General features: G+C 47.8%; 1 pseudogene; it reads left to right on the forward strand.

Annotated features, from left to right (window-relative positions):
- Positions 1-44337: 44337 nt before the first annotated feature.
- LOC125534067 (putative L-type lectin-domain containing receptor kinase S.5 pseudogene) lies at positions 44338-46589 on the forward strand (annotated as a pseudogene).
- Positions 46590-72089: the final 25500 nt, after the last annotated feature.

A 72089-nucleotide genomic window follows, 5' to 3' on the forward strand; every position in this document is an offset into this window, starting at 1 on the left:
GCTTCATTGGGCTGTTTTTCAAAAAGTGTTGGCACACGGTTAAGATGGATCTTCTCAATGCCCTCAACCAGCTCTCTGCCCTTGATGCAAGTAATTGGAACCTGTTGAACTCGGCCTTCATTGTTCTAATCCCAAAGAAAGAGAACGCTCTGCGCCCTGCTGATTATCACCCAATAAGTCTCTCTCACAGTGTTGCCAAGATTTTGGGAAAGCTGCTTGCTAATAGACTGGCACCTGCTATGCAACATCTTATCTCTCTCAGTCAAAGTGCTTTCATCAAGGGAAGATCGATCCAAGATAATTTTTTGTATGTTCAGAATCTCATCCAGAGCTTGCACCGGGCCAAGAAAGGGGCAATCTTTCTGAAACTGGATATAGCTAAAGCTTTTGACTCCGTTCGTTGGGATTACCTGCTTGAGGTGCTTTGTACCATGGGTTTTGGACAGAGATTTCGGGACTTGATTGCAATTGTGCTGAGCTCAACCTCCTCCAGAGTGCTCCTCAATGGCGACCCGAGGCTTCCTTTCTACCACTGCTGTGGCTTGCGCCAAGGCGATCCCCTGTCGCCTTTCCTTTTCTTGATCGCCATTGAGCCACTGCAGCATATCTTTGCGTCTGTAACGGACACTGGGATTCTCAAGCCTATTGCTCATAATCTCGCCTCCATCAGAGTCAGCCTCTATGCCGATCATGTTGCGCTTTTTCTAAACCCGTGCAAGCATGAGATGGCGGCCACTCAAGCAATCCTAGATGCTTTTAGGAGGATCTCCGGGCTCTTCACCAACTTCAGCAAATCATCGGCCTTCCCTATTGCTGTGATGAACTGACAATCAATGAAGCACTTTTGGATTTTGCAGGAACTGTTGACTCCTTCCCTTGCAAGTATCTCGGGCTCCCTCTCAGTCTTGGCAAGGTAAGGCGCGCTGACCTTCAACTGTTGATTAACAAAATCGCTGCCAAGTTGGCAGGTTGGAAAGGGAAATTGTTGAACAAAGCGGGAAGGCTGACGCTGATCAACTCTGTCCTAACCTCTTTCACCACCTATATTTTGACCTTGTTCGCTCCCAGCAAATGGCTGATCAAGAGGATTGATAAACTTAGGAGAAGTTTCCTTTGGAAAGGCTGTGAGGAAGAAGCCAAAGGTGGAAGTTGTGTAGTAAACTGGCAGGTCGTTTGCTCACCAAAGAAGTATGGCGGTCTAGGAATCAAAAATCTATCCTTTTTCAGTAGGGCTCTCCGGCTGCAGTGGGCATGGTTCGCGTGGCAAAGTCTGCCTCGGCCATGGCCAGGCATGAAGCTTCCTTGCTCGGACGTCGAAATGAAGCTCTTCAATGCCTCGACCATCATCCACCTTGGCAATGGGCAGACTGCAAGCTTCTGGCACTCAAAGTGGCTGAACGGAGCCGCCCCCAAGGACCTTGCACCCTCCCTGTTCAAACTAGCTCGCAGGAAATCCAACACAGTCGCCCAGGCACTTCAAGGTAGCAAGTGGATGAAAGGACTTGAGAGAATCAGCTCACACAATGATCTGCACTCCTTTCTGCTGCTATGGGAGAAAATTCAGAATGTCGACTTGTCTGACGCCAGCGATGCCATCGAGTGGATTTGGACGAAGGACAAGTCTTACTCCGCTAATACGGCCTACTCCTGTCAGTTCACTGGCTCCATCGCCAAACCTGAGCTTGACCTGATCTGGAGGCTGAAGATTGAGAGAAAGCTGCGTTTTTTCCTTTGGACCTTGGCTCAAAACAGACTCCCAACCACTGACAGGCTCCGTGCCCATGGGAGTGACCAGAATGCGACGTGTGCCCTCTGTCTTCAACAACCTGAAACAACACTCCACCTCTTCAACACTTGCGTCTCTCCAAGGTTGTCTGGTCCAAGCTATGTTTGGCGCGGCCACGGTGCTGTCCTACTCTGCCTGCTAATCTTTTGTCGATCTCTCAATGGTGGAGGGCCTGCCCCCAGCGTATCAAAGAGCATGCCGCGGCCGCTGCCTACTTCGCTTGGCATATTTGGAATGAGAGGAACAGAAGGGTTTTCAATGCCAAATCAACCTCATCGGACGGTGTGCTCTCGTTGATCAAAGCTGACTTAGATATATTGAGAGTAGTGTTTTAGTCTCCCCTTTTTGTACAGTCAGCGTCTTCTAATGACTGCTAAACTCCTTGTATATTCCTAATCTTTAATGAAAAGGCAGAGCACCTGCCGTTCGAGTCAAAAAAAACTTTTCATTTTTGACAGTGATGCAGTAGGGGGAGCCCCACCGGTGTACATTCTACAAAATTAAGGGGAACTTACAAACTGTACATACTCGAGGTGCGTAAAGAAACGAAAGAAAAAAATTACAGGGACGGAGATTATAACCAGTCAATGAGAGGTTGAACTAAAACTGCCTTAACCCTAAAGCAGTGTATCTGCAAATCACTTTGGAGACTTCTTATTTGCAGTCACTTCAAATTTGATATGATTTTCTATTTAAGGAAGTTAAAGGGATAAGTATATTTTTCGTCCCTCAACTCTCTTGAAAGTAAAGAAATAGTCTCTCAACTTTAAAATAGGTAAACCGTAGTCCCTCAATTTTTAAAACCGATAAGTTTAGTCCCTCATACCACTTGAAGTGTTTTAAGTGGTTTTCGTTCGAGTTGGACTCAGTTTTGAACAAAAAACATTGACATGTCATCCAGATTAGACTGCCACGTCACGAGCAGCGACCGCACTGTATGATGTGTACATGCTCGTCCGTGCTGGCCTGGCTCATGGGATGTTGGCCCTCGCCATGCTCACTGTCCCGGTCATGCGGCCGACACCGGAAGGGGTGCAGGTGCCGTGGCGCTCGGGCTTGACGTACACAACAAAGTTGGCTTTGGATGCTCACTAGCATAGCCCGCGCGGCGGCACGCCGCGCCCGGTGATGCATTGTATTTATACGGATCGTAAAGGCCATTGTTACACGCCACGCCACATTGATACGCCGTGCACATATTTGTTGTCATTGTTATGTCTGAATTTAAAATTGAAATAAAAAATCTACACACGTAAGTTTGTAATTATAAAATGGCAATATATGGATGAATGCAAAATGGAGAGGATGGATTTATTATTAGCATGAGTGCTACATCTTAGAAAGTAGGAAATACCCCTAAAAAAAGAAGGTAGGAAATACACATCGCCACTTTAATAGGACTACAAAATGCATTACATTCATTTGTAGCTTATACTAGCATAGCCCGTGCGGCGGCAGACCGTGCCCATCGATACGGTGTGTTCATATGGATTGTGTTTACTGTTTACAATTAAAGTTATCAGTTTAAGATAACAGATCATTGTACGTACAATTGTGGACGTTGGAAAATAAATAAGAAATAAGCAAATTTATTGGCATCACGCATGTTGAACGTTGCTAAAGAGGGAAACACATATTCATACATCTCTGATAGGGATCACCTTTTCTTGCGGAACGTGGCACGATTCTACTGTGGTAAGATAAAAGAAACATAGATAATTATTGTTAGATTAGGACATCCTGGTGTAGCTTCCTGCAGGATTGGTGCCCGTGATGAACGGTTTAATGTACAAAAAACAGAAAATGAATTGATTGGTCCAAAATGCCTGAAGTTTTTGGCTATTGTGTTCACTATAGTTTGAAGAACACATAGTTCTGGAAATGACTGTGGCCAAGACATGCCTAAAGTTCTTGACTATCTTGGTTTGGCTTCGGTCTCGGTAAAGGATTGTTTTTACGAGAGAGGGAGAGAGGGAGAGAGAGAGAGAGAGAGAGAGAGAGAGAGAGAGAGAGCAGAACATCAATTGTTCCAATTATTTCCTAGCAAATATTCCAATGTTTGCCATGCGGTTTGACAACACCAAAATTGCAATTCAATTGGAGTAACTATTTTCCCCATGTATCTTAATTAGGTTCAAATAAATATACTAAAAATGCAAGAACAATGCTACAAAAAATTGCAATATTTAAGAACTCAATAGAAGTGAAACCTGAGGTTGTTTTGTTATAATCAGTGATAAAACGTATGTTAGGGAACATGACAGGACTGAAGTTCCTCATTTTAACAACATTGAGGAAGAAAGAAAGAAGCCTGATACCGACCACAATTATTGTGAACATTCATGCATGTGAAATGTATGAAACTTGTACCTCAACAGCCTACATAATTCTTGTACTTATCTTCTTTTTTATGGAAGTGATTATTTGATTTGATCATTAATTTTTCCATCCATGTAGTAGTAATTCCAAAGAGGCAGGAAATATTTTATTCCGTATTTTGGAGTATATTTGGTGTAAACTTTCCACCCTTTAGACCTACTTTAATGTCTTGGAAAAAAAGGTTTAGAGTGATTGTAACGTCTCATCAGATAAAAGCATAAATCAAGGTCACCGTTCTGATTGGCCATTCATCACATACTGCCATGGTTAATCAGCACCTCAAAAGTTAGCATACAACATGACAACGATAATCGATAAATCATTAGATAGCTGGTACCTTCAGAGGCAAATAATATGCAATGGTTTATTGGATCGTGTGTTGAATAAAACCAAACAGTAACACATAATTAATCAAAGATCTCGTCATACTCGTACGTTCACATGGCTGCCAGCAGTAGCAGTGTGTTTGAATAGCAATTGGTATGGCGTTGTGTAGTAGTACTGTGGCTGCGTCGTCTGCTGTAGCGATGGATCAACAACGATGAAGCCGTCGTCGTTGTATAATCGTGACAAAGCTGATGCGTAGTTGTGATCGTCATTGAAGTAGTACATGGCGAATTGCCTGTGGAATCAAAGAGGCGGCTGGCTTGCCGTGGTACAGAGATAAGAGAAAAACAGAGTTGTTTGCAGGAGAAACTAAAGGACTGGAAACAAAAATATAGGAGAATGATAAATTTGGTTTTCTTGATGGCTTGCATCCCATCCACTCTCTACACTGTCATTCATATTAGAGAGGCAGCGCCCATCTTTGGTTTACAGTGATTCAAACATTGTTTACATAATTTAAGCACTTTTTTTAGGTGCGAAAAATTACAACTAATCTGAACACCGAGCACGCCGAAATGTAAACCATCAGATCGATGGGTAGCACTAAGCTTGCATCCTAGTCATTCCATCTCTCCCTTATCTGTTTAGCTCGGTTCTGAATATTCTGAACTTTTGAACACTTGCAAGTAACTTCAGATTTCAGGCATCAGGTTGAGCTTGGGACTGACAGGTCACATGAGGAACATCTGCCGTGAGCGGTGGGCTGGCACAGAGTGGGGAGAGAAAAACTGAGCCAACGACGATAGTGGCGGAGCTGGCGTGGAGGCAGCGGAGGATGTCGTGCTCGTGGCGGAGCGCCGGAGCCGCGGAGAGCACGGCGATGACGGGGAGGCAGCCGCCCGATGAGTAGGTGTCCCAGGTAGCGACCTCGTAGGCGCCCTGCCGGCTGCCGCACCGCGCTCTGCTCGACCTCGCGAGGCGCCACGGCCCACTCATGACGCTTCGCCTAGGCAAACTCGATGCTACGGTCGCGTCGTCCCCTGAGGCCCTGATGCCGGGCTTGAGATCATAAAGACCCATGAGTCCTCCTTCGCGTCTACAACATGCAAGCCGCGAGCGTGAAGCAGCGCACGGGGCTCCACGCCAGGGTGCATGGCCAAGAGCAAGCTGGAGCCTGGACAGTCGTCGTTTGCTCACTTTCTTGCAGATGCGCGGCGACAGATACACAGGGAGCTGGAGGCGCCATATCGCGTCCCCTTCGACAGTAGCCTTGCCGACGCGGAGGGGAGCCGACGTCTCTAGTAGCACGAGACGGCGGGGTGCTGGCGATCTGGGGGCATGGGTCGAGGCGCGGGCAACTTGAAGGTCGAGCGAGGTACGCCTGGACGGACGACGGGATATCGGTGGCCTAAGCAGGCGCCGCAGGCGTGAGATTGAGCCGTCGGCAAGCTGCGAGCTCGAGGTCGGAAACATCATCATCGCATGCACCCACGACGACGCCGATGACACCGACGACGTCACGTCGCCGCGGCCTGAGTTCTACCAGCTTCCTCTCCTCGGCCGTGAACTATGTGCATGCCTCCCTCTCCACGGCACCTGCCGCAGCAATCTGCTTGGCGATCACCATCAGCCAGCAGACGACGGGGCAAGTGAAGAACCGGCATGTCGCAATGATAGGAATGGTAGAGAAGCCTCTGCAGCCACCCCACCGACGGCGGACGGCGTGTGATATACTATTGCACTACTACGGAAGATCCTAGCAGTAGCGTTGGTTTTGTACTCACTAGTAGCGCGGATAGGCGCGCTAGTAATAAGGCGCTACAGCTATTGCTTAGCAGTAACGCGTGCCCACACGCGCTACTGTTAGGACAAACAGCTGCAGTGTTTGTTCACTCCCACGCTACTGCTAATGTAACTACTGGCAGCGTGTTTTCTCTCCATCGCTACTAGTATTTTTTTTATTTTTTTAGTTTTAGTGTATTTATGCGTCATCGTACAAATATTGATACAATGCCAGTTATGAGGTTTACATCATTATGTCCATAACAATGTGTCAAATGAAGGTGGATTAGGTTCAAGTGGAGGCAATATGTGGTGCATGTCAAAAGTATACTACTAATCCAAACTTCATCTAGTTTGGACTAGTAGTACTTTCGATGTGCACCACATGTTGCCTCCACTTGAATCTAATCCGCTGGCACAATCTATTTAATCATCATCATAGTCATTACCACCAACAGTATTTATTTAATCATCACTAACACTAGCTAATAATAATCATCATAGTCATTAGCACCAACACTAGCTATTTTATCATCATAGTAACAGTGTATCACATCATCATCCTCAAACTCATTTCTAGCTAGCTAATCACTCCTGCTGCTCTCTCTTAGGTAAAATAACATAAAACATGTATAGCTCTCCTCCTTGATCAAGTTGGAGCATGCAGATGAACCTATCTCCCAATCGTGGGTAGCGCATCTGTTTGCTGCCTCCTAGTACTTCCCTGCGCTCCCCCATCACACATTTGGTCCAGTCTTGCACTATTAAGCATCCGTCGCTAATCTTGAATGCACTAAAGTAATCTGTAGGATATCTTGACCGTAAGCTAATAATACTCATGGTACCTTTAGTCTCGATTCCATAAGGCACAACATTCAACAGGAGTCCCTGTTGAAGAACATCGTATGGTAACATACTTAGTAATGAAGTTTAGCTTCAAAAATAATGTATGAAAGAGATGCACTGAGGACAAATAGTAAAAATCTTACCATCCGTCCTAAATAGATGTGACCGTAGTTCATTACGAACACTATTGGTCGCACGTTTTCAGTACTAACATTTCTAAGTGCAGGAGGAAAATTTGTCTTGACAGTATCGAGACCCTCAAGCCATGAAACATAATAACTTACCTCCTCGCAGTTTAGTTCAGCCCCGGGACAGTAGTAGGTCATGTCTACCAAGCGCTGGACATGTTTGCTTGCACCGAAATAAGCTGACAATACAAATTAGTTGTCAACTATTTTTGACTAAACAATATCAAAGACATAAATATAGTTGAGAAACTTACATAATGGTATAACTGGAGGCGTCTGCACATCGACCCAGATGTCGGTATTACCTTCAATATCATCTTCCGTACGAATATCAAAGGTGATAACCATATCAGGTTCAAATGCATAAGTCTTGCATAGTGATCGCCATGTTTTGCGTCCAAAATAGGTGTAGTCGTCTGAATTGTATAATTTTACGTTGAAAATATAACCATGCTCGGTCTTCAAGTAAAATTTCTTTTCCTCCATAGTACGACTGAAACCTGTCTTATCCAATACAAAAACTCTTGCATGGTAGGGGATACGCTAGTAGAATAGTAAAAAAAGACTTTTCATGCTTAATGTCATGCTTAAATTATAAGTTGAAGCAAATGAAGCAAATGTCATGCTTAATTACGAAAAAAGACTTGCCGTTGTGACTTACTGTATCCACTTCGAAGTTCTCGTCCAGCTTGACGCTGAAGCGTCTATCATCATCAAGGAAGATTTCGTCGCACATGCCGCGCTCGTCTTCGCAATATTTGCATCTACCGAAATCCTTTTCGTCGTCAGACATTTCCTATGTTCATAGTTAAAACATTAATTGAAAATCGATGGAAGACAACTACCAGGATACTCAACACACAAATCCGGGGCACTCGATATTTCCTAGATATTCTGGCACAAGTCATGCCAAAATTTACAGAAAAATCCGGCATGACCTTTGCTAAAATAGGACATATCGAGCGCCTGAAATTTGCCGGAATGGAAATGAATCAACACTCCGGCAAAACATAGGCCACTCGGAGGTGTAACCTGCAAACATGACCGGCCACTTGGGCAAGCACATATCCTATTTGAGCAACACAAGATATATATTTCAAAATATCTTATAGGACTCAAATTAGCATGCATTCAATAATCAAAAGTAAATCATCTCATACGTTCGTACATCGTCGAATATTATCACTAATACATCCCGAATAGTGTCATACATATAACATCACTAATACAACTAAAACCCTAGCACACGACGGGTATCGGTGCGGGCGATGGACACCCACAGAGAAGGAACCATCACGGGATCATAGCTCCAGTGAGATCCCTGGAGAACCTGCCAGGTATTGGAGAACCTGTGCTCCAACGCAAACAAGTAGCGACGGACGTGCGCGTCCTCCTCACTGACACTGTGACGCACCACCTCCGCGGGGTCCTCGAGCCTCTGGACCGTCACTGGCCCACGCGATCGCCACCAAAGAAGGTTCGGGTCAACGACAGGCTGGCTCCTCACCATCCTGCGCCTCCCGGTAGGTAGCGCCTCCCAGTACCACCCCGGCGTAGCCCAGTCCCGGACATGGCATGTCTGGTCAAGCAGGTGTCGTCCTCCGCCGACTCGACGACGAGGATGCGGGATAGGCATCGTCGACGTCGATGCGGGAAAAATTACTTTAACTAAAAAAATAGCAACAAGTTCTTACTAACAAGTTCTATTAATTCAATTAGTTCTTACTAAAAATAAACTTACTATAAATAAAAATAAACTAATACCTAATTAGTACCTAGTTCTTACTAGCTAATTAGTACCTAGGAACTACTGCCCTAATTATCATATAAGTAATTAACTAACTAGCACTAAAAATAGCCTAGGATTCATACTAACTAGCACTAAATAGCTAGGGTTCATACTAAGCAGAGAAGAGGGATCAGAAGGGGAGAGTGCTTACATAGGGCGGAGAGAGAGATGGGGTCGAGGGAGACGGTGGCACCGAGGCGCGGCGAGGCGGGGTCGGGGGAGACGGCGGCGAGGCGGAGGCGATGAGGAATAGTAGAGAAGAATTGGGGGAGGAAGCAGAGGAGAGGAAATCGCGAGGGTTAGGTGAAAATAGCGTTAACAGTAGCGTGGGGAGGCAAAACATGCTGCTGCTAAAATCCGTAGTAGTAGCGTTGTTCGTAGAAGGGCGCTACTACTATACCTAGCACGTCGGGAACGGTGTGGCAATTATAGTAGTAGCACGTTCTGTTCCTGCCGCGCTACTTCTAAGCGGGTAACAGTAGCGTCGTTCTAGCGGACGCGCTACTGCTAAGTAGCAGTAGCGCCTCATTTTAACAAGTGCTACTGATAACATTCTGTGTATAACGTTTTCCCTAGTATGTTGCCCCTTATGCGGCATCGCTACTTGTGCCCGATCGCTGCTGATGCAGCGCCGTCGTGTTGCCCGATATCAGCAGCTGCGACGGACTATGAACTTGACACGACATGGAGCAATCAGAAAAATGAATCATCAAGGAGGAAGGGGGGAAGGAGAGACCTGAGGCGCGCGAGGGCATCTTCCAGCTGCTGCGGGCTTCTTCTTGCGGCCCCCTTATTTATAGACAAACGATGCATGTGGAAAGAAGGTAACAACTGACAATCCAAAATGAACGAACAAAGCGGCAAGACAATGTCGACACCAGCTGCTCACACATCCATGCATCAGCGGCCAGCCCGCTGAAAAGATAAACGCGTGAGGCAAATACATATAAAACACCAGACCACAGCCGCATGCAAAGTCCATCTAAAAGCAATGTAGTCAAATCAAATACGACGCCATGCAGCCCAATGCGGGGCAGAGGGAATATTTCCACATCAGAAGCTAAATCGCTACGCCCACCCAAAGCGTACATAGAAATAGAAAGATCAGTTAACAAAATTTACACCGAAGGTCTACAGTCACATGCGATTTTTACACCTCGGCCTCCCAAAATAATGCACGTGTCCATATTCCATAGGCCCCCAGTCCTTTTCACCCAAGTGGCGAGACGTGGAAGCAAAATCATCCCCAGATATAGGGGTTTGGGTACTATCAATCTATTGAGGCCTCCTGCGGGACTGGAAACTATGATTGTACCACTGAATGTTGGCTACGACGACGCGAGGTGGACGACTCCGGTAGCACGGGACGGCAGGGCGCCGGCGTGCAGTCTAGGCAGACGCGGGCTCGAGGCGACGGCAACACCGGGAAACTTGCACGTCGAACACGAGGTACATCTGGGCGACATAGGGCGGCGGGGTGCTGGTTGTCTGGGCAGGCATGAGCTCGAGCCATTGGCAAGCTGGCTGAGGCGCCGAGCTCAAGGTCTGAACATCATCACCACATGCACCCGCGACGACGCCGGTGACAGTGGCGACGGCGATGGCGCGTCGCCTCGCACTGAGTTCTGCCATCACTTCCTTTTCCCGGTCGTGGCCTCTGCACACACTTCGCCATCAGAGAGATTCCAATAGTCGGGTAGTGGTAAGGCTGAGGCGAGGAAACAAAACGCTAGGGCGCCGGCGGCCTGGCGGGTGAGGGAGTCCTGGACTAAGGGGTCCTCGCACGTCCGGCCTGTTATCTATGGGCCGGACTGATGGGCTGTGAAGATATTAAGACCGAAGACTGCACCGTGTCTGGATTGGACTCTACTTAGCGTGGAAGGCAAGCTTGGCGACCGAAGATTCCTTCTTATGTAACCGACTCCATGTAAACCATAGATCCCCTCGGTGTCTATATAAACCGAAGGGGATAGTCCGGAAAGGACAACGCATATACTCATTACCATATTCATAGGCTAGACTTCTAGGGTTTAGCCATTACGATCTCGTGGTAGATCAACTCTTGTAACACTCATATTCATCAAGATCAATCAAGCAGGAAGTAGAGTATTACCTCCATAGAGAGGGCCCAAATCTGGGTGAACATCGTGTCCCCTGTCTCCTGTTACCATCGACCGTAGACGCACAGTTCGGGACCCCCTACCCGAGATCCACCGGTTTTGACATCGACATTGGTGCTTTCATTGAGAGTTTCACTATGCCATCGACAAGAGGCTCAATGGCCCCTTCAATCGTCAATAATGATGCTGTCCAAAGAGGAACCTTCCTTCCCAGACAGATCTTCGTATTCGGCGACTTCGTACTGTGGGCCAACTCGCTTGGCCATCTGGAGCAGATCGACAGCTACGCCCCCGGCCATCAGGTCGGATTCGGGAGCTTGAACTACGTCACCAGATCGTTGACTGTCCGGATGCCGAGGCCCTAACAGCCTTCAAGCACATCATCCATGACAAATGGCTAGCATGCCACCTCGGACAAGAAAAACCGAAGTCAATGGCAGCCCTTACGACACTCATGACCCACTTTTGCGCAGGCGAGGACAGCTGGCTGGCTCGTAGCAAAAACACAGCCAGCGAGGCAGGCCCCACCGAGGCCAAGAACAGCACCGGCAAGCTCCGACGCAATAGACACAAATGCCGAAGCAACGGCGACAACACCAAGGACACCACAGTCAACGCCGGATTCAGTGGCTCCAAGTCCGGCCAACGGAAGAAGCCCTACAAAAGAAACAACAAAGGACCTTCCAACCTGGACCGCATACTCGACTGTCCGTGCCAAATCCACGGCACCCCGGATAAGCAAGCCAATCATACCAACATGGATTGTTGGGTCTTCAAGCAGGCTGGCAAGTTAAATGCCGAAAACAAAGAAAAGGGATCACAAAGTGAGGACGATGATGAAGAGCCCTGGCAGCCGAACACCGGGGGACAGAAGAAATCCCCCCCCCCCAAGTCAAAACTGAAGGAAATATGCCCTAGAGGCAATAATAAAGTTATTATTTATTTCCTTATAATCATGATAAATGTTTATTATTCATGCTAGAATTGTATTAACCGGAAACATAATACATGTGTGAATACATAGACAAACAAAGTGTCACTAGTATGCCTCTACTTGACTAGCTCGTTAATCAAAGATGGTTATGTTTCCTAACCATGAACAATGAGTTGTTATTTGATTAACGGGATCACATCATTAAGAGAATGATCTGATTGACATGACCCATTCCATTAGCTTAGCACCCGATCGTTTAGTATGTTGCTATTGCTTTCTTCATGACTTATACATGTTCCTATAACTATGAGATTATGCAACTCCCGTTTACCGGAGGAACACTTTGGGTACTACCAAATGTCACAACGTAACTGGGTGATTATAAAGGAGTATTACAGGTGTCTCCAAAGGTACATGTTGGGTTGGCGTATTTCGAGATTAGGATTTGTCACTCCAATTGTCGGAGAGGTATCTCTGGGCCCTCTCGGTAATGCACATCACTTAAGCCTTGCAAGCATTGCAACTAATAAGTTAGTTGCGGGATGATGTATTACAGAACGAGTAAAGAGACTTGCCGGTAACGAGATTGAACTAGGTATTTGGAATACCGACGATCGAATCTCCGGAAAGTAACATACCGATGACAAAGGGAACGACGTATGTTGTTATGCGGTCTGACCGATAAAGATCTTCGTAGAATATGTAGGAGCCAATATGGGCATCCAGGTCCCGCTATTGGTTATTGACCGGAGACGTGTCTCAGTCATGTCTACATTGTTCTCGAACCCGTAGGGTCCGCACGCTTAAGGTTACGATGACAGTTATATTATGAGTTTATGCATTTTGATGTACCGAAGGTTGTTCGGAGTCCCGGATGTGATCACGGACATGACGAGGAGTCTCGAAATGGTCGATACATAAAGATTGATATATTGGAAGCCTATGTTTGGATATCGGAAATGTTCCGGGTGAAATCGGGATTTTACCGGAGTACCGGGAGGTTACCGGAACCCCCCGGGAGCTATATGGGCCTTAGTGGGCTTTAGTGGAAAAGAGAAGGGGCAGCCCAAGATGGGTCGCGCGCCTCCCCCCTCCCCTAGTCCTATTAGGACAAGGAGAGGTGGCCGGCCCCCCCTCTCTCTTTTCCCCCTCCGCGAATCCTATTCCAACTAGGATTGGGGGGGGGGGATCCTACTCCCAGAGGGAGTAGGACTCTCCTGGCGCATCCTCCTTGGCCGGCCAGCCTCCCCCCTTAGTCCTTTATATATAGAGGCAGGGGCACCCCAGAGACACACAAGTTGATCCACGTGATCTATTCCTTAGCCATGTGCGGCGCCCCCAGCCACCATAGTCCTCGATAATATTGTAGCGGTGCTTAGGCGAAGCCCTGCAGCAGTAGCACGTCAAGATCGTCACCACGCCGTCGTGCTGACAGAACTCTTCCCCGACACTTTGCTGGATCAGAGTTCGGGGATCGTCATCGAGCTGAACGTGTGCTAGAACTCGGAGGTGCCGTAGTTTCGGTGCTTGATCGGTCGGATCGTGAAGACGTACGACTACATCAACCAAATGCTTCCGTTGTCGATCTACTAGGTATGTAGATCATACTCTCCCCTCTCGTTTCTATGCATCACATGATCTTGCGTGTGCGTAGGATTTTTTTTTTGAAATTACTACGAAACCCAACAATGGCATCCGAGCCTAGGTTTTATATGTTGATGTTATATGCACGAGTAGAACACAAGTGAGTTGTGGGCGATATAAGTCATACTGCCTACCAGCATGTCATACTTTGGTTCAGCGGTATTGTTGGACGAGACGACCCGGACCAACATTACGCGTACGCTTACGCGAGACCGGTTCCCCCGACGTGCTTTGCACATAGGTGGCTTGCGGGCGACTGTCTCTCCAACTTTAGTTGAACCGAGTATGGCTACGCCCGGTCCTTGCGAAGGTTAAAACGGAGTCAAATTGACAAACTATCGTTGTGGTTTTGATGCGTAGGTGAGATTGGTTCTTACTTAAGCCCGTAGCAGCCACGTAAAACTTGCAACAACAAAGTAGAGGACGTCTAACTTGTTTTTGCAGGGCATGTTGTGATGTGATATGGTCAAGGCATGATGCTGAATTTTATTGTATGAGATGATCATGTTTTGTAACCGAGTTATCGGCAACCGGCAGGAGCCATATGGTTGTCACTTTATTGTATGCAATGCAATCGCGATGTAATGCTTTACTTTATCACTAAACGGTAGCGATAGTCGTGGAAGCATAAGCTTGGCGAGACGACAACGATGCTACGATGGAGATCAAGGTGTCACGCCGATGACGATGGTGATCATGACGGTGCTTCGGAGATGGAGATCACAAGCACAAGATGATGATGGCCATATCATATCACTTATATTGATTGCATGTGATGTTTATCTTTTATGCATCTTATCTTGCTTTGATTGACGGTAGCATTATAAGATGATCTCTCACTAAATTATCAAGTAGTGTTCTCCCTGAGTATGCACCGTTGCGAAAGTTCTTCGTGCTGAGACACCACGTGATGATCGGGTGTGGTAGGTTCTACGTTCAAATACAACGGGTGCAAAACAGTTGCACACGCGGAATACTCAGGTTAAACTTGACGAGCCAAGCATATACAGATATGGCCTCGGAACACGGAGACCAAAAGGTCGAGCGTGAATCATATAGTAGATATGATCAACATAAAGATGTTCACCAATGAAACTACTCCATCTCACGTGATGATCGGACATGGTTTAGTTGATTTGGATCACGTGATCACTTAGAGGATTAGAGGGATGTCTATCTAAGTGGGAGTTCTTAAGTAATATGATTAATTGAACCTAAATTTATCATGAACTTAGTCCCTGATAGTATCTTGCTTGTTTATGTTGATTGTAGATAGATGGCTCGTGCTGTTGTTCCGTTGAATTTTAATGCGTTCCTTGAGAAAGCAAAGTTGAAAGATGATGGTAGCAATTACACGGACTGGGTCCGTAACTTGAGGATTATCCTCATTGCTGCACAGAAGAATTACGTCCTGGAAGCACCGCTGGGTGCCAGGCCTGCTGCTGGAGCAACACCAGATGTTATGAACGTCTGGCAGAGCAAAGCTGATGACTACTCGATAGTTCAGTGTGCCATGCTTTACGTCTTAGAATCGGGACTTCAACGATGTTTTGAACGTCATGGAGCATATGAGATGTTCCAAGAGTTGAAGTTAATATTTCAAGAAAATGCCCGGATTGAGAGATATGAAGTCTCCAATAAGTTCTATAGCTGCAAGATGGAGGAGAACAGTTCTGTCAGTGAGCATATACTCAAAATGTCTGGGTATAATAATCACTTGATTCAATTGGGAGTTAATCTTCCAAATGATTGCGTCATTGACAGAATTCTCCAATCACTGCCACCAAGCTACAAGAGCTTCGTGATGAACTATAATATGCAAGGGATGAACAAGACTATTCCCGAGCTCTTCGCGATGCTAAAAGCTGCGGAGGTAGAAATCAAGAAGGAGCATCAAGTGTTGATGGTCAACAAGACCACTAGTTTCAAGAAAAAGGGCAAAGGGAAGAAGAAGGGGAAGTTCAAAAAGAACGGCAAGCAAGTTGCTACTCAAGAGAAGAAACCCAAACCTGGACCTAAGCCTGAAACTGAGTGCTTCTATTGCAAGCAGACTGGTCACTGGAAGCGAAACTGCCCCAAGTATTTGGCGGATAAGAAGGATGGCAAGGTGAACAAAGGTATATGTGATATACATGTTATTGATGTGTACCTTACCAATGCTCGCAGTAGCACCTGGGTATTTGATACTGGTTCTGTTGCTAATATTTGCAACTCGAAATAGGAACTACGGATTAAGCGAAGATTGGCTAAGGACGAGGTGATGATGCGCGTGGGAAACGGTTCCAAAGTCGATGTGATCGCGGTTGGCACGCTACCTCTACATCTACCTTCGGGATTAGTATTAGACCTAAATAATTGTTATTTGGTGCCAGCGTTAAGCATGAACATTATATCTGGATCTTGTTTAATGCGAGACGGTTATTCATTTAAATCAGAGAATAATGGTTGTTCTATTTATATGAGTAATATCTTTTATGGTCATGCACCCTTAAAGAGTGGTCTATTCTTATTGAATCTCGAGAGTAATGATACACATATTCATAATGTTGAAGCCAAAAGATGCAGAGTTGATAATGATATTGCAACTTATTTGTGGCACTGCCGTTTAGGTCATATCGGTGTAAAGCGCATGAAGAAACTCCATACTGATGGGCTTTTGGAACCACTTGATTATGAATCGCTTGGTACTTGCGAACCGTGCCTCATGGGCAAGATGACTAAAACACCGTTCTCCGCTACTATGAAGAGAGCAACAGATTTGTTGGAAATCATACATACAGATGTATGTGGTCCGATGAATATTGAAGGTCGTGGCGGATATCGTTATTTTCTCACCTTCACAGATGATTTAAGCAGATACGGGTATATCTACTTAATGAAACATAAGTCTGAAACATTTGAAAAGTTCAAAGAATTTCAGAGTGAAGTGGAAAATCATCGTAACAAGAAAATAAAGTTTCTACGATCTGATCGTGGAGGAGAATATTTGAGTTACGAGTTTGGTGTACATTTGAAAAATTGTCGAATAGTTTCGCAACTCACGCCACCCGGAACACCACAGCGTAATGGTGTGTCCGAATGTCGTAATCGTACTTTACTAGATACGGTGCGATCTATGATGTCTCTTACTGATTTACCGCTATTGTTTTGGGGATACGCTCTAGAGACAGCTGCATTCACGTTAAATAGGGCACCATCAAAATCCGTTGAGACGACGCCTTATGAACTGTGGTTTGGCAAGAAACCAAAGTTGTCGTTTCTAAAAGTTTGGGGCTGCGATGCTTATGTGAAAAAGCTTCAACCTGATAAGCTCGAACCCAAATCGGAGAAATGTGTCTTCATAGGATATCCAAAGGAAACTATTGGATACACCTTCTATCACAGATCCGAAGGCAAGACTTTTGTTGCTAAATTTGGAAACTTTCTGGAGAAGGAATTTCTCTCGAAAGAAGTGAGTGGGAGGAAAGTAGAACTTGACGAGGTAACTGTACCTACTCCCTTATTGGAAAGTAGTACATCACAGAAAACTGTTTCTGCGACACCTACACCAGTTAGCGAGGAAGCTAATGATGATGATCATGAAACTTCAGAACAAGATACTACTGAACCTCGTAGATCAACCAGAGTAAGATCCGTGCCAGAGTGGTACGGTAATCCTGTTCTAGAAGTCATGCTACTAGATCATGATGAACCTACGAACTATGAAGAAGCGATGGTGAGCCCAGATTCCGCAAAGTGGCTTGAAGCCATGAAATCTGAGATGGGATCCATGTATGAGAACAAAGTATGGACTTTGGTTGACTTGCCCGATGATCGGCAAGCAATTGAGAATAAATGGATCTTCAAGAAGAAGACTGACGCTGACGGTAATATTACTGTCTACAAAGCTCGACTTGTCGCAAAAGGTTTTCGGCAAGTTCAAGGGATTGACTACGATGAGACCTTCTCACCCGTAGCGATGCTTAAGTCTGTCCGAATCATGTTAGCAATTGCCGCATTTTATGATTATGAAATTTGGCAGATGGATGTCAAAACTGCATTCCTGAATGGATTTCTGGAAGAAGAGTTGTATATGATGCAACCAGAAGGTTTTGTCGATCCAAAGGGAGCTAACAAAGTGTGCAAGCTCCAGTGATCCATTTATGGACTGGTGCAAGCCTCTCGGAGTTGGAATAAACGTTTTGATAGTGTGATCAAAGCATTTGGTTTTATATAGACTTTTGGAGAAGCCTGTATTTACAAGAAAGTGAGTGGGAGCTCTGTAGCATTTCTGATATTATATGTGGATGACATATTACTAATTGGAAATGATGTAGAATTTCTGGATAGCATAAAGGGATACTTAAATAAAAGTTTTTCTATGAAAGGCCTCGGTGAAGCTGCTTACATATTAGGCATTAAGATCTATAGAGATAGATCAAGACGCTTAATTGGACTTTCACAAACCACATACCTTGACAAAATTTTGAAGAAGTTTAAAATGGATCAAGCAAAGAAAGGGTTCTTGCCTGTGTTATAAGGTGTGAAGTTGAGTAAGACTCAATGCCCGACCACTGCAGAAGATAGAGAGAATATGAAAGATGTTCCCTATGCATCAGCCATAGGATCTATCATGTATGCAATGCTGTGTACCAGACCTGATGTGTGCCTTGCTATAAGTCTAGCAGGGAGGTACCAAAGTAATCCAGGAGTGGATCACTGGACAGCGGTCAAGAACATCCTGAAATACCTGAAAAGGACTAAGGATATGTTTCTCATATATGGAGGTGACAAAGAACTCATCGTAAAAGGTTACGTTGATGCAAGCTTTAACACTGATCCGGATGATTCTAAATCGCAAACCGGATACGTGTTTACATTAAACGCTGGGGCTGTAAGTTGGTGCAGTTCTAAACAAAGCGTTGTAGCGGGATCTACATGTGAAGCAGAGTACATAGCTGCTTCGGAAGCAGCAAATGAAGGAGTCTGGATGAAGGAGTTCATATCCGATCTAGGTGTCATACCTAGTGCATCGGGTCCAATGAAAATCTTTTGTGACAATACTGGTGCAATTGCCTTGGCAAAGGAATCCAGATTTCACAAGAGAACCAAGCACATCAAGAGACGCTTCAATTCCATCCGGGATCTAGTCCAGGTGGGAGACATAGAGATTTGCAAGATACATACGGATCTGAATATTGCAGACCCGTTGACTAAGCCTCTTCCACGAGCAAAACATGATCAGCACCAAGGCTCCATGGGTGTTAGAATCATTACTATGTAATCTAGATTATTGACTCTAGTGCAAGTGGGAGACTGAAGGAAATATGCCCTAGAGGCAATAATAAAGTTATTATTTATTTCCTTATAATCATGATAAATGTTTATTATTCATGCTAGAATTGTATTAACCGGAAACATAATACATGTGTGAATACATACACAAACAAAGTGTCACTAGTATGCCTCTACTTGACTAGCTCGTTAATCAAAGATGGTTATGTTTCCTAACCATGAACAATGAGTTGTTATTTGATTAACGGGATCACATCATTAAGAGAATGATCTGATTGACATGACCCATTCCATTAGCTTAGCACCCGATCGTTTAGTATGTTGCTATTGCTTTCTTCATGACTTATACATGTTCCTATAACTATGAGATTATGCAACTCCCGTTTACCGAAGGAACACTTTGGGTACTACCAAACGTCACAACGTAACTGGGTGATTATAAAGGAGTATTATAGGTGTCTCCAAAGGTACATGTTGGGTTGGCGTATTTCCAGATTAGGATTTGTCACTCCGATTGTCGGAGAGGTATCTCTGGGCCCTCTCGGTAATGCACATCACTTAAGCCTTGCAAGCATTGCAACTAATAAGTTAGTTGCAGGATGATGTATTACAGAACGAGTAAAGAGACTTGCCGGTAACGAGATTGAACTAGGTATTTGGAATACCGACGATCGAATCTCGGGCAAGTAACATACCGATGACAAAGGGAACGACGTATGTTGTTATGCGGTCTGACCGATAAAGATCTTCGTAGAATATGTAGGAGCCAATATGGGCATCCAGGTCCCGCTATTGATTATTGACCGGAGACGTGTCTCAGTCATGTCTACATTGTTCTCGAACCCGTAGGGTCCGCATGCTTAAGGTTATGATGACAGTTATATTATGAGTTTATGCATTTTGATGTACCGAAGGTTGTTCGGAGTCCCGGATGTGATCACGGACATGACGAGGAGTCTCGAAATGGTCGAGACATAAAGATTGATATATTGGAAGCCTATGTTTGGATATCGGAAATGTTCCGGGTGAAATCAGGATTTTACCGGAGTACCGGGAGGTTACCGGAACCCCCCGGGAGCTATATGGGCCTTAGTGGGCTTTAGTGGAAAAGAGAAGGGGCAGCCCAAGATGGGCTGTGCGCCTCCCCCCCTCCCCTAGTCCTATTAGGACAAGGAGAGGTGGCCGGCCCCCCCTCTCTCTTTTCCCCCTCCGCGAATCCTATTCCAACTAGGATTGGGGGGGGGGGAATCCTACTCCCAGAGGGAGTAGGACTCTCCTGGCGCACCCTCCTTGGCCGGCCAGCCTCCCCCCTTAGTCCTTTATATACAGAGGTAGGGGCACCCCAGAGACACACAATTTGATCCACGTGATCTATTCCTTAGCCGTGTGCGGCGCCCCCAGCCACCATAGTCCTCGATAATATTGTAGTGGTGCTTAGGCGAAGCCCTGCAGCAGTAGCACGTCAAGATCGTCACCACGCCGTCGTGCTGACGGAACTCTTCCCCGACACTTTGCTGGACCGGAGTCCGGGGATCGTCATCGAGCTGAACGTGTGCTAGAACTCGGAGGTGCCGTAGTTTCGGTGCTTGATCGGTCGGATCGTGAAGACGTACGACTACATCAACCAAACGCTTCCATTGTCGATCTACTAGGTATGTAGATCATACTCTCCCCTCTCGTTGCTATGCATCACATGATCTTGCGTGTGCGTAGGAAATTTTTTGAAATTACTACGAAACCCAACAAAAACGGTGAATATGATATATGCCACGCACATCCCCAGAAAGGAGCGCAAACGAGCACTAAGGGACGTCTACGCGGTAGAGCCAGTCGCCCCCAAGTTCAATCCATGGTCTTCATTTCCGATCACCTTCGATCGATGGGATCATCCGACTAGTATCCGCCACGGCGGTTCGGCCGCACTGGTCCTTGATCCAATCATCTACGGATTCCACCTCACACGAGTCCTGATGGATGGTGGAAGCAGCCTCAATCTGTTGTATCAGGATACAGTACGGAAGATGGGCATTAATCCCTCACGAATCAAACCAACAAAGACTATCTTTAAAGGAGTCATACCAGGTGTAGAGGCCCACTGTACGGTCTCAATCACGCTGGAGGTGGTTTTCGGTTCTCCGGACAACTTCCGAAGCGAAGAGTTAATCTTCGATATCGTCCCCTTCCGCAGCGGCTACCACGCACTGCTCGGACGAACCGCGTTTGCTAGATTTAACATAGTGCCACACTATGGTTATCTTAAGCTCAAGATGCCCGATCCACGCGGCGTCATAACAGTCAATGGCAATAAGGAACGCTCCCTCCGAATAGAGGAGCAAACCGCCGCCCTGGCAGCAGAAGTACAGAGCGGCCTTCTCAAGCAGCATTGTAATCTAGCTGCTGAGCCCCGGGACACCATGAAGAGGGTCCGGACTACACTGCAACAGGACAACGTGGCTCGTCAAGAGCTCGACTAGCAATTCGGCCTCCATCCCAACCCCAATGAGGTAGTGGCATTCGTACCACGTGTACACAATTACGCACTCAAAATTCCATGGACATCGACGAAGGCACGAGATAACCCAGGGGCTGCAATTCGGCAAAACCAATCCCGGACACACATACTTTTACTTATTTTTCTCATTACAGGCACCTTTTCTCAAAGGCCTGATATCAAGTCCTCTAGAAGGACTGGAACGCAACGGAGGCAAGCAACACAGGTGTGTAGGGTAACCTTTATACGTTCTTCCTGACGGTATTCACACTTCTTTCTTAGGACCTGCACGCTGCGCCATACTGATTCCGGCACGTTAAATGGCCGGATACTTCTAGCACCATCTGTATAAGATACGCCTTGACGTATCCATCCAGTTATAATAAATATGGTTCGTGGCCCAGTCTCTGTGTTTTTCGCCTCTTACTTTGTTTTATTTCGATCTGCCTATCTTCTGCATCGACACTCTTATGTTTCATATTCGCCAGGGGCTACCTATCGCCCCACAATACGGCAGCACAGTCCGAACAATTCTTATACATAAGTTCGGCACCCCGAATTCAGCATTATATGCATTGGCTCTGAATCATGTCTTTGGTCAATAGTTGGGTTGCCCGGATCCTGTGCTTGCTACCCCACGTTCCGCTCCATCGGCTAGGGTAGTAAAGGGAGAACTACTGCGATTGTGCCCTGACTTGGACCGGACGAGCACCTCAGAAGAGAAAGCCGGAAACTCACTGTCATGATACGGCGAGAGCCAGTCAGCTACTCGAGGGTTACAAATCGTTGGAGATTTTATCCGCATTATGCGAAAGATCGGCACTTCTCGATTAGATGATGAAAACACTCTGGCTCGAACAAGGGGCTGCGCCCATGCTTTATTATAAAACTCTTATGGCTAAGTGAGGGCGTTTAAGCCGAATAGTCCGATTGCCTTGTTCGTTGCACTAAACAACTCCTTCAAGGACCATGTAATTGGATCAAGATTGTTTAGATTCCATCCCGAACACCTCCGTACTATCTACGTGAGGGCAGAAGCCGACGACTAGCCAACCCTCAGATTACATATAACACGACCACACAGGAGGAAACAATCAAAGCATAATAAAATTGCATTAACAAAACAGGCTTTGTTTCTCATAATACAAGGCAAAGGCAACATGAATACATTCATTCAAACACAATGTCCTGTGAACATTGTGCTGCCGCAAGGCGAGACCCCTCCAGGACATCCGCAAAATACCGTTCCGGTGTACGGTGCTCCTTGCCCTCCGGTGGCCCCCTGGTCACCTCGACGGCGACCATCTTCGCCCACCACATCTTGCAACGGGCGAAGGCCATGCGCGCACCTTCTATACAGGCCGAGCGCTTCACGACGTCCAGTCGAGGACAGGCGTTCACCACCTGCCTCACGAGTCCGAAGTAGCTGCTTGGCATAGCTTCGGCTGGCTATAGCTGGATTATCAAATCCTTAATGGCTAGTTCGGCCACCCTATGCAGCACCACCAGCTGTTTCAGCTGATCGGTGAAGGACACGGGATGCTCCGGCGCCACATACTGCAACCAGAATAGCCTCTCCGTGGAACCCCCTCCTTCGGCTCGATAGAACTCCGCGGCATTGGATACACTGCGTGGCAAATCTGCAAAGGCCCCTGGGGAACTCTGAACTCGAGTTAGTAAAAGGTACCGCTTCTCCACATACTTGCTTTGCATCTTAAATGCCTTACCCGCCGTGATCTTCTTGGCCTCCTGGATCTTCTGGAGGGCGGCCTGGGCCTCATTCCGACCAGTCTTCGTGCTTTGACGAGCCTTGGCGAGTTCGTCCCTTGAACCGACGCATCATGCTCCAAGCCATCACATTTTTTCACCACATCCTGGAGCTCCTGCTGGACTTCTTTGACCCGGGCCTTGAGCTTCTTACGGGCGGCTTGCTGCTGGACAACCTTCTCCTCGGCCTCGCCCAGGGCCTTCTTCAGGGCCTCGACCTCGGTCGCGGCTTCTGCACATATAACGATACCGCTGTCACTACACAACGCTTATCCTTTCTCGAACATATAGCAAGTCGTTCCTCACCTTGCTTCTCTTGGAACCGAACCTTAATCTCGCCGAGCTCGTTCTTGGTCCACTCTAGCTTCCGCTTCAGCCCGGAGACCTCGGCAGTATGCGAGGTCGCGACCAACAGCGACGCCTGCTTATTCATACATATTCTGTTAGTCTCCTACAATAAGAGGTTGATCCTCTGTCCGGTTCTTCTTGCCGAACTCCGGACAGCGTCTCAGGGGCTACTGAATACATGGGGTTTTCCTCTTTCTATGTCACTTACCTCGAAACCCATCAATAGATTGCTGCAGGCTTCGTCTAGTCCACTCTTGGCGGACTGAACCTTCTCGATCACTGCACCCATAAGGACACGGTGCTCGTCCACAACGGAGGCGCCTCGAAGCACCTCCATCAGGTCATTCGGCGCCCCTGGGTGGACAGGGGGCCACCGGTAGAATTGGCACACCCCCCTCCTTCGAAGGAGGGTGCTCGCCTGATTCCGGAGCCATATGGGTCTCCAGAATCGTATCCGGGTGAGGACCGAACTAAATACGGACCTCTTCGCCGGTCTCCTTGGGGATCTGCTCCCCCATCTGTCCGGCAGTGGAGGTCCCGCCTTGTGGCGCCCCCCGGACAATGTCCTAAGCTCCCCCCTTCAGAGCGGCCCTCCGAGATAACACTTCGGTGTCGTCCCTAGCCCCAGGGGAGCAAGCAGGCGGTGGCGACATGCTCGCCATCTCCGACGGAGCTAGCGAACCTCCAGATGAGAAACGCTGGATAAGTTCACGGGCCGGATAGCAAAAGTATGGATTAACCATGTTAGCATAACAAAAAGAAAGGGCTGGATATGCGCGTAAATGAGCCATGTCACTTACGATGCGGCCTGAGGCCTAGTGCGGGGGCGTCGTTCCGGACTACTGTCAACGTCCCACGCGGTGTTGACCGCTGGGGCACCCTTCCTCTTTTTGGGCGCTTTCACCTCCGGATGTGCTGGGGCCACCCTCTTCTTCTTCTTCTTCTTCTCCTCAGGAGGAGGGTTGTTTTCCTCCTCCTCCTCCTCCTCTTCCCCGTCATTGTCCTCGGGGACGGAGGAATGGGCCTCATCGTCTTCGGACGTCGCGTCCGAAGCGCCCTTGCGACGAGGGCCACTCTTGGCTTCTTGGCCTTCTTCTTCGGCGCCGTATACGGCGCCGGCACCAGCATCCTCGCCAGGCACGGGATGACCGGTTCCTCGGGCAGCGGCGCCGGACACTGGATCCGCTGCGCCTTCTCCACCCTGTCCTGAAGGACCAATACTAAATCTCAGACATCATCCTCGAAACATTCAAGTTGGGAATATGTCAAAAGAAACATACCTCGTTGGTGGGGCGTTTACAATTGTGACCACGGTCTGAGTCCGTGGCCGGTGGCTTCTCATTGCCCTTAAAGAGCAACTTCCAGGCCCCTTCATGAGAAGTGTCGAAGAACCTTCTTAGGGTCTGGTGCTTCTTCGAATTGAACTCCCATAAAGGGCGGGTTCGGCGCTGGCACGGAATAATCCGGCGCACCACCATCACCTGGATAAACGTCGACGAGCTTGACGTCCTTGGTCACATGCTTTGAACGCGTGTCTGCAGCGCTATCATCTCGTTAGGAGAACACCAGTCCGGACTCTTCTCGACCCAGGAGGTGAGCCGCGTGGGAGCACTAGAGCAGAATTCGGTAGCCGCGGCCCAGGTGGTGCCGCGAGGTTCTGTGATGTAGAACCACTGCTTTTGCCATTCCTTTACTGTCTCTATAAAGGTGCCTTTGGGCCAGGAGACGTTGGATAGCTTGCTCATCATGGTCCCTCCGCACTCCGCGTGCTGACCATCCACCACATTCGGCTTCACGTTGAAGCCTTTGAGCCATAACCCGAAGTGGGGATGGATGTGGAGGAAGGCCTCGCGCACGACGATAAATGCCGAGATGTTGAGGAAGAAATTCAGGGACAGATCATGGAAATCTATCCCATAACAGTACATCAGCCCGCGGACCAAAGGGGGAGTGGAAACCCTAGCCCGCGGAGGAAATGGGGGATGAAGACTACTCTCTTTGTGGGCTCCGGCGTGGGGACGACTTGTCCCTTGGCTGGCAGACGGTGGGCGATCTCCTTTGCCAGATATTCGGCCGCCCGGACCTCAGTAATGTCCTCCTCCTTGACGGAGGAGACCATCCACTTGCCCTGACCACCAGATCCGGACATGGTTGCTTGAGTAGAAAGGAGATGGGAACTTGGGCGCTGGAGCTTGAGATCGGAAGGGCGAAGATAGAGAGAAGGCGTGAGGAGAGGAAGGGGATCCTTATCCCCTTATAAAGGCAGCAGATATTAAACGCCACCTCACTCGCCTTAGGATTCGCCTGTTCCCTAGGGCTGTATGAATGGCACGGTTGAGTTACCCATGCCTGCATTGATGAGAATCCCGTGATAAGGGGACACGATATCTGTTTCGACAAGACGTGCCAATGACAACCGCATCTCGAAACGTGGGATGGCAGAAGACAAATGGTTCCAAATTATAACCGGACAGACACAATGCCGTGTTGGACAGACGCTGTCAACAGATTGGATTCGTGCAAATATTATATTCTCTCTGCGGTTGTGTATGGTGTGCGTAACAGGTCCGGATGCACTTATTTCGTCCGAAGATTATTCTGGAGTTCGGAAGGAGGGAACCCGCCTTGCAATACCGAAGACAAATTTGCGCACCGGACTCCTCGTCATTGAAGTCAGGTTCAGGGGCTACCGAGGGAGTCCTGGACTAAGGGGTCCTCAGACGTCCGGCCTGTTATCTATGGGCCGGATTGATGGGCTATGAAGACATGAAGACCGAAGACTGCACCGTGTTCGGATTGAACTCTACTTGGCGTGGAAGGCAAGCTTGACGACTGAAGATTCCTTCTTATGTAACCGACTCCATGTAAACCTAAATCCCCTTGGTGTCTATATAAACCGAAGGGGATAGTTCGGAAAAGACAACGCATATACTCATTACCATATTCATAGGCTAAACTTATAGGGTTTAGCCATTACAATCTCGTGGTAAATTAACTCTTGTAACATTCATATTCATCAAGATCAATCAAGCAGGAAGTAGGGTATTACCTTCATAGAGAGGGCCCGAACCTAGGTAAACATCGTGTCCCCTGTCTCCTGTTATCATCAACTCTAGACGCACAGTTCGGGACCCTTTACCTAAGATACGCCGGTTTTAACACTGACAGTGGGCATGAGGTCGATTCAGCGGGTGCAAGCTAGAGTAGCCGGTAAGTTGGATGGTCTCGAGGCGCCCGCGAGTTGGGCGAGCTCGAGGTCAAGAACACCAAGGCATGTGCCCACCTCGACGGTGAGAAGACCGGCAACAGCGATGGGAATGGCACGACGCCGCGGCCTGAGTACTAAGTTTGCTTCCTGTTATCGATTACGGCCTCAACGAGCACCTCCTGTTCGTCACCGCAGCAGCCACGCAAAGAGATGGGAAGGGTGCGTCGGGGGCTATTGGCCAGCAGCTAGGTGGGGTGTGGGCGTCCCCGAGCACCGTGTAGGATGACGATTGAACGGGAGTGCAACGCGGAAGAAGCAGGCCCGTGGTGGGGGAGGAAGTGGCGATGCAACAGTGCTGGTGATGGCGACTTGAGTGACCAGGCGGGCAGTTTTATATGAGCACACGACGGTGGGGCGGTCTCCTGTGACACGTGATTTCCCTTGAGCCTTCGAGTGTTCGAGAGAGAAGAGTACACGTCAATAATAATGACTACGTGTCATCAATACCATTACATTCGTAAGTGAAGGAAAAAACTCTAAACCTGAGAAAAACTCTCGCTCGCAATACACGCCAGCACCGGCCACGCAAACGAATAAAATAGAAACCGTCTGCATCGAACAGCCGGGCCTCATGCATGCATGCATGCAAGTAGCCTCATCGCCCACTTGAGCACTGGCGGCCCACCAGGGATTTCAATATACAAACAACCAATTCTCTTCGCTTGACGAACTGCATGTTTGACCCCTCAAAAATAGCTAGACGCACGCATGGAATAGGTAACCATATTAAGAAAATTTTCATCCAAGGCCTATAGTCACCAGGGAAACTGTGCACACCAATCTCCCAAAATAATGCACGTGTCCATACTCGGTAGGCTCTCACGTTGCTTTCACCCAAGTGGTGAAATGTGAGAGCAAAGTCATCCCCGAAAATAGGGGTTTTGGTATGTGAAAAGCTAGCTAGATGCCGAGCGTATGGACGACGAGCACTTGGAAGACGCGCATGCTGAGCGAGCGTCTGAGCGGTCGAACACGTACGACCCGGTGTTCATGGCGTTCCCATGCTCGATCGCCGAGGCCATGTGCCCATGTTAGAGGCGCCGATCGAGCGCATGGACAGCGCGTGCCGAGCGATCGAACACGCACGGCCCGACATCCATGGCGTTCCTGTGCTCGACGGCATGCGCGCACCCCTCGTCGATGCCGACAGGGCAGATGACGTCAGTCGTTTGCGTTCCCAGCCAGCGGCAAATTGGCTTGAATGGCTAGCTTGCATATGAGAAATCAATCAGCTTTGCTTGTCGTGTACTTGCGTGTTGAGGAAACAATCAACTTTTTTTTTCAAACTATGCAGGAGAGCTACATGTATATTATATTAAAGAAAGAGGGATAAACAACACGACCAATCCAAAACAACTCAGAAAGAAATAGAAAAACGAACTACACACCCAACCGAGGAACAACTAACACGCAAAAAAGGCCCCTACAAGCCGAACACAATAACATGCAGTTAATGAAGGATCAAACGACCAAAACTCGCCACCTCCCACTGCCTAGCATCAACTTTGATTTTATCAACGACATTTTGCGAAGGCGTGAAGCGATTATCAAAGACTCTTCCGTTTCTCTCGCGCCATATGCTCTAGATGATCAAGTGAACTGAGGAGTTCAGAGATCTCCTCTTAGTTTTTTGAGTAGTGAGTCTAGCATTGTGCCACCAATTCTGGAGAGACGGTAATCTTAAGGCACTATCTCACTCAAACCAGCCCACTGAAGCCACCATATTTCGAATAATCTGCACGACCGAGCAATCTATGAATAAATGATGAACGGTTTCTTGAGTGTTATGATAGTAGCGGCAAGCATCCTGGTGAGGCAAACCACGATTGGCAAGATGGTCGTTTGTCCATACACGCTCTCTGACGACCAACCATAGAAAAAGTTTAATTTTCAGAGGCGCCCAAGTCTTCTAGATACCACTGGCCATGCTGCATTTTATTGCAGCACAAAAATGCGCATTATAAACAGACCTTGCTGAATAATCTCCCTTTGCCTCCCAAGTCCAAGTCCACTTATCTTCAGTCGAGGGATCAACATGAATATTGGTAATGACCTCTCATAAGTTTAAGACCTGATGGAAGGTACGAATAGAAATCTGCCCCTTAATATCTTTAATCCAAGCTTCATCTGTAACAGTTCTTCTTTCTCTGACGACTGTTGGGACAACGTTAATAACATCCGGTGCATAATCAGCAACAACGGCTCCCTCAATTCATCTATCCATCCAGAAGTAGCATTGCTGCCCATTTCCCAAAACCACTCAAGCCGCAACATTGAAAAGCTGTCTATGGTTATACTCCAGAGGGTTGAGCATGGTGCTCCAAGAGCGATCCCCAGCAGTACAAGCCTTCCATGCCCAACGTAACTTGAGAGCAGAATTCATAATCTCAGTGTCCAGTATGCCCAAGCCACCACACCCCTTTGGTCTGCAAACATATTTCCAACTCACTAAACAATGGCCACCATTCACAACTTTAGTACCCTTCCAAAGGAAAGCTCTCCTAATTTTATCAATGGCCTTGAACACCCACGGAGGTGGATCCAACGACATGAGGTGGAAAATTGGTATAGGCGAAAGCATGGCCTAAACCAATATCAAACGACCACTCTGAAACAAGCCGGTTCACCATGTCCCTAATTTTTCCCTGATCTTGTCAATCAAGCACTGAAAGTCCTCTTTGCGCAATTGTTTCAGACTAAGCGATAGACCCAAATACCTTATGGGAAATTGTTCAATCTGACAGTTTAAGATGTTACCAAACTTGGCGATCATCTGAAAGTGCGTTATATCGACTAGAGGGGGGGTGAATAGGCGATTTTTATGAAATTCTTCACTGAGGAATTTGCCGGTGAGGAAATTCCTTAGCGAAGAACTACTAGCAGCGGAATAAGTACTCAAAAGTAAACATAACAGAATACAAGCATAGTCATCATGATGAAATGAAGATAGGCACAGAGTATAGGAAGCGTAAGCATAGGATAACACAGGATGAAGACAAACAGACTGAAGAAATTGAACTGAGGAAATTGAGAAAGTCTTCAGTCAAAGTCTTCAAACACATATATGAACAAACAGACAACACAATTATGAGGAAATGAAAGAGTTGAGGGAATAGAACCAGTAAGCTTGGCGAAGTCAATGATTTGGTAGACCAGTTCCAACAGCTGTCTCAGTTGTACGTCTGGTTGGAGCGGCTGAGTATTTAAATTCGAGGACACACAGTCCCGGACACCCAGTCCTGAACACGCAGCCCAGAACACCCAGTCCTCACCGTATTCTCCTTAACTAAGGTCACACAGACCTCGTCCAATCACTCGTGGTAAGTCTTCAGGCGACTTCCAAACCTTCACAAACTCGGTCACTCGGTGATCCACAATTCCTCTTGGATGCTCTAGACCATGACGCCTAACCGTCTGGAAGAAGCACGGTCTTCAAAGGTAACAAGCGTCGGATCCACTCAGGATCAATCTCTTCAGTGATGCTCAATCACTTGGGGTTTGTAGGTGTTTGGGTTTTGGGTTTTTGGTTTTTCCTCACTTGATGATTTTCGCTCAAAGTCCTCAGATGATGGGTTGCTCTCAAATGACAAGTGTCAGTTTCTCTCGGAGCAGCCAACCAGCTAGTGGTTGTAGGGGGCGGCTATTTATAGCCTAGGGAGCAGCCCGACATGATAAGACATAAATGTTCTTCAATGATATGACCGTTAGGTGGATAGATATTTTGGGACAGCTGGCGCATAGCACAGCAACGATCGGAATTTTGAGTAGCAAAATCCTCAGGGCTGTCATGTTCCTCACAGTGTAGGCAATCTGCACTAGCGAATTCCTAACTCCTCAGTCAGGACAAATTCCTCAGACACCAGAAGAACTTCGTCTCTGTCACTGAAGAAATTGACTGAACTGTATGAGATTTCCAATGGCTTCACTCGAAGGGATTAGTAGGTGTAGGATTTTGAGTTGAGCATCACATAGAAATTTTTCCTTAGTATTTCCTCGACCCCCTTTAACAGTACGGTGTTTCCTATGACTCAAGAAAGAGAAAATGAAACTACGAAAACAAAAGTCTTCTCGCTTCATGTTCCTCGAAAGAATACCGAGTCTTCAAGGTAACACCAATTTCTTCACTTTCAAAGTCTTCAGAAAGTCTTCAGAATACCAAAATGTTCAGTCGAAGATATTCATTTTTAGGGGTCGACTTTTCCTGTAAATATCAAACTCCTCATAGACTTATAGACCTGTGTACACTCACACACGCATTAGTCCCTTAATCTATAAATCTTCAATACACCAAAATCACTAAGGGGCACTAGATGCACTTACAATCTCCCCCTTTTTGGTGATTGATGACAATATAGGTTAAGTTTTCAACGGGGATAAACATATGAAGTGTAAATACTGATATTGAGGAATTTGATTGCAAGATATAGAAGAACTTCCCCTGAAGATGTGCATAGTGAGGAATTTGCTTGTGAAGCAATGCACACTTGAAGAGTTGAATCATGGAGATCCCCCCCTATATCTTGTAATTCATACACGCATTTAACATATAATATGAAGAATTTGAAATGCATGATGAAATATGGTGCCTGATGAAATTCAGCATGCGTGCAATAATATTAATGAGGAATAAGCATGCAGAACAGTGCATCAAGAGTATCAGAGCACAGTGCATCAAAAGTATCAGAGCACCATCGGGTTTAAGATTACAACTCGATCCAATAAAGTTTCAGAAGAACGAGAGTTGTAACTTAGCAAAAAAACGCCCATATAGTAGACCCGCTTGAAGACTAACTCATATTTATCCCCCTTTGTCATCGAATGACCAAAAGGATAAAAAATAAGGACTAACGCCCCTGAAGATAATCATGTTGATGAAGGAGCGCCAGCGTTGTTGGGGTCGTTGGTTGATGTAGGGCCTGCCGCAGTGTCGTCCAAATCTTCATGTTCATCAGTGTCGCGCGATGAAGAATATGAGCTGGCCACTAGAGAAGGAACCTTGACCTTCTTGAATTTCTTCGGTGGAGGTGCAGACCAGTCAAAATCTTCATTAAGACCCATGTTCTTCAAATCTTCTTCACCATACAGATGTGACAGGATTGCCCAGGTGCGACCGAAGACATGATGGAGGTAGTAGTGGTTTTTCTTCACTGCATTGTGTGTGGCAGTCATGTTGTAAAGAAGTGAACCAAACTGACGCTTAACCCATTTGTGATTTCGATCCACCTTCTGGTGAAGACTAAGCAGAAGTTTACGGTCAGTCATCACGCGCGGAGCAGTGGCTTGAGGAGTGGACTTGGGTGCATTGGCAGAGTCATCATTGGTGGAATAAGATGCAGCTTTGCGAAACTGACCATCCAATGGACGAATGCTTTCATCTATTACAGCTGGTGCCTTGCCCTTTCCATCAACTGAGGAATATGTCTGCTTGAGGACTTCAATTGGGGGCAAGTAGTTGAGGTGATTCTGGAAATCAGCTTTGTAGTTTAGTGAAGACCTTTTCCTGAGGAATCTCATAATCCAAGGTGCATAAGGCTTCAGCTCAAACGGAGACAGTGCAACATTTGCCAGAGTCCTCATGAAGAAATCGTGATAATTGACAGGAATGCCATGAATGATGTTGAATATCAGATTCTTCATGATGCCAAAAATTTCCTCATCAGATGAGTCGTGGCCTTTGATAGGACTGATTGTCCTCGTAAGAATACGATAGACAGTTCTGGGCACGTACAACAATTCCTTCATGTGGAATTTGGTTCTTGGTGCCTGACCTGGTTTCAAAGGTTTCATCAGCACCTGCATGTAATGATTTGTGAGCTCAGTTTCACTATAGATGCAACGAGCTTCTTCAAGGGGAGGACTGAGTGGTAGAGCACGAAGCAATTCAGAGGCTGGTGCAGTGTAGTGAGTGTTTTCCGACATCCAGTCCAGCACCCATGAATTCACATCTTCAGCATCTCCGGTGATGTGCAGCGTTGCATGGAATTGAAGAATCAGTTCTTCATTCCAATCGCAGATGTCAGAGCAAAAGTTGAGCAGTCCAGCGTCGTGAAGAACACTGAGGACTGGTGCGAAGCATGGCAGAGATTCCATATCCACATGAGGAATATGCTCATGGTAGAAGATCTTCTCCTTGTTGAACAGCACTGAGGAATAGAAATTGGCTTGACTAGCAGTCCAGAAACGCCTCTTCCTAATGCGAGCAGAGTCATATGGGTTGTTATCTTCGAAGAATACGTGCTCACCGAAGAAATCATCAGCCTTGAACTTTTGCTTGCGTGAGAATGGATCCTTTGGCTTCGGCAGAGGAGTGTCAGTGAGTTGCATCACGACCTCAGGAATCTCAATCGCAGGTTCTTCAGGCTGAGGAATTTCTGGTTCCTCCTCAGTGGCAGTCTGCGTCGTTGGTTGTTCAGCAGCAGCAGTTTCTTCAGCGCTAGTGGCTGGAATTTCCTCATGGACAGATGCAGTGGGATGAGTTTCTTCAGAGCCCATATGTACAGTTTGTGTGGGGGACTGAGGAATTTGCTGTAGAGGGGTGAACATTGGAGAGTTTGGATGCTGACTTTCCCAGAATTCATCACTGATTACGGGTGTGGAGCAGCCAATGTCCACATTTTCATCTTCCATTTCTTCAACGCCAGCCTCTTCAGCTGTGGACTGAGGCATAGGCGAGGAGATGATAGGTGTTGAAGGGATCATATCCACTTCAATTTCTTCATCCAACGGTTCAGACGAAGCAGCAGAAGGAGTTTCTTCATCAGATCCGCTTAGGATCACATATTCTTCATCAAAAGGAACAAGGTCCTTTGATGGTCTGGTTGAGATGGGAACAGCATCAACCGGATTTGCAAATGAACTTGTCATAGGCTTCATTTTCTTCGGAGCTGAAGAATCTGAAGCAGCTGATGCTTTCCTTTTCTGCACTGCAGCACGCTCTGCAGCCTTGGTCTTCTTCACATCTGATGCAGATGGAAGTATTGGAGTTGAAGTTGGTGCAGGAGCAGCTGAAGAATCTGGTTGATTTTCTTCAGACACAACTGATGTAGTTGTCCTGAGTTTTTCAGTTTTTTCAGGCACACCACTAGTGGGTGCCCTGGCAATTTCTTCAGCGGCTGGAATGCAGTCATCAGCCCTAGAACTCACATTATCTTCAGCAGGCTGATGGTCATCAGCGGTGCTGGCATGTTCTTCAGTAGGCTGAGCAGATGCTTCAACTTGAGGAATTTCCTGTTGCGTTGGGGCTGCAACATTGGAAGTGAAGTTATCCGCAAGTTTCACAAAACGAACCTTGGCTCCAAGCCAATCAGCGCGATATGCGTCAAAGTCATCACTGAGTTTCTTAATCTCAGTCTGAATAGTGACAAGTTCTTCAGTTGTCATAGAGACAACGTTTTTCTTCAGATAGCGCTCTTTCTAGTACTGCACTTTCTTGATCTGTCTGGCCTTCTCAAATTTCCACTTTTCTTCTTGAATGAAGTGGGTCAGCACGTGACTCTGGCCAGGAGTCAGCTTGAAGTCAGGCAAGGGAGTGTTAGGGTCCTTGTGCCAATCATCAATGTAGTCGAGGATCAGCTTGGGATCCAAAAAGCAGTAGCACCTCTGATCCTTTGGCTCTAGCGGCCCTGACTTGCCTGTCTCTGATGATTTCTGCAAGTTCATCATCATCAGCTTCGTCTTCATCAGACGGCACTTGGAAAGCGGCTTGCTTCTTTTGAGGACTTGGGCGAGGACCTCGTCCAGCAGTGGCCTTTGTCTTCAGCAGTGAGGGGCCAGCTGAGGAACTAGCTGAGACACCTGAGGCAATGGAGATGCCGGCAGTCCTTTGGCACGAGGCGAGATGCACAGGTGCTGAGAATTTAGTTGGAACAGCTGAAGGCTTTGGCGGAGGAGCTGAGGACTTTGGAGGAACAGGAGCAGCATGAGGAATTTGCCGTGAGGTTTTGATGATTTTGGCCGTGAGGGCATTGCTGAGGAACTTGGCCTGCACGCAGACTTCTTAGACATAGCCTTCTTTGGCTTGACAGCAGAGGCCTCAGCAGAGGCAACAGTAGCAGCAGAGTCTTCATTGAATTTCCTCACTGCTTCTCTGGCTTGCTTAGCCAGCTTGGCTTGGCACTTGGCCCATTCATCAGGATAGTCCTCACCGCGCTTGAGGCTGGTGGGATCTGCTATTTGGCCAGGTGCCAATGGAGCTCTTGGGCATGGAGGATTGAGTGCGAATTTCTTCATGTACTTAGGAGTGACATATCTGTACTCCCTCCATTCTCTTGCCCATCTCCTCTCTATCCTCTGTTTGCACACTTTGCGCTCATTCTTGGTTTCCTCAGTAGGTGTGCAGTACCCAGCATATATGTCATCAGGGATCTCAAACGCTGTATTTACCTCAGGCCTCTTTCCTCCCTTCTGTGGCTTCTTACCATCAGCCATTTTCTTCAGTTGAGAAATTTGAACAATTGAATTATCTAAAGAAGTATGCAACTTTTCTTCGAGGAACGCTGCAAATGAGTTAAGTTGATGAGAACCTAGTGATTCAATAGCTGATATGTGTACCTGTGAGCAGAGTATAGTTGCGAAGAATTTGGAGATGTCATATGCGTTCTCAGAAGGTTTTTCAAAAAGAACGAGTTTGAGGAATTTGATCAGATGAGTCTTGAAAATTTTCACTAAGCGTTCTTTGTCTTAGGTTCCAGAGTTTTATAGATCGAAGATCCACACAATTTAGGAATCTTGAAGAAAAATGATGCTTAGAGAAACGAATCAAGAACAGATGACTTGTGAGGTGTTCAGTGTGTGAAGATATGAAGAAAAACACTTTTGAAGATTTTGTAGATAATCATTCGAATCAACGAGGGTAGTAAAAGTAACTTTTAATTACCCTGGACGAAGAACATGACGAACAATGAAGTGGAGAGGTGAAGTTCATCTGTGTAGATCTTCCACGCCCTAACTCGGCGGAGGAAGACGGCTACGGCGGCGGCGGAGTGAAGATTTCCGCGGTTGGCGCGAGTACGTCGGTACGAGGTCGAGGCAGTGAAGCTCTTCCTCACCGGCGGCGATGAAGTAGCAGCGGCGCTAGGGTTTGAGAAGCTCGAGCTGGAGAGAGAGGTCGAGCGGAGTAAAAGAAGTGAGGAAGGGAAGGAGGGGTATTTATTGCCACGGTGAAAAACTGCTCGCCCGAAGAAATTGGACGAACGTTCCCCTGACCCTTCTCATTCGCATGACATGTGTCACCCACATAGTGAGAGGTGGAGATCGTGTTAGATCGTGGGTGAGTGGATAAGTATATCGTTGGATGCAGAACGGTTTGAGCGGCAAAACCGAAAATTTCGATAAGATAGGTTTTAAAGTTCCGTTCGCAATTTTTTCAGCTGACAAGGACACACTGAAGATTTTGAACGAGTTTCAAATAGAACGCACATGAAGAATTTGTGAACAGATTGGGTTGAGTATAGCATAGAGGGGAAGGGTCCGATCACACTCACTTAACAGAAAACCAACTTGAAGAAATAGCAATAAGTGAATGCTGTAGAGGACATAAAGTCATATATCTATATATAGTGTTACACACACACACACACACACACACACACACACACACACACATATATATATATATATATATAGTCAATGAAGAAAAACAACGGAAGCAGTGAAGACAATGCAAAGTTGAAGAATATGAATAATTTGAGGAATTTCAACTTTTGGTGGTGGCGTGATCCACCGTATAAGAATGATGATTTCAGATACCACGTACAATTATCGTAAGGTTCTGAGAATCAAATTCTTCATTAATTTCTTCACACTAAGAGTGTTATTCTTCATTAATTGAAGAAAAACGTTTCTTCATGTGTTGCACATCTAAGTCATCAATTTTGCATAAGTGTTAGGATGAGTGTCCTTTTCAAAGAACATTCGAAGATTTTAGAATATTTAGCTCACACCGCAACTTGCTAAATCTCTTCTCATCCAAGGGCTTTGTGAAAATATCGGCTAGCTGTTCTTCAGTCTTCACATGTTCAATAGAAATGTCGCCCTTCAACACATGATCATGAAGAAAATGATGACGAATCTGAATGTGCTTTGTCTTCGAGTGCTGAACTGGGTTGTGAGCAATCTTGATGGCACTCTCATTGTCCCAGAAGAGAGACACATTCTTCATGTTGACGCCGTAGTCCTTGAGAGTTTGCTTCATCCATAGAAATTGGGCACAGCAAGAACCAGCGGCAATGTACTCAACTTCAGCAGTAGATAGTGATACACAGTTCTGTTTCTTCGAGGACCAACAGACCAAAGATCGTCCAGGAAATGACAAGTACCAGATGTTGACTTGCGGTCCACACGACCACCAGCATAGTCAGAGTCAGAATATCCAATAAGATCAAAATCCGAGCCCTTGGGGTACCATAATCCAAGTGTTGGTGTGTGAGCTAGATATCAAAGAATATGCTTCACAGCCTTATGGTGTGATTCCTTCGGTGTAGCTTGAAATCGGGCACACATGCAAACACTAAGCATTATATCTGGCCTAGATGCACATAAGTACAATAAGGAACCTATCATGGAGTGGTATACCTTATGATCGAAGTCAATACCATTTTCATCAGTGCACAGATGGCCATTTGTGGGCATAGGAATTTTGACGCCTTTACAATCTTGCATGCCGAATTTCCTCAGTACATCCTTGAGGTATTTCTCCTGAGAGATGAATATGCCATTGTGTTGTTGACGAATTTGAAGACCTAAGAAGAATTTCAACTCTCCCATCCTAGACATTTGATATTCTTCACTCATCATATAGGCAAATTCATCACTATAACGTTGGTCAGTACAGCCAAAGATAATATCATCAACATATATTTGGCACACAAACAATTCACCATCATAAGATTTAGTGAAAAGAGTAGGGTCGAGTGAACCGGGTTTGAAGCCTTTCTTCGTGAAGAGTTTCTTCAAGATATCATACCAAGCCTGTGGGGCCTTCTTGAGGCCATAGAGGGCCTTGTTGAGTCTGAAGACTTTGTCAGGATTCTATGAATCTTCAAAACCTGGGGGTTGAGCAACATATACTTCTTCCTCAAGCTTACCATTGAGGAATGCATTTTTCACATCCATTTGATATAAAGTGATATCATGATGGTTAGCATAAGCAAGTAATATGCGAATAGCCTCAAGTCTAGCAACAGGTGCAAAAGTTTCATCGAAATCAATTCCTTCAACCTGTGTGTAGCCTTGAGCTAGAAGCCGTGCCTTATTCCTCACCACAAGGCCATTTTCATCTTGCTTGTTACGGTAGATCCACTTTGTGCCAATGATACTGTGCTTGCGAGGATCTGGACGTTTGACCAGTTCACAAACATTGTTAAGCTCGAACTGATGTAATTCCTCTTGCATGGCCTGAATCCACTCAGGCTCCAGAAATGCTTCATCTACCTTAGTGGGCTCTGTAATAGAGACAAAAGCATACTACCCACAAAAGTTAGACAAATGTGAAGCTTTTGAGCGTGTGAGAGGACCTGGCGCTTTGATGTCATTGATGATCTTTTCAACTTGCACTTCTTTTGCAATGCGAGGATGAGCTGGTTGTCGTTTAAGAGTTTGATCAGCGTTTTCTTCAGCACCATTTTCTTCAGCATTTTCTTCAGGTGCATTAGCTCGACGTTCTTCATGTTCTGGAATGAATTCTTTAGCAGATTCTTCAGTAGGAATGACATCCTCAGTAGCCTTGAACTTGATAGTTTCCTCAGGTGCTGGTTCATCTATCACAGTAGGTAGGTGCTCTCTTTGCGAGCCATTAGTTTCATAGAACCGCACATCTACAGTTTAAACAACATTGTGAAGAACGTTGTTCAAGACTCTGTAGGTGTGCGAGTCCTTTCCGTAACAAAGCATAAAACCTTCATGTGCTTTTGGTGCAAATTTTGAGTTGTGATGAGGATCTCTAATCCAACATTTAGCACCGAAGACTTTGAAATAACTTACATTGGGTTTCTTATCAGTGAAAATTTCATAGGCAGTCTTTTGAAGAATTTGTGAAGATATACTATGTTGATGATGTGGCACGCAGTATCAATTGGCTTAGTCCAGAAACGACAAGGCATTTTGTATTCATCAAGCATAGTGCGAGCCATCTCAGCAAGAGTCCTGTTCTTGCGCTCCAGGACGCCATTTTGCTGAGGAGTGTAAGGAGCAGATAACTCATGAGTAATACCAAGTTCATCAAGATAGTCATCGAGACCAGAATTCTTGAACTTAGTGCCATTGTCACTTCTGATATGCTTGATCTTCACACCAAAGTTGGTTGAAGCCCTCGAGGAAAATCATTTGAAGACTTCCTGCACTTCATGTTTGTAAGTAACAAGGTGTACCCATGTGTAGCGAGAATAATCATCAACAATAACAAAGTCATATTGAGATGCTTCATTTGAAATAGCAGAATAATGATTAGGACCAAAGAGATCCATGTGAAGCAATTCAAATGGGCAAGTGATGGTCATGATAGTCTTCGCTGGATGCTTAGCCTTGGTCATCTTCCCAGCTTCACAGGCTCCGCATAGGTGATCCTTGAGGAATTTGACATTCTCGATGCCAATGACATGCTTCTTCTTCGCAAGCGTGTGCAGATTCCTCATGCCTGCATGACCAAGTCGTCGATGCCAGAGCCAGCTTTCTGAAGCTTTTGCAAGTAAGCACACGGCTGGTTGTGGTCCTGTAGAGAAATCAACAATATACAGGTCTCCTCTCCTAAAGCCTTCGAAGATTTTGGAATTTTCAGCTTCCATAACCACAACACAACGGTACTTGCCAAAGACAACAACCATATCAAGATCACAAAGCATTGAGACAGACATAAGGTTGTATCCTAAGGACTCAACAAGCATGACTTTGTCCATGTGTCGATCCTTTGTAATCGCAACCTTACCTAGACCCAATACCTGACTTTTGCCTTTGTCAGCAAAGATGATATGCTTCAGATGTGACGGAGATAATGGAGCATCCATCAATAGATTCTTGTCACCAGTCATGTGGTTTGTACATCCACTATCGAGGACCCACTCAGTGGCTTTGGATTGATCATCCTGCAGATGAATTAGTGCAGTTTACAAACTCATATACTTCATCAGTGAAGAATATGACATCAATTCATCAGATCAATTTCATCAAGTAAAAGAACTGATAGAGCAATATGAGGACGTGAGAAATGAAAGTTCATTTCTTCATGGTTAGCCTGCGTCCTATCAGGCATTGCTCAGGTCTCCAGCAAATTCTTCAGATGATTACGTGCATCTGGAGACCTGACCCTGCAGAAGAGATTAGTTCTTTTTCTTCACCACCCACATCTGAAGGGGTGGCAAAGAGTTCATCATTCTGCGAGCTCCATACGAGAAGGATGGCATAGAAGCCAGTCCATTTCGTTTCACATAAGAGGGGTTAGAGTAAGCATAAGAGTATGCAGAGAAATTCTTCGAGGACTTATGGACATAATGATTTGAAGAATAATGCACATATCCATAATCCTTAGATCTACCCTGCGAAATAGACGGGTTAGCATGATGATTTTCATATGAGGACTTTGATCCATATGAGAAATTTGATCTGGGGTTCCTATTCTTCACAGGTGGCGTCATGATGACATTCACCTGAAGATTTTCAAGGCATCTTTTGGGAACCCAGATTTCTTCATAGGGGAGCCGTTCCTGCAGTTAGTGCCAACATATCTAGCAAATACTTCACCGTTCTGATTTTTGAACAGTTTATAGTTGGAGTCAATTGACTCATCATCAGAATGAGGAGATTCACATGCAACTCTAGATAAGTTAGATGGATCAACTGGAGGTTCCTTTGCAGCAACCCATGTAGTTTTGGGGTACTGCTCAGGCTTCCAATATGTACCATCAGCATTGAGTTTCCTCTCAAAGGCGATACCCTCTTTCCTAGGGTTCCTGTTGAGGATCTGCTTTTTAAGCACATCACAAAGAGCCTGATGCCCTTTGAGGCTTTTGTACATGCCTGTCGTGTACAATTCCTTCAGCCCTGCATCGTCAATGATACTAGCAATGTCCTCAGATGAGGAATTAGTGATAGCAGAGGCATGTGAAGAATTTGAAACATTAGCAGCATTTGAACATTCGGGTGAAGAATTAGCAGATTCACGTTCAATGCATTTCAAGCATGGAGGAAAAAATTCTTCCTGAGAAGCGCTGATTTGTTGAGCAAGTAATGAATCATGTTCTTTCTGAAGATCTTCATAACTCACTCTTAACTTTTCAAGATCTTGCTTTCTTTAAAGGAATTCATAAGAAAGCTTCTCATGATTCGATAAGAGAGTGTTATGATGACTTTGAAGTTTGTCAAGCTTGGACTGAAGTCTTTGAAGATTTTCAGTCAAAGTTTCAGTGCGATCCATTTCTTCACCCAACATATCATCGCTCTTGTTTAGCATATAGTGAGCTTTTTCCAAAGCTCTTTGTTGTTTAGTAGCAAGGGAAGCAAGTTTGACATAGCTGGGTCCAAATTCATCATCAGATTCATCATCACTGGACTCGGATAGGTAGCATTCAGTTACCTCAGCATCTTTTGCCATAAGGCATGATGTAGAAGATGATGATTCTAGTTCGAATGTCATCGTTTTGAGAGATTTCTTGAAGTCCTCAAACCAAGGATCATGACAGGTTTGATGACCTTCATAGACCTCAGAGAGACGGTCCTAGATGAGCTTCGCATGATCGAGATGCATGATATTCCTGAACTGATTTTGTGACAGACTGGAGCAGATGACATCCTTCGCCGTGAGGTTGAGAAGAGTATACTTGCGAATGTCATCAGCTTCCGCCATCTTGCACAGATCAGTCAGGCCAATCTCAGTGACAATTCACAACTCGTTGTTCATCGCCATGAGGCGTTTCTTCATCATGGCCTTCCACTTGGGATACTCGTGACCGTCAAAGATGGGGCATGTCACCTTCGTCATACCTGCGGTCGACATAACTAAAACTCCAGGCGGTTAAACCAAAATCACACAGAACAAGGGAGTACCTTGCTCTGATACCAATTGAAAGTGCGTTATATCGACTAGAGGGGGGGTGAATAGGCGATTTTTATGAAATTCTTCACTAAGGAATTTGCCGGTGAGGAAATTCCTTAGCGAAGAACTACTAGCAGCGGAATAAGTACTCAAAAGTAAACATAACAGAATACAAGCATAGTCATCATGATGAAATGAAGACAGGCACAGAGTACAGGAAGCGTAAGCATAGGATAACACAGGATGAAGACAAACAAACTGAAGAAATTGAATCGAGGAAATTGAGAAAGTCTTCAGTCAAAGTCTTCAAACACAGATATGAACAAACAGACAACATAGTTATGAGGAAATGAAAGAGTTGAGGGAATAGAACCAGTAAGCTTGGTGAAGACAATGATTTGGTAGACCAGTTCCAACAGCTGTCTCAGTTGTACATCTAGTTGGAGCGGCTGAGTATTTAAACTCGAGGACACACAGTCCCGGACACCCAGTCCTGAACACGCAGCTCAGGACACCCAGTCCTCACCGTATTCTCCTTGAACTAAGGTCACACAGACCTCGTCCAATCACTCGTGATAAGTCTTCAGGCAACTTCCAAACCTTCACAAACTCGGTCACTCGGCGATCCACAATTCCTTTTGGATGCTCTAGACCATGACGCCTAACCATCTGGAAGAAGCACAGTCTTCAAAGGTAACAAGCATTAGTCCCTTAACTTATAAGTCTTTTATACACCAAAATCACTAAGGGACACTAGATGCACTTACATCATCTCATCCTCACAGGAAATTGGAGTTATTAAACTTTTGTTCATGTTACATCTCAGACCTGAGGCACTCCCAAAATATTTAGAAGTACTCTAGTTGCCTCTACCTCATTATGTGCTGCCTTAAGAAAGAGAATGACATCGTCCGCGTATATGGACAAACGTTGAGGAATGGCATGGTTGTTAGTGAATTTGTCAACGACTCCACATTCCTCTGCCTTGTCAAATAGCCTGCTTAACATATCCATGGCAATTGTAAATAGCATTGGAGGAAGGGCATCTCAGCTTTCTTTTGTGTATGTGCGTGTCGAGGAATTGGAGCTTCTATGCGTTTGTGTCGAGGCGAGCTCAGTCCATCCTGCTTGTCTGTTGCTCTCGGCAAGATCGACAATATACAATCTGTTGGATGGCCATGCATCACCGCCGTCCTGCTACAGGCAAGATCGACAATATACAGTCTGTTGTATAACAATATACGTTCTGTGTGACGTGGCGCTAATGTGACAAATTCAAAGGTCAATACCAGGTCCATGTCAGCCCAAAACCACCTTGAGTGGCCGGAGGAACAAAAAGTATCCGGTTTTACAAGTTAAGAGATTATGTTTGTCTGGTTTTGAAGTTGAGGAACCATTTTTATCCTGTCGGTGAAGTTGAGGGACTAAAAATATACTCATCGCCAAATTAAATGATACAAACAAACTGTAATCAAGAGAAACCTCCCCTTTTCGGGGATGACTTGCATGTTTGAATTGGCAATGCATGCCTCTGTTCTTTGACTACATCGCATAGTACACTTGTCAGCTGTAACAACTCCAAAGACAAATTCTACGTTGATGAATCATCTTCAATAAAGAATTGTTAGATTCTATCCAAATTCTTCAGGCTGGCACTATCAAGTTGTCACCGATCAGTTTCTTGTACTACCTCTTAGTGTTTTCTATGTTACCTTACTCTTCTATTGTTCAACAGCTTTGTCGTTCCTCCCAGACATCCGTCTTTTAATCTCGTACACTCATAAGTCGTAACAGTACCAAAGACAAGTTCTACATCGGTAAGGCATGTTCAATTAATAATTGTTGATCTTTCAAAAAATAAAGAATTGTTAGATGGAAAAAATTTCTACCCGACTCCTTCAGGGCTGGTACTGTCAAGTTGTCACAAATCAATTTCTTGTACCCTCTTAGTGTTTCTTATATTATACTCCCTCGTCACAAATCAGAGCATTTTTAACACTAGTGACATAATATAAGAGCATTTTTTACATTATATTAATGTAAAATCCGCTTTTATATTATGAAACGAAAGGAGTAATGTCATTGTTCTACTTCGTCAATAGCCTCGTTATTCCTCGCATATAACCTTCTTTGTTCCATCTCGAGCAAAAAAAAAGGAAAAAAAGGAGATGATCGAGTAATGAAATATATTACTCGTAAGTAGTATTTCTTTGAACATTTTGCCTGCACAGATTATTAATTTAACACTCAACAACCTTTTGTGCAGCTGCAGAAATATCATTGCCGGCTGTATCTAACGAGCCCCGTTGACTCTGTCACCAAGTATTTGTCAACTCCTCCCCTCCTCTCTCTTGAAACGCAAAGTAGGCGGACCATATGAACTGGCATCTTCCTCTTTCCTGAGAAAGTTGCAGGAAGCTACAGGACCGATTTAGCCATGAAAATAACCAATACTGACAGCATGTCGAGCCTTTTCTGCATAGCTTGTGCAGCTGTTGCCGTCATCCTAGGCAGAACCTCAACCTGCAGTTGCTTGCAGTTCACTTATCCCAGCTTCAACGCAGGCAACAGGGATGGTTTCAGCTTCAGCCCGGGCTCAGCAATCTCAAACAACTCCCTGCAGATCACGCCGAGCACTGGGAACATGAGCCACAAGTCGGGGAGAGTGGTGTACGCCAAGGAGACCCTTAAGCTCTGGAACGCCAAGCGCACGGCGCTCACCTCCTTCCGGAAGGAGTTCGTGCTCAACATCATCCCGCAGGGCGGCGGCCTGAATGGGAGCGGCACCGGAGAAGGCATGGCCTTCTTCCTCACCAACAATCCTTCGTTGCCCAGCGACAGCAGCGGGCAGTGGCTCGGCCTGACCAACAACAAGACCGACGGCGCGCCGGCGAACCGGATCGTCGCGGTGGAGTTCGACACGCGGAGGAGCTTCGAGGCCGAGATGGACGGCAACCACGTCGGCCTCGACCTCAACAGCGTCAGGTCCGTCGGGCAGTTCCCTCTTAGCAACCTCTCCTTGGATCTCTCCAGCGGGTCAGACCTGAAGGTCACGCTCGCGTACGACGGCGCGGTGTTGAGCACCGACGTGCTGCAGATGGGGAGGATCTTCTCCAACGACCTGTACATCGACCTGTCGCGGTATCTGCTGGACAACATCTCCGTGGGTTTGGCGGCTTCCACCGGCGAGTTCGCGGAGCTCAACCAGGTCAAGTCTTGGAATTTTACCACGTACGACAATGCGACGGCCGGAGATGACGGGGGGTATGTGAGGAGGCGCCAGAAGCTGTTTCTCGCCGTGTTGATCCCGCTCACCGTAGGCGTGATGCTCATGGCCTTGTTCGTCTGGTGGAGGCTGACGCGGCAGGCGAGGCTGGCGTACCGCAACCTCGAGAAGATGATCGATGCCCATGGCCCCGTCAGGTTTAAGCTCAGGGAGCTCAGGAACGCGACCAGGGACTTCGGCGATGGCCGTAAGCACGGCCGAGGCGGCTCCGGCACCGTTTACCTCGGGTATCTGAGGAGGATGGGCATGGAAGTGGCCGTGAAGCGGGTGTCTACGAACGTCAACTCCAACCGCGGCGATAAGGAGTTCGTGGCGGAGGTGAACACTATCAGCAAGCTCTCGCACCGGAACCTCGTGAAGCTGATCGGCTGGTGCCACAAGAAGGGCGAGCTGCTTCTCGTCTACGAGTACTTTCCCATGGGCAGCCTCGACAAGCTCCTTTACGCCAGAGAAAGGACAGCGTCGTCGTCGTCCATGTCGTTATCGACGGACACCCCGGAGCTCACATGGGAGCGGCGGTACGAGATCATCCACGGCGTGGCGTCTGCGCTGGATTACCTTCACCACGGGAGCAGCAAGCGGATCCTGCACAGGGATGTCAAGGCCAGCAACATGATGCTGGACACGGAGTACAACGCGCGGCTGGGGGATTTTGGCCTCGCCCGTGTCATCCAGCACGACGGCGTCACGCACCACTCCACGCAGGTCGTGGCCGGAACCCGCGGCTACATGGCATACGAGAGCTTCTTCACCGTACGCGTTCGGGGTCTTCGTCATGGAGGTTGTCAGCGGGCGGATCCCCAGCAACGCCGTGCAGTACCAGTACATCCACGACAGCGACAACAGTGGTGAGGAGGATTACTGGAGCGGCGGGCAAGGGCGACACCCCACGCCGATGCACATCGTGGACTGGATATGGAGGCTCTACGGCGAGGGGAAGGCCTTGCATGCCGCCGACCCATTGCTCGGCGGCGAGTTTGACCAGGCGCAGGTGGACTGTACGGTGAGGCTGGCGTTGGCGTGCTGACACCCGAACCCGAGGGAGCGGCCGTCCATGAGAACGGTGGTGCAGGTGTTGATCGATGGTGCCCCGGCGCCGGAGCCGCCGGTTAATAAGCCTGCGTTTGTTTGGCCTCCGGGCGGCAATCAGCGGGAGATGGAGCTGCCGGACGTCGGGTTGCTGTTCACGGGAGGGGCTAGGCAGCACACCAGTTTCTGCTCCTTGGTCTCCACTTCCCTCGCGGGGAGGTGAGCTTCATGGAGAGTTGTACGCTTGCCTTGTACTGCCGAGTATTGACTACGGTTTGCTTGTGAAATTGTACATGGTTGTTGTCAAGAGATGGTTGATGCCCATGGTTGTTGTCCTGGTAATCTCACCTCAGATGCCAGCGGTGGCTTATCGTGGGTGGAGCCATGAGGACGTCGTCGGGTTCCGGAAGCGAGAGTGAGCACGAGCTCGGGAGCACACGAAACGTACCCAAGTTCGGGGCTCTCCGTAGAGATAACGCCCCTAATCCTGCTACGATGACTATGATCGATAGTATACAAGGTTGCTCCTCGAGCTGTATGGCTAGAGGAGGGAGAAGGGTAGGGCTTTCCCTCTTCTCCTAGCTATGATGTGTGTGGAATGAGGGCCGAACCCTTTGCATGGGTGAGCCCGGGGGGTCTTATAGGCCACCCCCAGGGGTACAATGGCAATACAGTCGGGTGTAGGACCCGGACGTCAATGTCTACGGTCACCAGGTTCTTCGCCGGCTGCTGGGGCTCGCCGCTGGAGGGCCCCGCCGGCTGTCGAGAATCTGGCTGACAGGTATGGCCCGCCGCTTGCGGGCCATACTGATTGCCTTTCGCTGTAGCGCTGTCCTTGCTGACGAGGGCCGCGTCATGTGTCGCATGGCTACAATCCCGCGTCGTGCGGGTAGGTGGCCGCCTAGTCAACGCACACTATAGCCACACCCTTTCAGGATTCGGGGGGGGGGGGGGGGAGCAGGCGGCACTGTAGTTATGCATGTCTTATCGTAGTGGGTGAGTGCAAACTCCGAGGAGAAGGACGGATCACTGCTGGAAGCCGGCCCGCCCCCAAGCCACCTTCTAAGAGTGCGCCGTCCTTTGGAAGCCGGCCACGTGGTCAGTCGGCATGAGGGGCTGTGCTAGCCCTGATGTCTTGAAATATTATTGGGTGCGGATGAGGCTACCCCGCGTCCATCCCCCAACAGTAGTCCCCGAAGCTTGTGAGGCCATGGATCGAAGCTGGAGTACCTCAGAAGTTTCCTCCTCCGAGAGATCTAGCGTCTTCGTTTTGTCCGGCTCGAAGAAGCCGCATGCCACGTGTAACACCCCGGATGTAACTTTCCCAATTTGTACTCCAACTCTTGCCGTTTCCGGCGTCAAGTTATTTTATTTCCTCGGGTTCGGGTTTTTGTCTCCGCGTGTTGTTGTCTTTGTCATGCATCTCATATCATGTCATCATGTGCATTGCATTTGCATACGTGTTCGTCTCATGCATTCGAGCATTTTCCCCGTTGTCCGTTTTGCATTCCGGCGCTTCGTTCTCCTTCGGTGGTCATTTCTAGCTTTCTTTCGTGTGTGGGGATTACACATTTCCGGATTGGACCGAGACTTGCCAAGCGGCCTTGGTTTACTACCGGTAGACCGCCAGTCAAGTTTCGTATCATTTGGACTTCGTTTGATACTCCAACGGTTAACCGAGGGACCGAAAAGGCCTCGTGTGTGTTGCAGCCCAACACCCCTCCAATTTGGCCCAAAAACCCACCAAACTCTGCTCCATGTCCTAGAGCGTTCGATCACGATCGCGTGGCCGAAAATCGCACCTCATTTGGACTCTCCTAGCTCCCTCTATGCCTATATAAAGGCCTCTTCCCGAAAATCCGGATCCCCTCTCGTCCAAAACCCTAAAAAACGTCTCCGCGCCGGCCGGACACGTCCGCCGCCGACCCCTCGCCCAATCTCTGCGCGCCATGTCACCGGGCCACGCCCCACTTCGCCGCGCCGCCGCCGAAGCCCGCAGGGCCCGCGGGGAGCCCTCCCCGGCCCGCGCGCCCGCAGCCGCCAGCGCCGCCCCGCGCCTCCTCGCGCCCGCGCCCACCCGGCCGGAGCTCGCCGCCCGCCGGAGCTCGCGGCCCGCCGCCGACGAGCCGCACACCGCCGCCTCGGCTGTCGCGGACCCGCCGCCGCCTGCCGCGCCGCTCCGGCCTCCTCCCGCCTCGCCGACGCCGGCCACCGCCTCCCCGACGCCGGCGGCCTCGGATCCGGCCATCTACAGTGCCGCCGCCACCTCGGGCCCCGTGCCCCGAAACCCTAGATCTGATCTGAGGGTTGTTTTTTTTCTGTAAGTCTCAGAATTTTTAGTTCATATGCTCCTGTTCGAGGCCCCGTAACTTTGCGTCTGTAGCTCCGATTCATGCATATAGCATATCAACATGTTCATCTCATAGAGTACATCATTTCATTCCATTGAATCATTTTCATTTGAGCTCATCTTGATGCCCGAAATGCTGTTAGAAGAGGGCTACTTGAGTTAATTGTCAGATCTGTTACTCCGTTTAGCACTTTTGTCATTTTTGCCATGATTAATGTGTGCATGCTATGCCCATGAGTTCTTCATATGTTTTGTTAAGGGTTTTGTCATCTTTCCAGAGGTGCAACCCATGTATTTTTGTGATGTGCGTGGTGTCTAGTGCAAGCTTGCAAAGTGAGGCACTCGGTAATTCTGTTTTCAGGGACTTAGTAATTTCACTAAGTCCTGGGATTGTTTAGTTCATGATGCCATATGTTCTTGTTTTTTCCTAGTGATCCGTGCCTCTTTTGAGGATGATCAGTAAGGGAGTTTTGTTAATATTGTAGTGCTCTATCCATCAATGTCTTTGTTTGAACTTATGGATCACCCTAGCTTGAGCCAATCGAGCTCTACTTTTGCTTCGTTGATCTGTGCATGCTATACTATTGTTCTTGCCATGTCTAGCTTTTATTTTGTGCCTTATTTATGGATGTATGCTTGTCTTGCCATGACTTGCACCGTGGTGAGTGCATCGAGCTCGTAAACATGCCTTCGTGAGTTATGTTTCAGCAAGTCCCAGTTTTCACTAAGTCCGAAAACTGATTATGTTTTTGCTATGTTCGTGTGCTTGTTAGTTTATTTTGTGATCCCTTTTGGCTCAAGGTCACTAAGGGACTTTTGTTAAGATTGTTGAGTAGCTCCATGACATGTCTTTCTTTGTCATGTTCAGGTCCTGTAGCATGTTGTTTTGTTGCTCCGAAGAGGGCTATATGATCTGAAATTCCAGACAAGTGTTAATTTCACTAAGTCTGAGATCTGTTTTACCATTTGCGTTTTTGCCATGCTTGTTTGAACCTCCTAATGGATGAATTGGCCATAGCTCAGTGCTAGACTTTTGTTAAGCATCTTGAATGCTTCCCTGCCATGTATTTTATTGTCATGTTTGGTTGCTGTAGCATGTTCATTTCATTGCATTTAGATGCCTACTTGCTGTAAATCGCAGACCGGTGTCATTTTTGAATCGCTTGCCATTTCCAAACCGTAACTTCGATTCCGGCGTTCTTTATATCGTTTTCAAGCGATTTCTTCTCATCTTTCCAGTGGCACCCTTGGAATTCCAATTTGAGGCCAGGTTCATGCAATTCCTGTCATATCTTGCATTTTGCATCCCGCATCGCATCCCGCATAGCATATCATCTTTGCATCTTGTTGTTTGAGTTTGCACGTGGTTGATTGTATCCTTGTTGCTTGTTTGTCTTGTTTGGATAGAGCCGGGAGACGAGTTCTCTAATGAGGAGCCCGTTGAGTTTGGTTTCAAGGATCCAGTCAACTCTGACAACTGTGCAGGCAAGATGATCATACCCTCGAAATCACTACTATCTTTGCTATGCTAGTTTGCTCGCTCTTTTGCTATGCCATTGCTACGATGCCTACCACTTGCTTGAAAGCCTCCTAATTGCCATGTTAAACCTCTAACCCACCTTGTCCTAGCAAACCGTTGATTGGCTATGTTACCGCTTTGCTCAGCCCCTCTTATAGCGTTGCTAGTTGCAGGTGAAGATTGGAGGCCGTTCCTTGTTGGAACATCTTTTATTTACTTGTTGGGATATCATTATATTGCCATGTTATCTTAATGCATCTATATACTTGGTAAAGGGTGGAAGGCTCGGCCTCTCGCCTAGTGTTTTGTTCCACTCTTGCCGCCCTAGTTTCCGTCATATCGGTGTTATGTTCCCGGATTTTTGCGTTCCTTACGCGGTTGGGTTATAATGGAAACCCCTTGATATTTCGCCTCGATTAAAGCTTGTCAGCAATGCCCAACCTTGGTTTTACCATTTGCCACCTAGCCTTTTCTTTCCCTTGGGTTCTGCAGACTCAAGGGTCATCTTATTTTAACCCCCCCGGGCCAGTGCTCCTCTGAGTGTTGGTCCACCTGTCAGCTGCCGGTGGCCACCAGGGGCAACTCTGGGCTGGCCTACCCGTACCTAAGACAATCTGAGTGTGCCCTGAGAAAGAGATATGTGCAGCTCCTATCGGGATTTTTCGGCACATTCGGGCGGTGTTGCTGGTCTTGTTTTAACCTGTCGAAGTGTCTTGAGTTACCGAGATACCGAGTCTGATCGGAATGTCTTGGGAGGAGGTCTATTCCTTCGTTGACCGTGAGAGCTTGTCATGGGCTAAGTTGGGACTCCCCTGCATGGATTGAACTTTCAAAAGCCGTGCCCGCGGTTATGGGCAGATGGGAATTTGTTAATGTCTGGTTGTAGATAACTTGAACCTTAACTTAATTAAAATGAATCAACCGAGTGTGTTACCGTGATGGCCTCTTCTCGGCAGAGTCCGGGAAGTGGACACGGTGTTGGAGTAATGTTTGCGCAGGTTGTTCTCTAGTTTCTCGCTCGTGCTTTGCCTCCTCTTCTCGCTCTCTTTTGCGAATAAGTTAGCCACCATACTTGCTAGTCGCTTGCTGCAGCTCCACTCATATTTTACCTTGCCATTCCTATAAGCTCAAATAGTCTTGATCGCGAGGGTGCGAGATTGCTGAGTCCCTGTGGCTCACAGATTACTATTACACCAGATGCAGGGCCTGATGATTCCGCTCCAGGAGACACGTATGAGCTCAAGTGGGAGTTCGACGAAGACTCTCAACGATACTATGTTTCCTTTCCCGATGATCAGTAGTGGTGCCCAGTTGGGGGTGATTGGGACCGTTGTCGCATGTTGGGTTCTCTTTATTTTGGCGCCGTAGTCGGGCCATGAGTGTTTGGATGATGTTATGTTATTCATGTACTTGATTGACGTGGCGAGTGTAACCCAACTATGTTATCTCCCCTTTATTATTCATATTACATGGGATGTTGTGAAGATTGCCTAACTTGCGACATATGCCTTCAATGCGATTATATCTCTAAGTCGTGCCTCGACACGTGGGAGCTATAGTCGCATCGAGGGTGTTACACCACGAGCCGGCTGAGGTGAAGGAAGCCGCCTGATGAGTTTGAATCGTCGTGGCGGGCGCCGGGTGATACGCCACCGGGTGGTGCGCCTGCCGCCCGTTGCACGCGTGCCACGCGTCGCCAGCAGTCCAGGCCGACCTGCCAGCCCACGCGCGTGATGGGATGCCGCCACAGGCACGAGCCCACCACTACACAGCCTCGGCGCGCGCACGGATCCGCTACGGCCGAGGCAAATGGTTGCCCTTCCAGGCCCAAATGATTACGCGCCATAAAGGCACGTATATTGTGGGGGCGTGCAGGACGTGGGCATAGTTGATCCCACCCCCCACGAAACGTCGCCTCGGCCCCGCCGTCGTCGCTGTATAAATAGGGGGGATGGGCGGCCAAACGCACACACGCCCCCTCCATTCTCTTCTACCCCTCTGCTCCTTTGCCTCCTCTGATCCTTTGCCTCCTCGCCGCCACTGCGCCACGCGCCACCGATGCGCCGCCGCGGCACCGTCACAGTACAACCTCGCCGCGCTGCCGCCGGGCCACTGCAAGTCATGGCATGAGGCGATTGGGACGGTGATACGTCTCCAAAGTATCTATAATTTTTGATTGTTCCATGCTATTATATTATTCATCTAGGATGTTTTATATGCATTTATATGATATTTTATATGATTTTTGGGACTAACCTATTAACCTAGAGCCCAGTGCCAGTTTCTTTTTTTCTTCTTGTTTTTGAGTTTTACAGAAAAGGAATACCAAACGGAGTCCAATTGACGTGCCAATTTTTGATGATTTTTTATGGACCAAAAGAAGCCCCTGGAGTAAAAGAGTTGGGCCAGAAGAGTCCCAGGCCGTCCACAAGGGTGGGGGCGCGCCCTACCCCCCAGCGTGCCGCCCTATCTCGTGGACGACTCGGGCACCTTCCTGACTTGTTCCCGATGCCAAAAATTCCTATAAATACTGAAACCTCCAGAAAATAACCGAGATGGGGAGTTCCGCCGCCGCAAGCCTCTGTAGCCACCAAAAACCAATCGGGACCCTGTTCCGACACCCTGTGGAGGGGGGATCCCTCATCGGTGCCCATCTTCATCATCCCGACGCTCTCCATGACGAGGAGGGAGTAGTTCAGCCTCAGGGCTGAGGGTATGTACTAGTAGCTATGTGTTTGATCTCTCTCTCTCTCGTGTTCTTGATTCGACACGATCTTGATGTATCGCGAGCATTGCTATTATAGTTGGATCTTATGATGTTTCTCCCCCTCTACTCTCTAGTAATGGATTGAGTTTTCCCTTTGAAGTTATCTTATCAGATTGAGTCTTTAAGGATTTTGATAACACTTGATGTATGTCTTGCATGTGCTTATCTGTGGTGACAATGGGATATTCACGTGATCCACTTGATGTATGTTTTGGTGATCAACTTGCGAGTTCCGTGACCTCGTGAACTTATGCATAGGGGTTGTCACACGTTTTTGTCTTGACTCTCCGGTACAAACTTTGGGGCACTCTTTGAAGTTCTTTGTGTTGGTTGAATAGATGAATCTGAGATTGTGTGATGCATATCGTATAATCATACCCATGGATACTTGAGGTGACATTGGAGTATCTAGGTCACATAGGGGTTTTAGTTGATTTGTGTCTTAAGGTGTTATTCTAGTATGAACTCTAGGATAGATTGAACGGAAAGAATAGCTTCATGTTATTTTACTACGGACTCTTGAATAGATCGATCAAAAATGATAACTTTGAGGTGGTTTCGTACCCTACAATTATCTCTTCGTTTGTTCTGCGCTATTATTGACTTTGGAGTGACTCTTTGTTGCATGTTGAGGGACTGTTATATGATCCAATTATGTTATTATTGTTGAGAGAACTTGCACTAGTGAAAGTATGAACCCTAGGCCTTGTTTCAACGCATTGCAATACCGTCTGTGCTCACTTTTATCATTAGTTACCTTGCTGTTTTTATATTTTCAGATTACAAAAACCTATATCTACCATCCATATTGCACTTGTATCACCATCTCTTCGCCAAACTAGTGCACCTATACAATTTACCATTGTATTGGGTGTGTTGGGGACACAAGAGACTCTTTGCTATTTGGTTGCAGGGTTGTTTGAGAGAGACCATGTTCATCCTACGCCTCCCACGGATCGATAAACCTTAGGTCATCCACTTGAGGGAAAATTGATATTGTCCGTCAAACCTCTGCACTTGGAGGCCCAACAACGTCTACAAGAAGAAGATTGTGTAGTAGACATCAAGCTTTTTTCTGACGCCGTTGCCAGGGAGGTTTGCACTTGAAGGTATATCTTTAGATCTTGCAATCGAATCTTTTAGTTTCTTGTTTTATCACTAGTTTAGTCTATAAAAGAAAACTACAAAAAATGGAATTAAGGTTGCCTCATATGCTTCATCTTTTTAATGTCTTTCGTAAAAATAAGGATTCCGATAATTGTGCCAAAGTGTTAGAAGAAGAATGTATTAAAATGTTTGGCACTAAATCTTTGGATGATGAGCATGATTGCAATGTTGTTAGTATGAATTCTTTGAATAACCATGATGCTAATGATATGCAAAGCCACAAGCTTGGGGATGCTATGTTTGATGAAGATGATATTTTTTGTCCCCCAAGTTTTGATGAGCAAATTTATTATGATGATAGCATGCATCCTATTTATGATGATTATATTGATGAAAGTGGGTTTGGAAGAGTGTCAACTTTAGAAAGTAATGATCCCACTATTTTGGAGGGTGTTGAATCTTATTGTGATAATTCTGAAAGCGGATTTGGAGAGGTCATGACTTTATTTAGTGATGAATCCACTATTTCGGAAGAGGTTCCAATTGATTATGAGAACAAAGTTGTTGTCTATGATGATTATTGTGAGGACATGTATGCTATAAAGAACAATGATAACCATGAAACTTGTCATCTTGATTTTAATTTTCAATTGGATTAAGCCTCACATGATAGTTATTTTGTTGAGTTTACTCCTACTACTATTCATGAGAAGAAATTTTCTTATGTGGAGAGTAATAAAAATTCTATGCTTGTAGATCATGAAAATAATGCTTTATGTGATAGATATATTTTTGAATTCATTCATGATGCTACTGAAAATTATCATGAGAGAGGAACATATGCTTTTACATATTGCAATAATATCAATTTTCCTCTCTATGTGTTGAAAATCTTGAAGGTATCCTTGTTTTGCTTTCCTATGCTAGTTGATTATTGTTCCCATAAATTGTTTGCTCATAAAATCCCTATGCATAGGAAGTGGGTTAGACTTAAATGTGCTAGTCATATTCTTCATGATGCTCTCTTTATGTTTCAATTCTTATCTTTTATGTGAGCATCATTGAAATCATCATGCCTAGCTAGGGGCGTTAAACGATAGCGCTTGTTGGGAGGCAACCCAATTTTATTTTTGTTCTTTGCCTTTTGTTCCTGTTTAGTAATAAATAATTCATCTAGCCTCTGTTATGATTGTGGTTTTTATGTTTTAATTAGTGTTTGTGCCAAGTAAAGCCTTTAGGATCTTCTTGCGTGATTATTGTTTGATCTTGCTGATAAAAACAGAAAGTATGCGTTCACGAGAATAATTTTCATTTTTTACCAGAGAGCGATAAAATACCAATTCCATTTGAAGAATATTAATAAACAAATTTCCTAGGACTTCCTAATTTTTCAGGATTTTTGGAGTTACAGAAGTATTCGAAACCTACAGATTACTACAGACTGTTCTTTTTTTGACAGATTCTGTTTTCTATATGTTGTTTGCTTATTTTGATGAATCTATGAGTAGTATCGGAGGGTATGAACCATAGAGAAGTTGGAATACAATAGATATCACACCAATATGAATTTAGAATGAGTTCAAAACAGTACCAAAAGTGATGATTTATTTTCTTATACTAACAGAGCTCATGAGATTTTCTGTTGAGTTTTGTGTTGTGAAGTTTTCATGTTTTGGGTAAAGATTCGATGTACTATGGAATAAGGAGTGGAAAGAGCCTAAGCTCGGGGATGCCAAAGGCACCCCAAGGTAAAATTGAAGGACAACCAAGAGCCTAAGCTTGGGGATGCCCCGGATGGTATCCCCTCTTTCGTCTTCGTTCATCGGTAACTTTACTTGAGGCTATATTTTTATTCACCACATGATATGTGTTTTGCTTAGAGCGTCATTTTATTTTCTTTTGTTTTGCTTGCTGTTTGAATAAAATACCAAGATCATAAATTCTTAAATGTTAGAGAGTCTTCACATAGTTGCATAATTATTCGACTGCTCATTGATCTTCACTTATATCAATTGATGGGCATCTCCAGAGCCCGTTGATTAGCCGCGTCAATGTGAGACATTCTCCTTTTTTGTCTTCTCACATAACTCCCATCATCATATGCTATTCCACCTATAGTGCTATATCCATGGCTTGCGCTCATGTGTTGCGTAAGGGTTGAAAAGGCTGAAGCGCGTTAAAAAGTATGAACCAATTGCTCGGCTTGTCATCGAGGTTATGCATGATGGGAGCATTTGGTGTGACGAAAGTGAAGCATGACCAAACTATATGATTTTGTAGGGCTAAGCTTTCTTTGGCTATGTTATTTTGATAAGACATAATTGCTTGGTTAGTATGCTTGAAGTATTATTATTTTTATGTAAATATTAAACTTTTGTCTTGAATCTTATGGATCTGAATATTCTTGCCACAATAAAGAGAATTACATTGAGAATTATGTTACGTAGCATTCCACATCAAAAATTCTGTTTTTATCATTTACCTACTCGAGGACAATTAAGCTTGGGGATGCCTGATACGTCTCCAATGTATCTATAATTTTTGATTGCTCCATGCTATTATATTATCCATCTAGGATGTTTTATATGAATTTATATGCTATTTTATATGATTTTTGGGACTAACCTATTAACCTAGAGCCCAGTGCCAGTTTATGTTTTTTCCTTGTTTTTGAGTTTTACAGAAGAGGACCAAACAGAGTCCAATTGACGTGCCAATTTTTGATGATTTTTTATGGACCAAAAGAAGCCCCCAGAGTAAAAGAATTGGGCCAGAAGAGTCTCGAACCGTCCACGAGGGTGGGGGGCGCACACTACCCCCCGGGCGCGCCGCCCTATCTCGTGGACAACTCGGGCACCTTCCTGACTTGTTCCCAACGCCAAAAATTCCTATAAATACTGAAACCTCCAAAAAATAACCGAGATCGGGAGATCCGTCGCCGGAAGCCTCTGTAGCCACCAAAAACCAATTAGGACCCTGTTCCGGCACCCTGCCGGAGGGGGGATGTTGGGGATATGACTATTAGATATGACCCGCCCAGGAGGGGCCGGGTCAACCACAATGGCGGTTCATCTAAATGAAGCCCAAGAGTATACAATATGGCGGTTCACAATTAGGCTTATAAGAGGCCCAGGCCCAGAGGTGGCTTAAGGCCCGTAAGTATAAACCGCCATGTATGTGTAGACTTGTAATGTAAGGCATGTAAGATACGTCACCGATCCGGACACGTTGTATAAGCCGACCGGGACTCTGTAGGCCGCAGGGCGTCAACCCATGTATATAAGGGGACGACCCGGTGGCGGTTTAGGGCAAGAAACATCAAATCGAAAGCCAGGCAAAGCGTGTTTGCTCCCTGGTGATCGTAATCCTAGCAATACCACCTCAAACTAGAGTAGGCCTTTACCTTCACCGCAAGGGGCCGAACCAGTATAGACTCTCCGTGTCCTTTGTCCCGTTTAACCCCTTTGAGCTAACCTCGTCGCAATGGCTCCTCAACTAAGTTCTTCCATAAGGACATCTGCCGTGACACTTCCACGACAGTTGGCACCCATGTCGGGCTCGCGCATGGTGGTTTCGAGTTCTTAAAGGGCAGTTTCGAAGGGCTTAAGGGATACGCTGTGTGTCGGATGAGCAAGAGTCGTCGCGGCAAGCTCTACATCGATGATGCAGGCTGGGGCCCCGAGGCCGGCTCAATTGAGTATGGGTATCGGGTCCTCTTCGGTGGAATCCACGTTTTCATCGGCAAGATCAGCGAGCCAGGCCCTAAGCCGGACATCTGCACCGACATCATCGAGACGGCTTAGCATGCACGACCTGCCCGGGCTCAGCCTGCCGTAAAACATGTTTTCGTTGGGTTCACCCATGGAGCTGAGTTGGAAGGCTCTGTCTCTGGTGGTGAGACAGAAATCTGCTCTGATGATGAGTCCATGGGCGAGACTGATTCAATGTATCAGCTGCAAGATGGAAGGCTTGGGGGCTGTTCCGATGGCGACAGTATTCCGGACCCCCATGAGCCGCCGAACAGGGTGGCGATCTTCATGGCTAGCACACAACCGGTTCTTGGCTCAACAGCCGCCGTGGCAATGACTTCTAGTGCAGCTGCGGTTACGGCAGCCGGGGCTGGCGGTTCAACTCGTCTGCTGGCTCAAGTCTTAACAGATCTATTGGATGCTCTGGCGACTCTGATGGAGGTTGTGGTAACCCTAGAAAACTAGGAGCAACAGAAGGTAGAAGTGGCTAAATTACGTGATGGAACAGCGCAAGCTAAAGCAGACTTAGCGGCAGAGAACGCTAGGATGGCTACAGAACACGCCGTTTTGGACGCTCAAGCATATCAGATTCTAGCAGATTCATATCGGCTTAGGGTAGATCAGAATGCTTCACACGAAGTCTTGAGGAGGAAGCACAAGAGTCGTTTGCCCTTGGTTTACGAGTCGAGGTATCTCTTCAACACCCCTGGAGCTGGGGCTAGTAACCCGCCGGTGATGAATCGGATAGTTGAACCGCCAGGCCAGCCGCATATAAACGGCACTCCGCCTCAGCGTGTGGTGACACCACCAGGTCATTACTCCATCCCGTTTGGACAACATGATTGATGCGGCTACCCGATTGGCGGCTCTGCCCATCGAGGGTGAAACTCCAGCGGCGGTTGAAACCCGAAGGGCCAGGGAGCTTCTTCAAATAGCTCTGGTGCAGTAGCAGGCTTATTCTTATAGTCATGATCGGATTCATGCGACCCCTCACCCAAGCCGGAGCTACAGCAGGCACATTGACTCGCCAGCGGTTTCCAGTACTGAACGGCGCCATAACCAACCTCATGGGCATGACCCGGCACACTATGGAGTCAATGCGCAGGATTTGGTGGACCAGGCCAGAGTACGTCGGGAGGCCGAGCTGGCGGCTCAACTGGCGGCTCATTAGCACGCGTCGGTTTACCCGACAGCTTTAATTGAGGCGGGTGTGACTTCCAAGGCTTTCGGTGTGCCGTGTCTAATGACGGCTATACGAAACGAGTGTCTGCCCAAGGACTTCAAAGGCCCTCGTAAGGTACCTAATTATACAATCGATCAACCCCCTGAGGCATGGGTGGAAAGTTATGAGATGGCCATGGAGATGCTGGATGTTAGCGAGGCTTCATACGCTAAGTACTTCACCATGATGTTGGAGGGGACGGGTCGTACCTAGTTGAAGGGGCTGCCGACTAATTCCATCGGGTCATGGGCGGAGCTGAAGGCCCGGTTTATACAGAATTTCAAAGACACGTGCAAGCAGCCTATGTCAATTGTGGATTTGGTTTCGTGTGTGCAGGCCGAGGGCGAGTCAACAACTAGCTGGGTGCGCCGGGCCTCGACTATCATTCATTCTTCAGATAATATCAATGTCGGTTCAGCAGTTCCGATGTTGGAGAAAAATTGCCGGTTCATTCCACTCAAGCAAAAGCTTGGGCGGCTGAAGTGTCATTGCAACGACATGGGGGAGCTGATGGCGGATCTTGTTAAATATGCCGACTCTAATGGTACCAAGGACCCTGACTCAGAGGACGAAAGATGAGGAAAGGGAAAAAAGAGTAATGGCATGAAAGGACAACCGTACAACCCTACCAATCAGGGTGGCAACAGTAAGCACAAAGCTGATGACTTTGTAGCCAATACAGGTGCACACAATGATAACCAGCGCCGTAGGGGACAAACGGGGCCACCGGCTCCAAGGACATGATTCAACCTTGAGGCAATGTTAAATCAGCCGTGTCCAAAACACGGAATGGATCGTAAGCCAGCTACTCATTCATGGAAGGATTGCAGCATAATGAGAAGTGAGGGAGTCCTGGATTAGGGGGTGTTCGGGTAGCCGGACTATACCTTCAGCCGGACTCCAGGACTATGAAGATACAAGATTGAAGACTTCGTCCCGTGTCCGGATGGGACTTTCCTTGGCGTGGAAGGCAAGCTTGGCGATGCGGATATTCAAGATCTCCTACCATTGTAACCGACTCTATGTAACCCTAACCCTATCCGGTGTCTACATAAACCGGAGGGTTGTAGTCCGAAGGCAATCAACTCCATACACAACAATCATACCATAGGCTAGCTTCTAGGGTTTAGCCTCCTTGATCTCGTGGTAGATCTACTCTTGTACTACCCATATCATCAATATTAATCAAGCAGGACGTAGGGTTTTACCTCCATCAAGAGGGCCCGAACCTGGGTAAAACATCGTGTTCCCTGCCTCCTGTTACCATCCGGCCTAGACGCACAGTTCGGGACCCACTACCCGAGATCCGCCGGTTTTGACACCGACATTGGTGCTTTCATTGAGAGTTCCTCTGTGTCTTCGCCTTTAGGCCCGATGGCTCCTTTGATCATCAACAACAATGCGGTCCAGGGTGAGACTTTTCTCCCCGGACAGATCTTCGTCTTCGGCGGCTTCGCTCTGCGGGCCAATTCGCTCGGCCACCTGGAGCAGATCGAAAGCTACGCCCCTGGCCATCAAGTCAGGTTTGGAAGCTTAAACTACACGGCTGACATCCGCGGAGACTTGATCTTCGACGGGTTCGAGCCACGGCCAAGCGCGCCGCACTATCTCGAGGGGCATGATCTAGCTCTGCCCCCGGACAGTGTCCTGGAGGCCGCACACGCATCGGTTCCGACCCCAAATTCGGAGCCTATTGCGCCAATCGAGGATGAGCGGTTGGACGTCACCTCAGGGGCTGCGATCCCAAAAGCGATCGAGCCGAACGCTAGCCCCGCACTCTGCACGGCCCGTGACTCCAAGGATCCGGACTCCTTTTCAAACTCCGAACCCCCCGCGCCCCTGCCAATCGAATCCGATTGGGCGCCGATAATGGAGTTCACCGCCGTAGACATCTTTCAGCACTCGCCTTTTGGCGATATCCTGAACTCTTTCAAGTCTCTCTCCTTATCAGGAGAGCCCTGGCCGAACTACGGTCAGCGAGGATGGGATAAGGACGATGAAGAAATTCAAAGCCCACCCACCACCCACTTGGTAGCCACTGTCGACAATTTAAACGACGTGCTCAACTTCGACTCCGAAGACATCAACAGCATGGATGACGATGCAGGAGATACCGACGAACCAACGCCCATAGGGCATTGGACAGCCACCTTGTCTCACGATGTGTACATGGTGGATACCCCTAAAGGAAGCGACAATGAGGAAAAAGGGGATGGAACGGGAGATCGCCCCCCCGAAAAGCAATCAAAGAGTCAGCGTAAACGCCGACCCAAGCCCCACCTCGATAAAAACCCAGCCATAGAGCAGGACGAGCCGGTAGACGATGAGCAGGCCTTAGAGCAACCGTCCGAACAGGGCAACACGGATAGAGAAACCGAACATCCCTCCTCCGGCGAAAACAGCATTTCGGATGACCTCACGCCGGATAAACTTATGGAGCAGAAGAATCTCCACGAGAGGCTCGTTGCAACTGCACGCAGCCTAAAAAAGCAGAAGCGGAAGCTAAAAACAGCGGAAGATGCACTCCGGATTAGATGGAGCAAAGTAATCAATACCACAGATAAATACGGCGACAGTCGCCGCACTAAAAGCTATCCGAAAAGAAAGCTACTGCCTCAATTCGACGAAGAGGCCCTAGAGCCCTCACATTCAAAAAATGAGAAAGCCACACGGTCGGATAGACGACCCCATAAAGCGGCAAGCGGCACCGTACCTAAATCGGCATGCGACCCACTTAAGGATTTGCATCATGGCCCAGTCAGGTCCGTTTATGGGCCAAGAAAGCAAGCTCTCGTAAGCAACGCTATGAAGCCATCATCAGAATCCGGCACACCCAAATACAGGGGCTCCGCACACCCCCTATGTTTCACCGATGAGGTCCCGGGCTATGAATTTCCAGAGGGATTCAAACCCGTAAACATAGAGGCATATGATGGAACAACAGACCCTGGAGTTTGGATCGAGGATTATATCCTCCACATACACATGGCTAGAGGAGATGATCTCCACGCCATAAAATATTTACCCCTTAATCTTAAAGGGCCAGCCCGGCATTGGCTTAAAAGCCTTCCCGAAAACACAATTGGAAGCTGGGAAGAGCTCGAGGATGCTTTCCGAGCAAACTTTCAAGGGACCTATGTCCGCCCTCCGGATGCAGACGATCTTAGTCACATAACTCAACAACCTGGAGAATCAGCTCGGCAGTTCGGGAATAGATTCCTCACTAAAAAGAATCAGATAGTCGACTGTCCGGACGCCGAAGCCTTAGCAGCTTTCAGGCACAACGTCCGACACGAATGGCTCGCCAGACACCTCGGCCAAGAAAAGCCAAGAACAATGGCCGCACTAACAAGCCTCATGACCCACTTTTGTGCAGGGGAGGACAGCTGGTTGGCAAGGTGCAGCCCCAGCGACCCAAGTAACCCTAACCCTCTCTGGTGTCTATATAAACCGGAGGGTTTTAGTCCGTAGGACAACTTCATCATACAACAATCATACCATAGGCTAGCTTTTAGGGTTTAGCCTCCTTGATCTCGTGGTAGATCTACTCTTGTATTACCCATATCATCAATATTAATCAAGCAGGACGTAGGGTTTTACCTCCATCAAGAGGGCCCGAACCTGGGTAAAACATCCTGTTCCTTGCCTCCTGTTACCATCCGGCCTAGACGCATAGTTCGGGACCCCCTACCCGAGATCCGCCGGTTTTGACACCGACATTGGTGCTTTCATTGAGAGTTCCTCTGTGTCGTCTCTTTTAGGCCCGATGGCTCCTTCGATCATCAACAATGATGCAGTCCAGGGTGAGACTTTTCTCCCCGGACAGATCTTCGTCTTCAGCGGCTTCGCACTGCGGGCCAATTCGCTTGGCCACCTTGAGCAGATCGAAAGCTACGCCCCTGGCCATCAGGTCAGGTTTGGAAGCCTAAACTACACGGCTGACATCCGCGGGGACTTGATCTTCGACGGATTCGAGCCACAGCCAAGAGCGCCGCATTGTCTCGATGGGCATGATATAGCTCTGCCGCCGAACAGCGCCTTGGAGGCCGCACACGCATCGGTTCCGACCATTGATTCGGAGCCTACTGCGCCGATCGAGGATCAGCGGTTGGACGCTGCCTCAGGGGCTGCAATCTCAGAGGCGATCGAGCCGAACTTCAGCCCCGCACTCCGCATGGCCCGTGACTCCGAGGAGCCGGATTCCTCTCCGAACTCCGAGCCCCCCGCGCCCCTGCCGATCGAATCCGATTGGGCGCCGATAATGGAGTTCACCGCCGCGGACATCTTTCAGCACTCGCCCTTCGGCGACATCCTGAATTCTCTAAAGTCTCTCTCTTTATCAGGAGAGCCCTGGCCAGACTACGGCCAGCAAGGTTGGGATACGGACGATGAAGAAATTCAAAACCCACCCACCACCCACTTCGTAGCCACTGTCCACGACTTAACCGACATGCTTGACTTCGACTCCGAAGACATCGACGGCATGGACGATGATGCAGGAGACGAACAAGAACCAGCAACTGTAGGGCGCTGGAAGGCCACCTCGTCATATGACATATATATGGTGGACACTCCAAAGGTGACGGAACAGCGGGGGACGATACCTCTAAGAAACAGCCCAAGCGCCAGCGTCAGCGGCGCCGCTCTAAATCCCGCCAAAGCAAAAATGGTGATTCCGGCACGGGAGATAATACTACTCCGGATAGCACGAAGAACACCCCCTCCAGCAAGATTCAACACAGGAGGACAGAGAAGCCAGCCCTCACGAGAGGGCGGCGGACCAAGAGGTTGAGGACGATAATTATACACCTCCCTCCGAAAACGAGGCAAGCCTTGACGACGACGAGTTCGTCGTGCCAGAGGATCTCGCCGAACATGAGCGTTTTAAACGCAGGCTTATGGCCACGGCAAGCAGCCTCAAGAAAAAGCAGCAACAGCTTAGAGCTGATCAGGATTTGCTAGCTGACAGATGGACTGAAGTCCTTGAGGCCGAAGAGTATGAACTCGAACGCCCCTCCAAGAGTTACCCAAAGCGCAGGCTGCTACCCCGACTAGAGGAGGAAGCACCTACATCACCAGCGCATGACATGGCCGACTGGCCACCTCGTGGCCGCGACAGAGAGGCCTCTTGGCCCTCCACTCAAGCCATGCCCCGACGCCGCGTCAAGCATACTAAGGCACGGGGAAATGCCCCCGACCTACACGACATACTGGAGGACAAGGCAAGGCAAACATGATCGATCTACGGATCGCGCAGGCGCCCCACGACACGTGACGGTGATCATCACTCCGGATGCAATAAATCCGGCCGGGCTGAACTCAATAGAGAAAGCTCCTTCGAGCTGCATCGTGATATAGCCCAATACAGAGGCACCGCACACCCACTATGCTTCACAGGTGAAGTAATGGATCATAAAATCCCTGAGGGCTTCAAACCCGTAAACATCGAATCGTACGATGGCACAACAGATCCTGCGGTATGGATCGAGGATTATCTCCTTCATATCCACATGGCCCGCGGTGATGATCTACACGCCATCAAATACCTCCCACTCAAACTTAAGGGACCGGCCCGACATTGGCTTAACAGCTTGGCAGCAGACTCAATCGGTTCTTGGGAGGACCTGGAAGCCGCATTCCTTGACAACTTCCAGGGCACTTATGTGCGACCACCGGACGCCAATGACCTAAGCCACATAATTCAGCAGCCAGAGGAATCGGCCAGGCAATTCTGGACACGGTTCCTAACAAAGAAAAACCAGATAGTCGACTGTCCGGACGCAGAGGCCTTAGCGGCCTTCAGGCATAATATCCGTGACGAGTGGCTTGCCCGGCACCTGGGACAGGAAAAGCCGAAATCTATGGCAGCCCTCACGACACTCATGACCCGCTTTTGCACGGGAGAAGACTACTGGCTAGCTCGTAGCAACAATTTAACCAAGAACCCTGGTAATTCGAATAACAAGGACAAAAGCGATAGGTCATGTCAGAACAAACAAAAGCTCCGTGTTAACAGCGACAGCAACGAGGATACGACAGTTAATGCCGGATTCCGAGGCCACAAATCCGGTCAACGGAAAAAGCCATTCAAAAGAAATACTCAGGGCCCGTCTAGATTGGACCGAATACTCGACCGCTTGTGCTAGATACATGGCACCCCCGAAAAGCCAGCCAATCACACCAACAGGGATTGTTGGGTGTTCAAGCAAGCAGGCCAGTTAAGAGCCGAAAACAAAGACAAGGGGCTGTATAGCGACAACGAGGAGGAGCCCAGGCCGCCGAACAATGGTGGACAGAAAGGATTTCCCCCGCAAGTGCGGACGGTGAACATGATATACGCAACCCACATCCCCAAGAGGGAGCGGAAGCGTGCGTTACGGGACGTATATGCGATGGAGCCAGTCGCCCCAAAGTTCAACCCATGGTCCTCCTGCCCGATCACCTTTGATCGAAGGGACCACCCCACTAGCATCCGTCACGGCGGCTTCGCCCCATTGGTTCTAGACCCAATCATTAACGGATTCCATCTCACAAGAGTTCTCATGGACGGCGGCAGCAGCCTGAACCTGCTTTACCAGGATACAGTGCGAAAAATGGGCATAGATCCCTCGAGGATCAAGCCCACCAAAACGACCTTTAAAGGCATCATACCAGGTGTAGAAGCCAACTGTACAGGCTCAGTCACACTGGAAGTGGTCTTCGGATCTCCGGATAACTTCCGAAGCGAGGAGTTAATCTTCGACATAGTCCCGTTCCGTAGTGGCTATCACGCACTGCTCGGGCGAACCGCATTCGCAAAATTCAACACGGTACCGCACTATGCATACCTCAAGCTCAAGATGCCAGGTCCTAGAGGAGTAATCACGGTCAATGGGAACACCGAACGCTCCCTCCAAACGGAGGAGCACACGGCAGCGCTTGCAGCAGAAGTACAAAGCAGCCTCTCTAGGCAGTTCTCCAGTTCAGCCTTGAAAAAGCCGGACACTGTCAAGCGCGCCTGGAGTACCCTACAACAAGACCGCCTGGCATGTTCTGAGCTAGCGTAGCAATGCGGCCCCAACCCTAGCCCTCGCGATATAGCGAAACCAGTGCTTCGCGTACATAACTACGCTCTTGAAATACCATGGGCACAGGGGAAGGGGCACTATCACGTCATGCCCGAAATACGGCTTAAACCGCACCAGGGGCTACCGGATTCCTTTTTTCTTTCCTTTTTTCTCTTACTCTCAGGACTCCATACTTTGGATGACCCATTCGGCAATTCAACTGCCGCACAAACGATGCAAGATCCAGGAAAGCAGACAAGCCACGCTGCATTATGGAACTCCCAGGTGGTCTCTATTACGAGTAGTATACCTATGTTTTAATACAATTCCGCGGCCTGCCCCTGGCCATGACATGTCAAATAGTCCAATTTTTTTGCTTATCGCACTATTTGTATCGTTCCGCTTTCATAGCAGCCTTTCTATAAACAATGCATAGCTTTTTGTCTATTTTTTTGCATTATCCTCTTTTTATATATATGTTTATCAATAACATGTTGCATCCGTACACTGTGGTACGGCAAAAATACGCCAGGGGCTTCAGTACCCATCAATATGGCGTGAGAAGTCCGTACACTTTCACAAGTGCGGCACCCCGAACTTATAGCACTATATGCATCGGCTCCGAATCATGATTTGGGTCAATAGTTGGGTTTGCCCGGCTCCTATGTTTTGGTGCCTTACGTTCCGCTATATCGGCTAAGGTAGCACTAGGAGAACTACTGCGATTGTGCCCCAGTTGAGCTGGGCTGAGCACCTCAGTAGAGAAAGCTAAAACTGACTGTCATGATGAGGCGAGAGACCGGTCGCTGTTCGAGAGGTTTTTCGAGTCCTTAAAGACTTATGCCGCTTCGAGCGAGGAACCGGCTTTGTCCGGCCAAGGCGTGGATAGCGCCCCGAACTCGGTCTTCCGAATACTAGGGGCTTCGCCGAAATTTAAAATTATAGAGTTCTATGGCTAAGTGAGAGTGTTCAAGCATTATAGTCCGATTGCCTTGTTCGTTGTGCTGACCGCCTCCCTCGACGGACCCAATCATGGGAAAAAGAGCGCTCAGGTTTATCCCGAACACCCAAGCACTAGTGGCATGGGGGCAGAAGTCGACGAGTGGCCATCTCTCAATTTTTTGATAAACGGCCGCACAAAAAGTAATATTTTAAATTCAAGCATTGCTTAGCGCATATGAACAAGTTTTCAGCGCACAGGATAACACAAGCGAGTTCATTCAAAAATTACATCCTTGGTGCATTCATCCGCCATAAGGCGGGCACCGGCCAGAACATCCTTGTAATAGTTCTCGGGCTTGCGATGCTCCTTCCCTGGTGGCGGCCTATCCCTCACAAGCTTCTCACCGTCCAGCTTACCCCAGTGCACCTTTGCACGGGCAAGGGCCCTACGGGAACCTTCGATGCAGACGGAGCGCTTGATGACCTCGAGCCTTGGACAGGCCTCCACCAGCCGCCGCACCAGTCCGAAGTAGCTCCCAGGCAGGGCCTCTCTAGGCCACAGCCGAACTATGAAGCCCTTCATGGCCTATTCGGAGCTGGTCGCTCAAGGGCACAGGGTGTCCGGCCTCAGCGTACTGAGACCAGAACACCTTCTCTGTCGAGCTGCCTTCCTCGGCTTGGTAGAATACGGCAGCATCGGATACGCTGCGGGGAAGATCTGCGAATGCCCCTAGAGAGCTCCGGATTCGGGTAAGTAACAAGTAGTTTACTTTTATACGTCTGCTTTGCATAGAGAATGCCTTACCCGCCGCTATCTTTTTCACCGCATCCAATTCCTGGAGGGCCTTCTGGGCTTCGGCCTTGGCAGATTTGGCAGTTTTAAGGGCCGCAGCAAGCTCGGATGCTCGCGTCTTCGAGTCGAGCTCCAAACTCTCATGTTTTTTCATGAGAGCCTGAAGCTCTTGCTGCACCTCGCCGACCTGCGCCTCAAATTTCTCCCACTCGGTGCGCTCCGTGGCCGCTCTTTTCTTGGCCTCGGACAGCGCCTGCTTGAGGGTCGCCACCTCAGTTGTGGCCCCTACAATAAGCAGTATACTCCTGTCATTTTTTGCAATTGCGTCTTCTTATAGGCATTTTTTTCTATAAGGTATCTCTTACCTTCTTTCTCCTCGAGCTGCCGTTTGGCAAGGCCGAGCTCTTTCTCGGTCCGCTCGAGGCCCTGCTTCAGGGCACCCACCTCTGCAGTCAGTGTGGCGGTGGCCAGCAGCGAAGCCTGCATACGTATATTGACTCCTTTTTAGTTAGACTCCTGTGATATTTAATAGATCCTCTATTCGGCTTTTCTTTCCGAACACCAAACAGAGCATCAGGGGCTACTGTCTATGCGGTAATATTTTTACATATTTCTACTTACCTCGAAGCCTGTTAGAAGGCTAGCACAAGCTTCAGTAAGTTCGCTTTTGGCGGACCAAACCTTCTGGACCACCGTACTCATGTTGGTACGGTGCTCCTCGTCGATGGAGGCGCCCTTAAGCGCCTCCAGCAGATTGTCCGGCGCCTCCGGTTGGACGGAGGACGCCGGCTCAATAGGCTTGCTCCTCTGGGCAGGAGTTCGGCTGCCGCGGTCCGGAACCGTTGATGATTCCGGCGCGGTGTCTGGCTTAAAGCCGGACTTGGGGCCCTGGGGGGTCTTGTCCCCTTTACTCCTGGAGTCTGGGAGGTCGCCTCGCGGCTCCTCCTGGACCACCTCCTCTTGCCCCGGAGCTTGTCGCGACGCCACTTCGGCGTCATCCGCAGCACAGGGGGAGGCAGCGGGCGGAACTGAATTCACGTCCGATGAATCCAGGGAGCCGCTCGACGACTCGTCGAGCCCGTCCTTGGGCGGGCTGCATGATTATGTTCGACATTAGGGAAAGCTGCGCAACAAAAGGAATATCGTGAGTTACTCTGGTATCCGAACACTTACGATTTCGCTGGACGCTTGGCCCTGTCCGGCCACTCCTCTTCGTCCTCATCGGCGTCGGGGGCGTAGTCCGGCGGAGGGGTTTTCCTCTTCTTGGACCCCTCGGCCTCCCCTACTGGGGTGGCCTTCCTCTTCTTTCCTCCCCCCGCTGGAGGGGGAGAGGTTTCTTCTTCCTCCTCCTCGTCTTCACGGGAGGAGTGCGTCTCAGACTCGTCGGACGACGAGTCCGACACCACCATATGCCGGGAACTCTTTCGAGTCCCCGTGGCCTTCTTCTTCTTGGCCTTCTTCTCCGGAACCACATAAGGTGCCGGAACCAGAAGCTTCACTAGGAGAGCAGGGGCTGGGTCTTCGGGCAAGGGAGCCGTACAGTTAATCAGTCCGGACTTCGCCTGCGAATCCTGTCAGAGGTGAGGGAGTTTAGATCCCGCATTGAGTCAAACTATGAAGAAAACTTAACATCCTGTAAAAGATGAAAATATTTTACCTCGCCAGCAGGACGCTGCGAGCTGAATCCGCGGTCTTCGGAGGCGGATGTGGGGGCCTCGACACCTTTGGTTAGCCCCTTCCAGACATCTTCGTACGTCGTGTCGAAGAGCCTGCTCAGAGTCGGTGCTGCGCCGGGTTGAACTCCCACAAATTGAAGTCCCGTTCTTGACACGGAAGGATCCGGCGGACGAGCATGACCTGGACTACGTTGACAAGCTTGAGCTGCTTGTTCACCAGGGACTGGATGCATTTCTGCAGTCCGGTCACCTCTTCTTCGTCGCCCCACGACAAGCCCGTCTCCTTCCAGGACGTGAGCCGCGTAGGGGGTCCGGATCGGAATTCAGGGGCTGCGATCCACTTCGGATCGCGTGGCTCGGTGATGTAAAACCACCCTGATTGCCACCCCTTCAAGGTCTCCACAAAGGAGCCCTCGAGCCATTGGATGTTGGCTATTTTGCCCGCCATGGCACCTCCGCACTCCGCCTGGTTGCCGCGCACCACCTTTGGCTTGACTTAGAAGGTCTTGAGCCAGAGGCCGAAATGGGGGTGGACGCAGAGGAAAGCCTCGCACACGATGATAAACGCCGAGATATTGAGGATGAAGTTCGGGGCCATATTGTGGAAATCTAGGCCATAGTAGAACATGAGCCTGCGGACAAATGGGTGGAGAGGAAAACCCAGTCTGCGGAGGAAGTGGGGAATAAATACTACCCTCTCATGGGGCCTTGGGGTGGGGAGAAGCTGCCCCTCCTCAGGAAGCCAGTGCGCGATGTATTTGGACAGGTATCCGGCCTTCCTTAGCTTTTTGACATGGCCCTCCGTGATGGAGGAGACCATCCACTTGCCTCCCGCTCCGGACATTGTTGGAGAAGGTTGAGGTAGGAAGTGCGGGCTTGGGCGCTGGAGCTCGGGTGCACAGAAGATGGATAGGCAAAGGAGGAAGAAGGCGTAGGTAAAAAGGTGGATCCTTATCCCCTTATATGGGCGGATGCGACCATGCGTCCCCACCAGCCTAGTAAAACTCGCTTGCCTCCCAAGCGCCGTGATAAATGGCGCGGTTGGGTTACCCACGTCCGTATTGATGGGAATCCCGTAAATGGGGGACACGATCTCTGCTTTGACAAGACGTGCCAAGGAAACCGCCTCGCAAAACACGCTGAGGTGGAAAAGTGAAAACGATTCGAATAAAGGCTTGGCCGTAGTGTGATGTCACGCTACGGAATACGTCAGCAGATTAGATTTGTGTTAATATTATTCACTCTGTGGCAATACGTGGAAACTTATTTTGCAGAGCCGGACACTACTCTTGGTGTTTACAAACTTTTATGAAGAATTTGGAGGAGGAACCCGCCTTCCAATGCCGAAGACAATCTACGCGCCGGACTCGTCGTCATTGAAGCCTGGTTCAGGGGCTACTGAGGGAGTCCTGGATTAGGGGGTGTTCGGGTAGCCAGACTATACCTTCAGCCGGACTCCAGGACTATGAAGATACAAGATTGAAGACTTCGTCCCGTGTACGGATGGGACTTTCCTTGGCGTGGAAGGCAAGCTTGGCAATGCGGATATTCAAGATCTCCTGCCATTGTAACCGACTTTGTGTAACCCTAACCCTCTCTGGTGTCTATATAAACCGGAGGGTTTTAGTCCATAGGACAACTTCATCATACAACAATCATACCATAGGCTATCTTTTAGGGTTTAGCCTCCTTGATCTCGTGGTAGATCTACTCTTGTATTACCCATATCATCAATATTAATCAAGCAGGACGTAGGGTTTTACCTCCATCAAGAGGGCCCGAACTTGGGTGAAACATCGTGTTCCTTGCCTCCTATTACCATCCGGCCTAGACGCAGAGTTTGGGACCCCCTACCCGAGATCCGCCGGTTTTGACACCGACAAGGAGCTTTCGGGAATCCATCCAGTGCCACCATGGCCCAAATGGCGGATCAGGGTCCGGTTCTCATGGTCCGGGTCATGGAGGTAGTGGTTCAAGTTCCGATTTTCAAGGTGTAAGTGCATCTAGTGCCACCCCTAGTTGGTTTTGGAGTATTGACGACAAACCTGGTCAAGGGACTAATGTGTTTGTGAGAATTGCAGGATAACACAGGTAGTAGTCCCTCATTGATTCGGTTTACCTACCGGAGATGACCCCTAAAAATGTGTGAAGACATTGAAGATGATGGTGGTATGTGAAGATATTCACATTGAAGACTATGACATGAGAAGACACCGCATGAAGTCTTTGGAGTGCGAAGACATAGTTGTTTCGTAGTTTCATTTTCTTCCTTGTTGAGTCATAGGAACCACCACACTATTAAGTGGGGTCCAAGTGAACAAAGTTAGAGTGACTAAAGTGATGCTCAACCAAATCCTAAGTCTTCAAGCGAAGAGAATGAGAGCAAATCTTATCCAGAGCTGGATGAGTCAGCTTTACTTGTAGCCCAAGTCAAGCTGCCGCGTGTGTTTGAAATCTGACCGTTGGAACACGTGTCAGTTCCTTAGTGACCCAGGGTCATTTCGAACAAATCAGGTTGGGTTGCCTAGTGGCTATAAATAGCCCACCCCCACACCATAAATTGGTGGCTGCTCAGAGTTAGTGCACGGCTTTTGTCGCTTGAGAGCAACCCACCTCGAAGCCTTTGAGAGAGAAATCC

Source organism: Triticum urartu, chromosome 2A, assembly GCF_056163025.1.
Source record: "Triticum urartu cultivar PI428250 chromosome 2A, HENAU_Tu73, whole genome shotgun sequence".
Taxonomy (NCBI): Eukaryota; Viridiplantae; Streptophyta; class Magnoliopsida; order Poales; family Poaceae; genus Triticum; species Triticum urartu.